This window comes from Symsagittifera roscoffensis, chromosome 5, assembly GCF_963678635.1.
Source record: "Symsagittifera roscoffensis chromosome 5, txSymRosc1.1, whole genome shotgun sequence".
Taxonomy (NCBI): Eukaryota; Metazoa; Xenacoelomorpha; order Acoela; family Convolutidae; genus Symsagittifera; species Symsagittifera roscoffensis.
This window is the reverse complement of record NC_087066.1, coordinates 59125099-59197187: the sequence shown is the minus strand read 5'-3', so window position 1 is coordinate 59197187 and position 72089 is coordinate 59125099. Positions and strand designations below refer to the sequence as shown.

Sequence of the window (72089 nt, the reverse complement as noted above, 5' to 3'; positions counted from 1 at the left end):
GTGTCGAATTGGTTGATTCCAATTGTATAAATGTACTGGTTTGTGTTTATACTGCTTTTTTATTCTTCTTTTTCCTCTTTTTGATGAATTTGAAGTTGTTTCTGAGTCAGAAAAATATAATTGATCGTGAAGTGGGCAATTTTTATCTATTGATTCTTTTAGTTTGTAAAGTTCGTCTAAACTGTTGGTTTCTGATTCTGAAAATGCGTTTCGATTTTTTGAAAATCTTTTTCGTGTTATTTGTCTTTGTTTCGTTATTATTTTTCTTTTTAGTGTTTGTCGTTTTGTTCGAATGTATCCAACTGTTTGTGTATGAGGTGTGATTACAAGGTCGTATTTTTTGTTATCTATTTCACAATTGTGTAAAACGATTGTTTGTTTATTTCCTAGGTTTTTAAATGACATAAGGTTTAGGATGACGGATGCAAAAGGTTGTTAAATGGTTTCTATTTTCCTAAACTGTTAGTTCTTACAATTTTTTGGTTAGCTTAACCTGGGTCTATTTGTTCAGGGTTGGAGAGAAAAGTATATCGATTCCGAAGAATGATTTTTTACTTTCTCGTGGCTAGTATAAGTTAAGGTGTTAACTTACTTAATCTTACTTAGGGGTAGTGATTGTGTTCAAGGGTTGGAGAATAGTAAATCGATCCACAAGGTTCAGGTATAATTAGAACGCGAGTAGTTCGTTAGATACTATTTTAAACTTACTAAGTCTAAGATTTATCCTGGGTCTGTTAAGAGGGGGGGGTCAAGTGAAGGATGAATAACCGAAGTTCTTCACTGTTTATCCTAATTTGAATGATTAGTTTTGTTTAAAAATTTCTATTAGTCTTAGGTCTTTAGAAAGGGTTGGGTAGTGAATCGACGTTTGAGGTCGTTAGACACTAATTAAGTGGGTGGGGGAGAACAAAGTTGTTCTGTTTGATCCAAGGATAAGCCTTGATGATCAAATTTGAAATTTAATTAAGTAGAAAATGATTTAAGATCCAAGGATAAGCCTTGATGATCTGGTTTTAAAATTAAGTGAATTTAAGTTTTAATAAAATTTTAAATGTGTGTAAAGGAAAGATTTAGTGTTTTGATGATATTAGTGGGTTTATGATTGCTGTTATGTTTTAGGTGATGGAGCTGGAACAACAGGATGATTTATGATTACTAACCATTTATTGTCATGCTACTAATTTTTATTTTTTATTTTTCAATAATTATTTTTCAAACATGTTTTGTATATTACTGCAGAGTTTTAGGAAAACGATCTTAGATCTTTTTATCAATCGTTATTGTATATTAATAATTTTGTTTAGCGCCTGAAATGATTTTGAAGATTAACTTCAAGGTTTTATGTTTGCAAATGAAAATCTAAATTCATTGCCAGTAGTATTCTAAATATAAAAGTTTGTTCTGGTTTTTGCCTAACTATCATATAGCTATATGGCAAGTTTCTACTTTGTCGTATGTCGTCTCTGGTTCGAGGTCTTCTTCCAATTCCGGGTAGTTCTGTTATGGTTCGGAATATTGGCTCTGATCTATTGAGTCGTAGAGACATTTCGATTAAATTATTGTCGTATAACATTTTGTAAATGTTTTTGTCTAATTTCTAATCTATTTTGGTTAATTCTAAGCTATTAAGGTCTTGTTCGAGACTTATGGTCGCACCAGATGAGTTAGGACTGGAGTGTATAACTCATAGAGTAATTTCGGATAGGGTACACCGTCTGCTCGTCACGCTATCTTATTTTCGGCCGGATAGATTCGTGCAACTTCTTAGTCTAATACCGATCCTAATCTTACTCTTATACTATCTAGTCTCAGGTTGTTTAACTAGTCTCTGCTAGGCTCAATAGATCTAGGGTATACTGGTTTATTGCGGCTGCTGAAGTGCTCGGGAGAGTCCAACTAATTTCTAAGTTAAATTCAAATCTCTCTGGTGCTGAAATTACAAGTAACTTCAGCACTTACAAATAAGTGGGTTGTTAGTTAGATGGATCATGATTGGTTAATATTAAATACTTTACATTGGTAAAATATCTAATTTATCCAATCATAAAATGTAGTTTAGATCAGGTTCCACTTGTTGCTTCCGGTTAAGTATGCTGAATATGTTGCCGAGCGCAGTTAAAGAGCCTTTTTCAGGCTGCCGGCTCAAAAAAAACCATTTATGATATTAGTTGAATATATTGGCAGGCTCAGCGAAAAAAAAGTTCTTACTAGGCTGTCGGCCAAATAAGTCGGCACGTAATTTGCGAGGCTTGGCAAAAATTTCATTTGAGTTTGCGAACCACATTGCCACATATATTGGATATGTTGCCACGCTCAGCAAAATGCTCAATTCAGGTGGCCACTTAATTCGGCCATGTATCTTGGGTAGTGCTAGGTTTAGCAAAAAAAAACATTTCAACCACCCAACGTCTCCGGTATAAGTTGGATATTGCCAGGCCCAGCAAAAGTGTTATTTTCAGAACTACCGGCCATTTTTCGAACATTTTGTCGGCCTTTCTTTTGGGTCGACCGAATTCATTTTTCGAGCTCTCCCTAAGCACCGCTAAGTCCCTGTATTGGCCAAATTTTCAAAATTTTGAAAAAAGTCGAAAAAAGGCGTTTTTAGGCACTTTTTAGAAAATTTTGACCAAAAAATTGCGTTTTTTCAGCGCCCCCCTCAAAGTTAGAATATATTGGCGCCGAAAGCGCCTTTTGAAAAATTTAAAGGTCGGTCGGCAAAAAATGGGTTTCTTAAAAGGTACCAAAGGGGGGACCCTTTGTGTCGGCAGGGGGTCGAATCCCAGAAGAAGGGGAGAGCGTCCGCAGCCCCCCCCCTGTCCCCCCCCTAAGTCCGCCCTTGACTGTCAGCATATTTTCAACCGATTGTTTTTCCGGCCAAATGCTGGATAGATGGTAAGGCTCAGGAAAAATGCTCAAAAATGGTCAGGCTGTAAGCCAGATAAGTTGGAAAGGTTGACCAGCTATAAAAAAAACGCTCAATCAAAGCGGCCAAGTATGTTGGATATAATGCCAGACTTATAAATCAACCTATTTCAGGGTGCCGGCTACACATGTTGCATAAGTTGCCAGACTGAGTTATGACCGATGTGGTTAACTCATAGAGTAATTTCGGATAGGGTACACCGTCTGCTCGTCACTCTATCTTATTTTCGGCCGGATAGATTCGTGCAACTTCTTAGTCTAATACCGATCCTAATCTTACTCTTATACTTTCTAGTCTCAGGGTGTTTAACTAGTCTCTGCTAGGCTCAATAGATCTAGGGTATACTGGTTTGGTGCGGCTGCTGAAGTTCTCTTGGAGAGACAACTAATTGCTAAGTTAAATTCAAATCTCTCCTTTGCTGAAATTACAAGTAATTTCAGCACTTACAAATAAGTGGGTTGTTAGTTAGATGGATTATGATTGGTTAATATTAAATACTTTACAGTGGTAAAATATCCAGTTTATCCAATCATAAAATATAGTTTAGATCCGGGTTTTACAGAGTTTTTAGAATTATCTTTCTGCAATTCAAAGGATGGATGATGAACGTTGGTATTTGGCGAACATCATATTCTTGTCCGGTTCCTCTTGTCAAAGGAGTTCCAGGACGCTGGAGTTAGGGACATCAATCGTTGTGTCGTCTTGTGACAACGACTGTGTTCCCCAATGAAATCAATCTGATTTCAAAATGGTTTGCTATAACGGGTTTTTCTGTATTATGCAGAGAACTTGTTTTGTGTTCAACCTCGTCTGGGAATGGCATGGAGAACGTGTGTGGAAGGGATGCCTCGTAACTCGGATCTGTACGTATACTTGAATATCGAGGTGGTCATTGGTCTAGTTCAATGAAGTCCTTTTCTGCGAAGTCAAGTCGTACTCTAAATCCCTTGAGTTGTGATTGTGGACGGCATATCGGTTGTGGTTAGCCATTCTTGTTCGAGTGTGATGGGATCATTTTGTCTTTGGATGTTCGTCTTTGTTGTTGTGTATTGATCTATATACTGCAAGGTATGATTTACATTTTATAAAATTTTATTAGTTCGGTTTTTTAATCATGAATTTACTTAGTTGTTTTCACAAAAGCATTTTGTTTTAGTTCGGTTATTTTGAAGAGTTACTACTCACCCTTGAGTACCTCTTATTAAAAATAGAAGTGTGGTCACAAAGCGTGGATGTAGCGCGGTGGGTTAGGCCGGCTATAGAGCATGCTCAGGACGTCCTCTCTGGTGGTTTAGGCCAGGAGTGGGAGTATGATTTCATGCGGTTTCTTTGAGAGGTCCTGTTATGTGATAACGTTTTATGTTGGGTTTATGTTGGTCTTTCTTATGTTTCTTTGGTGGTGTCCTTTTTTTCAAAAAGCAAATTGTTTTTGTTATGGGTTTGTCTTGCGACTTTTTTGTGTTTTTTTTTTCTTTTTTAGACTTTATAATAGTCTTCAAAAGAATCAATTATCCAGTTTTAAACTGGGTAAATCCGGTTTGGGTACCGTTGATTTTCTTTTCTTAGTCATGCTGTTATTTTATGATTTGTGGTGTTTAGTAAGCTGCGTTGGTTAGTTTGGTTTAGTATATAATTCCTTTCCAACCGGGTTAAAGGAATGTTTGAAAATTGTAATCGTGTGTTACAGTTGTTGAGTGTGAAAACTTGAAACTTAAAATCCTTATTTAAACAATTCTTCGTGGGCGAGCTCTGCGAGTTTGGATAGAATTCTTGTGCGAGTGAATGAAAATATCAAAAGGTTAGTACTGCATTTTCATTTAATCAATTTATTACTTAGAATTTCAATTTTACAGCTTTTTTTTGTTTGGGGGAAATTTAAAGTTATAGATTTTCATCGTAATTAAATTTACTGCTTTATGGGAAACAAATTATAAATTATTTTCTACATTTGGTATGAATTTTATTATATTATTTTTTGCAAGATACTAATGAGTTTTAAAAGAATTTAACAAGTTTATTTTTTATTTTTCTTTTCTGTTTTTTGCGGATGATTGTGGTATGAAGACTAGAAATGTGAATAAAGAATGGTTAGTACTAATTTCAATTTAATAGTTAAGAATATTTTTTTAAATTATACTTACCTGTTAATCGTCTGGGAAAAAGCCGTGGGGAAAGATGTCGTGTATCATGTCCGATGTTGTTAGTAATTTTGCTAGTATGCGAATGATGTTTTTAGTTTGAAGCAGTGGCCAAAGCAATTGAAGTGCTTTAATGGTTTTTAGTTCTTCGGTGCCTACTGCAAACTCATAAGGTGTGTTTTGAATGAGGTTATATATTTTGTGATTATATTTAGTACTGTCAATAAATTCTAATATTGGGGTTTCTATAGGCTGGATAAATTCATGTGGGATAAGGAAGGGTCTGGATTCTTCGGCGTTAAAGGTCTTCGTGATGGGACAAAATATATACATTTGTGTTACTGGGTCATAATTGCGGAGGATGCCGTGGAGGTTAGTATCCTTGATGCAATAGGTGAAATTAAGAAAAAATGGTGAAGTGTACTTCGAGTTAAGAAACTGAAAACGATGGTGTGGTTGTCTTGATGGAGTATGTAAATCAAAATGATTTTGTATGAAGCGATAGTATGTATATGTATGAGTCTGTTTAGTGCGTAACATAATGTCGTGTGAACAATGCAAATCGCGTTCATGTGGTGCAAGGAAGTGAAAGGTTAGTGAAAATAACTGATATTTGTCTTTAAAATTGTCGTAAGCTTGAATATCATTTAGTGCTTCAGAAATGATGTGATCATATTTTCAATCAAAAATATTAAGTGTGAATACATATGACGTTTTGATGAAAAATTTTTCTGTTAGTTGTGGGTTAGCGAAGCGGTCGTCATCTAGAAATTGGTCTTGATTAGTTCGGATGATATTATGGTCGAAATATTCTATTGCAGATTCGTTAGCACGAGGTGCAGTGAATGTTTTTAGTAATTTTTTATATCCTATATAAGTAAATTGTCTAGGTGTTAGTGTTGCGGTGAGTCTATATAGCATATCTTTATTCTTTTTTATGTTGTTATGAGTACTAGATAGTGGCAGGCAAAGGGGATTAGTAAAATGGTAATATGCTGTCCAGTGAAGTGTGGGCATTAAACATGTTCATCTACAAAACTACGTGTGTCGTTAGTGTCGTTAGGTGTGTTTAATGTATATTGTGGGAATGAGGGTAAGGTGATTGCTAGAAAATCTTTCGGGTTGGTGTGTTGTGGGTGATTAATGTATTCGCAGGCTGTTCCGGGTTTGGTTGGGAATGGGTGATTCGGGAATTTTCGTTTAAAAGTGCGACAAGCTCGGTGAGTGCTATTCGATGTTTCGGTGGATTTGGATGATTGTGCTAATGATGCAGTGTAAGCTGAGGAGGGTGTAGGAGTAGGTGGGTTTGAGGATTCTAATGTGGATGAAATTTGATGTATAGTGAGGGTGTTAGGATGTATTAACTGTTGTTGTAGAGTGATAAAATTATCGAGTTCCTGGGAAATTTGGGGGGTATCTGGAGAATTATTAGATGATCGGTTGGAATGAAAGGGAGAGTAGGTTGGGGTTACTTGCGAAGCATAAGAAGGAGTGGAAACGGATGGTTTGAATTATTTAGTGGGATTGGTTGAAAAGGGGGTTTTGAAAAAACTGAGGAGTTGGTTTGAAAATTATTGGATGGAGATGGTTCGGAGTCTGCAAATTCGTCAGGGGTTTCTATATTAGAGTTATTAAGTTGTGAGATGGAGTATAAAACTGAAATATCTGAGTTAGTATCCGAATTCGTGCTTGATGATATATTAATAGTTGGGAAAGCAAAAAGTGGGATTATTGGGATTGGAGTGTGGAGGTTGGTTGGGTGGGAATTTGAGCGGTGTAGGGATCCAAGTTGTCGGCTCATCGTGGGCTAAAAAAATGATTATTTTGAGACTGAAAAGCGGTGGTATGGGGTTGTTCTATAATTTGTTCATATGTATTATCACTTTGTGAATGATGTGTCATTATATGTTGTATGGGACTTCGCGATATGTTTGGTCTAAAATTTGGGTTATGTGTTATTGCTAGGTTTCGGAAATTACGTGGGACTAAGGATAATGGATGGTTATGTGGTAGGGGTAGCAACTGTGGTGCGGTAGGTGTTACTTCTATGTTATTGTGTTCTTCGTCGTACGTGTTCTGTCTTGTCGCTATTTTTGTATTATATTCTTTTATTTGTGCGTCTAGAAGAATTTTGTTTATTGATGAAGAAAAAATTCCAAAAAATCCTATAAATAGTATGCGTGCTACACTTGCTTGTCTATTTACTTGTGTGTGTATAGCGCATGTGTTATAGATTCCTTTTAAGAGTGAAAAAAGAAATCCTATAAAGGTAAACATTGCGTATAGGATAGTTAATTTTTCTAAGATGTAATAGGGCCATCCTAAAAAATCGGGATTTTCATTTTTTAGGGTGACAAAGCTAAAAATATTTATAGGTGAAATATCTTGTGGTCTGTATTTTTCACCGTTTAGATATTTATAGTCTTTAATTTCTTTAAAATATCCGCTATAATCTTGTGTATAAATATCTGCAAATCCTGCGGTTTCAGCAAGTTTTCGTAAATTTTGATCAATTGATTGTCTTTGTATAGTGTCCATTTGTGTTAATAATTCTTGGAATTGTTATCTTCTAATGTGGTGTTGGATATCTGATTTTGAATATATTCCAATTGATTGTAAATCAATTTTTGGATTACGAGCAATAGCTCTGATGCTTTCGGGTGAAAATTTTTTGAGTGATGGCATTAACGTAGGGTTTGGAGTAAGGAGATAAGATTTATCTTCATCAGGGTTCAATTGTACTACATTGTGGCTATTTTCGGATCCACATGGGACTGCGGTATCCCAAAAATATGTTCGTCTTGAAAGTGTGTCAACAAAATGTACCTTATTTTTATAAAATATAGGGATTCTTTTATAGCAGCGTTTATCTTCAAAAACATATAGTGGTGATACTTTTTTGGTACAAGTATAAAACCATAACATGTTTCCTTCGTAGTCTAGAAAATTTGATCTATTTCCTGACAATAAATATCCTGCGCAGGGTGTTTTTAATACTGCTAGTGCGAGTGATTGTAGGATTTGTGTTCTTTCTAATTCGCATAGTTGGTGAAGTGTTTCTAATTCGGAGAAAGACTTTTCTTGAAAAATTCGACTAATCGTGTAGTCTAACTTCATATCTAAGTGAATATCATAGTGGATAAGTGTTATTCAAAATAAGTGTTATTCATTAGTGATAGTTCTCGTAAACGTGTACTTCTAGTGTCTTGTTGCTTTAGTTTTCCACCAGGTTGACCATGTTAACTGGTATATATGATGTTCCTTCGTTTAGAGGGTGACCTGTGGCATAAGGGTCAAATTTTATTTTTCCAGTGGTCATGTCAAAACCTTTTTCGTATTCAACTAGTACTTCAGAATTCTGTGTTTTGTAAAGTTCCTGTATTTGCATGCGATTTCTGTTTCTTGATATATTTGGAAACGTGTTAATTAATTTTCCATATTATGAATATTTCGGAAATCAGTACTTTGTTTTCGTGATGGATGGACTTGTTCATATGGAATTGATTCTATAAAATATTTTTCGTGAAATTTTATCATTCGAGCGTGTATTTTTGCTACTTGAAATGTTGTGCATGTATCTTCGGGAAACCAAACAATTGTTGCTTGTGTCCGTGTTGTAGGATCACAATAACCTTGATCGTTTTTACAAGGTAATCTAATTCCTTGATAGATCATTGTGTTGTCGGATAAATCTCGTGTGAGTTGTATTTTTTCGAGTTGTATTTTCTAATCGAAAAACATTATTTCTTGATATCCTTTATTTTTTGTGTCTGCTTTGCAGTTTGATGGATTATTTATACCAATGTGTAGTATCCAGTGCTTATCGTGTATGTCATAAGTTAATCTTCCGTGTGCTACGTTGTATGGGTAATTTTCATCTAGTTTTATATGTCCTTGGTATCTTTCAAGTTCTGCTTGATGTACAGAATCGGCAAAGACTTGAAAAATTACTATTTTTCTGTCCGTGTTGTTATTTCTTGTGATGTTTAGTCTGAGTAGATCGTTTTTACAATCATCGGGATTTAGATGTAGAAGTCGTTCTATATTACTTTGATAGAATGATTCATGATCAAGTCGGTTTTTATTTCCGTTTGAAACTTGTGAACAATGTACTTTCTTTTCGGAAAATGTTGCTGTAAATTTATATCCTGCGACTGTTGTTGCTCCTGCTTTTGAATACAGTGTCGCTATTACATTTGTAGTTTCTATAGCTTGTGGTTCTGTTTTGCATTGTGATACTTGATTTATTGCATATTTGTGTAGTGTTTTTTGTTCATTTTCTTCACAATCGTAGTGTGTTACTAATAAGTCCTGGGGTCCTGTACGGGGAGAAGGATTTGTGTTCTGATCGGAAAATATTGGAAAAAAGATTTGTTGAAATATCAATATTTTTAGAATATACATGTGTATGATAATCCTGAGTATGGGTTATAAAATGTGTTGTAACCAATTGTCTTTTTGGTATATCTGTCGTACTTATATATTACTTCAGTAGTTATAAATGGTGGTGGTAGCGATTGAACTGTTATATTGGGTGGGTTTAATGGGTAAGGATGTTGAACAATGTTGTTAAGTTTAACCGTGATTTCGAATTTTAATTGTAGACTATTTTGTTGGAGTATTAGGATGTTATGGTCACGAATGTCTTCGTGGATGTCTTGTCTATATTGTAGTCTATGGAGTGCCCAATTGTGGAGTCGGTTACTTTCTGGATGTTGTCCAAATAATGGTGGGGGTGCTGTGAACAAGTTCCAATCTATTTTAAAAGGGATATTTGTCGATGATTGTTCTCGATATCTAGCGTCGAGGTTATTTGGAAAATTTAGGGGGAAAGGCGTCGGTGAAAACTGGCTTATTGATGGTGTTGATGGTAGTGACAATGTTTCTGGTAGTGATGATGATGTTGTTGTATCCGTAGAAATATCTATTGGGTCATTTATTAAATTTGGTTCACCTTGTGTGAATGAGTGTGTTGTCCAATATGGTAGTTGTGATGTTTGGTTGGGGGGATTAAAAGGATTGTCACGTATTTGTTCAGATGTTGGTGTTGAACCTAAGTAATCTGAGGGTATACTTGAGGTGCTATGTTGTGAAAGAAGTGTAGGGGTTTCTGGTAATACGCTATTTGGGTTTTCTGGAGTACTTGGTGATTTTTATTGGGGTATATCAAAATGAACTCGGGGGGTTTGAAAATTTCTATTTCGTCGTGGATGTATAATTTGTCTATTTATTTCAATTGTATTTTGGTTTTGACTAATGTTTCTTATTCTACTTAATTCTTGTGGTAATGTTGGGTACAAGTTATATGTTGGTTCACTTAGGGGTGCCTGTCGCTGAACTGGTTCTAATGGTTCAGATAAGCGAGCGTGTCGTTCTTCAAAAGTGTATGGGTTATCTTGGAAAAAAATTCGTGTGGATGTTTGGGGGTTTTGGGTATTTGTAGGTATTGTCGGGTTTTTTTTGGGATGATGTCGGTGAAGAATGACTGTGTGATTGTTGGTTAGCAATTTTTGAAGGTATTCTGATTGATTTTTCCTTGTGAAAAAATTTATGTTTATTGTAGTATTCTTCAAGGAAAAGAATTAAAAGGATTGTTGCTAAGGCGAATGTGATTATTGCCTTTTTCATACATTTGCACATTGTCATAATTAGGGATGATAAAAATGTTATAAAAATTACAAATAGTAAAAAAATATCTGTTCTACTAAAAATTGTTCGTATCATTTAAATAAACTTTGGGTTATCGTACCTGTGAATATGGTCAATGATTTGGGAAAGTTGGAGATATATTTCAAATAGGGAGTAGAAAATTTAAAAAAATATTGCAAAAAATGATTAAATTTATTATAAAAGCTTCAAAAGTATCAAAGAGAAATATGAATAAAAGTTTAAGTGTTGTGAAAAAGTTCATGAAAATGTTGAAAATTGTATTTTTAAAGATATTGACTGATCGAGAGAAAAACATTTAAGAAATGATTTCTTGGTCGAGTATTTTTTGTTGTTTGGGGCGGTTTTCAAGTGTGGTCGAATTATTTATTGATTTTTTGACAAGTGGGTTGAGTTTTGTGAAAAGTTGTTGGGGGCTAATTTTATGGTGTTTGGGAGGTCCTCTTTGATTTATTTTTATTTGTCAGGTGATCTGGGGTATTTTTGAGATCTTTGTACTTTAGGCTAAATTAATATGGTCGTATTTTTACTTTAGGCTAATTTGTCTTTTTTGGTTGGGGGGTTTTTGAGGTCTAAGTTGGGAAAATATTGTTGATCTTTGCGTTATTAGATAAGAGAGGGTTATAATATTAAGGTGGTATTTATTTTAGTTGTCAAGTTTGAGTGGTTTGCTTACTTTTGACCTGGAGGTTGTAAAGTTATAGTTATAGATATGCCTGGAGTTTAATATCTTTCGTCTAATTGGTTGATGTTATAGTTATAGAAGATGACGGATTGAATGAATCCTATTGGCTAAATTTGAACTAGAATTGTTGCATGTTTGTCAGCATGTTATTTTGAAAAATGAAAGTTCAAAATGATCCAGAGGTGCAAAGATTATTAATTTTAAAATTAAAGTTGTTTTTGAAATTCGACTTTCTTTAATATTTTAGATAGTGGGATGAATGTTTTGTAGTTTTTACGTGGTTGACTTCTAAGTCGTGATGACTCTCTATGTTCTGATTTCTCGACTTGTTCTTAAGGTAAAATTTTTTCTATCATTTTCCTATTTTTCCTTTCTTTTTGAGGTATTTTTTGATCTAGCTTTTTTGTATTGTTTTGAGTTGTAGTTGGTTTTTTATTTTGTTTTCCATGGTGAATGTCGTTTTGTTCATTTATTTCTTTTTCCGTATGTGGGTGATTTTGAATGACTTTTAAACCTGTGAAAGAATATAGTTCAGTTAATTCGCGTAGTGCGTACTCTTTTGGGTAGTAAGGCAATAGATTGTTCCGATGTTGAACAATTTCTTTTTGGTTTGAATCGGTGATTTTATATCTTACGTCAGTGGGTTTGGCAATTATTTGGTATGGTCCTTTGCGAAGGGGTTGTAATTTTTTAGAAATTCCTTTTTGTAAATTAAAATTAGGTATTAAGACAAATGTTCCAATTTTTAAATCTGAGGCTGGTGTAAAGCGTGAATTAATTTGTTCGTTAATGTTTTGCCTTTGTAACAATTTTTTTGTTACTCTTTGGTAAATTTCATTGTGTTTTTTATCTCTATTTAAAATCCATTCGGTGTGTGTGCCGGAGGCTAATTTAAGGATTTGTGGGTGATGAAACTGATCTTCATCATGCGTGTGTAAAGGTAGGTTATAACAAACTGAGTCTTTATTTGGTTGGCAATAACCTTGTGCATTTTTATGAGAGTTTGCTGTAAACATAATTGGTTTACGTGGCTTTTGATTAAAAACTATTTCGTATGGTGACATTCCTAGAGTTGTCGTAATTTGTGAATTATATGCTAAGGGAAATAATTTTACATCTGCTGACCATTCTGTATATCTTGTATCATTTCCATTTATGATACATCTAAGATATTCTTGTAGTGAACGGTTCATACCTTCGACTAAACCGTTTGTCCAAGGTGCATGAGATGTACGTGGTTTATGTTTGATGTTATATAAGTGACATAGTGTGATGATTTCATTGTTTATGAATTCTGTACCGTTATCTGTAACTAAGATTTCGGGTAATCCGAATTTAGCTATCCAGTGTTCATAAAGTGTTGTGTAAGCATGATAAGCATTACAATGTGTTACTGGATTGAGTGCTACATAATGTGTAAATGCATCAACAATTCCCATAATGTAGGAGTTTCCTTCAGAGGATGGTGAAATTGGTCCTTTTGCATCGAATGAAATACGATGGTTAAAATATAAACTTTGTCCTTTAAAATCTTGTTTTTGTGCTATTTGTTTTTGATTTGGATAAGGTTTATTTAGCTGACATACTATACAGTCATTGCATAGTACTTTTATCCAAATTGGTGCATTTGGGAAATAAACATTTTGTGTAAAGTTTGAATATGTTTTCTCTGATCCAGAGTGTCCTTTAGTATTTTGTGTATGTGAAATGTTAAAAGCTATTAGTATCATACTTAAACGGAGACAGGGAACTGTAGAATCATTTAATTGATTTTCTAGAAGGTCTGTGTTTTCATTAATTGTTGTATTATTAAATTTTCGGAAATATCGGAGGAGTGTTTTATTTCCTAAAATTGTGGTATCTGCTTTTACGGGCTTAGTTTTGTATTTGTGCCTTGATTTTAGTTGTATAATTACTGGGTCAAGATTTTGATATTGTTTCAAGAGTTCAAATGTAATTTTATCTGTTGGAAAGAGAAAAAAATTTCCAATTTCTAATTTTGATAGGGGAATTGTGTCAAGTGGGTCATGAAGGTCAAAAACTTGATTTATTGTGTATTTTGAATCATTTGTTTGTGGTCCTGATAAATTTATTTTATCAGTTAATTTTTCTTTTTCAATTAATGGAAAAAAGTCTCTTTTATGCGAGTGTTGTTTTATTCGTTTTTGTTGGGTGTTATTTTTTATCCATTGTGAGTATGGAATTGGTTTGAAAGTTGATGTTCCTAGTAGATCAACTTCGTAGTGATTATTTTAACAATCTAAGTAAAGTGGGAAATGTTGTAGGTTATTTATTTGTGATTGGTCAATGTCAGTTTTTACTGCATATTTGCATTCTAGTCGGGGTGATGTTTTGTCTTTTGCAAGGTAAAATTTTATAGTTGTCTAATTACTGGGTCAAGATTTTGATATTGTTTCAAGAGTTCAAATGTAATTTTATCTGTTGGAGGGAGAAAAATATTTCCAATTTCTAATTTTGATAGGGGAATTGTGTCAAGTGGGTCATGGAGGTCAAAAACTTGATTGATTGTGTATTTTGAATCATTTGTTTGTGGTCCTGATAAATTTAATTTATCAGTTAAATTTTCTTTTTCAATTAATGGAAAAAAGTCTTTTTTATGCGAGTGTTGTTTTATTCGTTTTTGTTGGGTGTTATTTTTTATCCATTGTGAGTATGGAATTGGTTTGAAAGTTGATGTTCCTAGTAGATCAACTTCGTAGTGATTATTTTGGCAATCTAAGTAAAGTGGGAAATGTTGTAGGTTATTTATTTGTGATTGGTCAATGTCAGTTTTTACTGCATATTTGCATTCTAGTCGGGGTGATGTTTCGTCTTTTGCAAGGTAAAATTTTATATTTTTGGGTATTTCAACTGTAGTTTTTCGTGTATGTAATTCAGGTGGTGTATTTTGACTTAATGTATCTGGTAATGCAAGATTCTTTCCTGCTGTCCAAACTATATGTAAGTTTGGAAATTTCATTAGAATTAATTGAAATCTATAAACTCGGTGATTGGGATTTGACTTTTGTGTAAAGAGAAAAATGATTGGTTTATGATCTGTGAATAGAACTGTTGGATGTTTTGATCCAAATATCAGAAATTCATATTCTGTAAGTGTATAAAATATAGCTGTACATTCTCTCATTAGTGAGTAATCGGGAACTTGCTAATATAAGGTTCATTTTATTTGTACCACTATGTGATTGTAGTAATGCTGCGCCGATGCCAAAATTTAAAGCATCGCACATTGCATAGAATGGTTGATTTGGATCTGGAACTGTATTCGAAATTTGTTCAGTTAAAAGTTTTTTAATTTATTCAAATCGTGTTTGATGTTCAGTGGTCCATTCAAAATTATTTTGTTGTCTGAGGAGATTATAGAACGGTCTTAAATATAATTGCATTTTATAAACGTACTTGCTTAAGAAATTTAACATTCCAAGGAATTCTTGGATTTTCTTTTTGTTTGTTGTTGGTTGAAGTTTTTGAATAGCATCAATGCGTGATTTTAATGGAGTGATTGTATTTCTTTCTATATTATGTCCTAAATATTTAACTCGTGTCAAAAAGAAGTGCGATTTATTGGGGGCGGCCTTCAGATTTTTGTACTGAAGTATTTTATGATAGTGTTCTAAAACTGTAAACATTTCTTCTTTTGTCTGTGATTGCATAAAAACATCATCCAAATAGGTGATTGCGTTTTTCTTGAGTATTCTTGAGTTTCCAATAACAAATTGTGCTAAACGTCGTGATTGTTCATCTAGTGGCATTTGGTTGTATGCACCATTCATATCTGCGGTTGTAAAGTATTTTCCGTTTATTTTTGTTAAGATTACTTGTATTGGTTCAATGGGCCAATTGCATTTCGATTCGTCAATTAATGAATTGAAGTATCTAGCGTCTAAAACTATTTTTAATGATTCTCCTTTGCTAGAATGATAACAGGGTTAATAAATGTGTTACCTTTTGGTTGTTCTTCTTTATTTACTGGTGAAATAATAATTTATTGTTCTAAAATATCAAAAAATCTATTTACTTTGTCGTGTAAATGAATTGGTACTTTACTAGCTCTTTGTTTTTTGAAAACTGCGTCAGGTTTTAATGGGAGATGTAGTGATGAACTGATTTTCCCAACATCAAATTTTGATGTTGCGTAAACTGTTGAATATTTGTTTTGCTAGTTTGTCAAATTCGATGAGTTGTTTTGCTAGTTTGTCAAATTGAGTTGTTTTGCTAGTTTGTCAAATTCGATTTCTGTAATTTGTGAGTGTTCAAAATTAAACATCGTTAAAAATTTTTGTTGTTCTTTTGCGTAATTTGTTATATTGAACTTTGGTTTAAAATATGGTGTTTTTGTGAAATAATCTGTGTTTCTTTTTTCATTGCTTATTATGTTATTTATGGATAATTCTTCGTCAAGAATTGTGGATTGGCAAATATCTAATAATTGGAGTATATTATTTACGCGGTAGGCTACTTCATGTATGGGTGAGATTGTAGCGTTTGTTTCGCAATACCCTAAAAGTCCTTAGGGTAATGTTACTTGATACAGTGTATTGTTATACACGTGTGTCGAAATGATGTCGGAATTCGTGTTTTTCAAATATTTTATAGGTGAGATCGTGATTTTGAAAAACTTGTGAATAGGTTTAAATTCAAAATCTGGCATAAAAAGTTGTTGTTTATTTTGACTTTTATCATACTGGTGAACTTGTTTTATTGAAAAATTATATAAATTTCCTGATAATGGTTTCAGGTGTTTCCGTTGTTGGTTACAAATTGGGTAAAATTTTGAAAAGAATGGTGGTTGTTTATTTAATCTTTGAAAAAATGTTAGAGCTGTATTTTTTGTTTTTGTGTACTTATCTTTGATTAGTATTTTACTATTTAAGATGTTGATTGTTGGTATATATTTTGATATAAATGGTATGCTAATGATATTGTGCTTAATATCAGTAATAAGAAATATTTGTTTAAATGGTTTGCTTAGAATTTTATTTTGCTCCATTGTTCTTGTGGGAAGAAGCAATAATTGGAATTTTCCATAATTTACTAATGTTGATCCTTGTGCTGTTGCTAGCTTTCTAGAGGTTGCAAGATGTGTTAATTTTGGATGTAATGTTTTGATTTCATTCCATGTGGGAATATTAATTATGTTTGATTCTGCTCCTGAATCAATTAAAAAACCAATTTCAAGATCTGGTGGTTGAAATTTTTTGTTTGTTGGACTTTCTAAGAGAAATAGTTTTGTCCAAATTTTTTCTCTGGGTTGTTCTTTTTGTATATTTTGATAAATATGATTTGTGTTTGAACATTTCGTTTTGTCTTTTTCATCGGGTTTAATTACCGTGTTAATTTCGTTTACTTCTTGTGTAGTTTGTGTAGTATCGATGGGTTCAATATAATAATTGTGAAGGGGTTCCAATTGATTTTCATATATATGTGATGTAAAAGGTTGTTCATATATGATAGGTTCATAGTCGTTTTTGACTGTTATCATATTTACGGAGATGGTATTTTCTGTATCACTTTCTGTTTCTGATGATCCACAGTTTATTTGATTTAGTTGTAGTTCGTTACTTCCTGTGTTATCAAAACCTGGGGGGTCTGATGTTGTTTCTTTATTTGACTGTACTTGATTAATATGCCTTTGATGTTTTGGTGTACTACTTCTGTATCGATGTTTAGAATTATTATAATGGTTATTATTCCTATGTGGTGACTGGGAATAATTTCTATATTGATTATTATAACTTGAATTTCGATTTTGTGAATTGTTCCGTGATCTGTTTTGATAATTGTCATTTGATCTGTGATAGTTTGATCTATTATACGAGTTATTTCTTGATCGATTGTTCGGGTAATTCTGATTTCGATTGTTCGAATAACTTCTATTTCGATTATGTGAATAGTTTCTATTTCTGTTGTATGATGAGTTTCGTGATTGATTATTGGAATAGTGTTTATTTCTTGGGTTTGATTAGGAATTGGATCTAGAAACAAATTGTGTTGCATTGGAATTTGATCTCAAATAGTTATTTCGACTATTGGATCGATTATAATTATTTTGTGAAGAATTTTGTGTGTTTCTTCGTTCTGGTGATCTTCCTCTATATTTTGAGTTATATGGTGATTGATTCCTTGTGTAATTGGTGTTGTTCGGAAGTGGTTTTCCTGAACTGTTATTACTATATATATGTTTGTTTGGTAGATTTTGATCTTTTTTCATATATTGATAGAACGATTTATTTGGTTCTTCATGCTTTTGAGGTTTATTCTGATTATCTTGTTGTTTTTGTCTACATTCGGAAATACTGTGTCTGTATCGTCGGCAATAATTACACCATTTTTTGAAAGATGGTTTGCCTTTAAAATATGGTGTTTTTGTGAAATAATCTGTGTTTATTTTTTCATTGCTTTTTATGTTATTTATGGATAAATCTTAGTCAAGAATTGTGGATTGGCAAATATCTAATAATCGGAGTATATTATTTACGCGATAAGCTACTTCATCTATGGGTGAGATTGTAGCGTTTGTTTCGCAATATCCTAAAAGTCCTAAGGGTAATGTTACTTGATACGGTGTATTGTTATACACGTGTAACGAAATGATGTCGGAATTCGTGTTTTTTCAAATATTTTATAGATGAGATCGTGATTTTGAAAAACTTGTGAATAGGTTTAAATTCAAAGTCTGATATAAAAAGTTGTTGTTTATTTTGACTTTTATCATACTGGTGAACTTGTTTTATTGAAAAATTATATATATTTCCTGATAATGGTTTCAGGTGTTTCCGTTGTTGGTTATAAATTGGGTAAAATTTTGAGGAGAATGGTGGTTGTTTATTTAATCTTTGAAAAGATGTTAGAGCTGTATTTTTTGTTTTTGTGTACTTATCTTTGATTAGTATTTTACCATTTAAGATGTTGATTGTTGGTATATATTTTGATATAAATGGTATGCCAATGATATTGTGCTTAATATCAGTAATATGAAATATTTGTTTAAATGGTTTGTTTAGAATTTTATTTTGACATAAATGGTATGCCAATGATATTGTGCTTAATATCAGTAATATGAAATATTTATTTAAATGGTTTGTTTAGAATTTTATTTTGCTCCATTGTTCTTGTGGGAAGAAGAAATAATTGGATTTTTCCATAATTTACTAATGTTGATCCTTGTGCTGTTGCTAGTTTACTAGAGGTTGCAAGAGGTGTTAATTTTGGATGTAATGTTTTGATTTCATTCCATGTGGGAATAGTAATTATGTTTTATTCTGCTCTTGAATCAATTAAAAAATCAATTTCAAGATCTGGTGGTTGAAATTCTTTGTTTCTTGGACTTTCTAAGAGAAATGGTATTGTCCAATTTTTTTCTGGGTTGTTCTTTTCGTATATTTTGATAAATATGATTTGTGTTTGAACATTTTGTTTTGTCTTTTTCATCGGGTTTAATTACCGTGTTAATTTCGTTTACTTCTTGTGTAGTTTGTGTAGTATCGATGGGTTTAATATAATAATTGTGAAGGAGTTCCAACTGATTTTCATATATATGTGATGTAAAAGGTTGTTCATATATAATAGGTTCATAGTCGTTTTCGACTGTTATCATATTTACGGAGATGGTACTTTCTGTATCACTTTCTGTATCTGATGATCCACAGTTTATTTGATTTAGTTGTAGTTCGTTACTTCCTGTGTCATCAATACCTGGGGGGTCTGATGTTGTTTCTTTATATGACTGTACTTGATTAATATGTCTTTGATGTTTTGGTGTACTACTTCTGTATCGATGTTTAGAATTATTATAATGGTTATTATTCCTATGTGGTGACTGGGAAAAAATTCTATATTGATTATTATAACTTGAATTTCGATTATGTGAATTGTTCCGTGATCTGTTTTGATAATTGTCATTTGATCTGTGATATTTTGATCTATTATACGAGTTATTTCTTGATCGATTGTTCGGGTAATTCTGATTTCGATTGTTCGAATAACTTCTATTTCGATTATGTGAATAGTTTCTATTTCTGTTGTATGATGAGTTTCGTGATTGATTATTGGAATAAGGTTTATTTCTTGGGTTTGATTGGGAACTGGATCTAGAAACAAATTGTGTTGCATTGGAATTTGATCTCGAATAGTTATTTCGTCTATTGGATCGATTATGATTATTTTGTGAAGAATTTTGTGTGTTTCTTCGTTCTGGTGATCTTCCTCTATAACTTGAGTTATATGGTGATTGATTCCTTGTGTAATTGTGTTTTTCGGAAGTGGTTTTCCTGAACTGTTTTTACTATTTAAATGTTTGTTTGGTAGATTTTGATCTTTTTTCATAAATTGATAGAACAATTTATTTGGTTCTTAATGCTTTTGAGGTTTATTCTGATTATCTTGTTGTTTTTGTCTACATTCGGAAATACTGTGTCCGTATCGTCGGCAATAATTACACCATTTTTTGAAGGATGGTTTGCCTTTAAAATTTGGATGTTTTTTATAGACATTTAGTATTTCAGTGATTTTTTCAATTAGGTCTGTATCTGATTCCTGTATGTTATTTATATGTGTAGTGTTTGTTTCAATTCGATTAACATTGTGTAGTTTTAGATTTTCTGTTTCTTTAAGTTTCATTGTGATTTCCACTTGCTCTAGTTTATCTACTAGTTTTCGAAAATCTAAATCTGGCTCTCGAATTGAGGAAGGATGAGATGCTCTCTTTTTTATTGCTATTTTCCTTAATTGAGGTGTTAAGGTCATCATTAAACTTTCTGTCATTTTTGTGTTTTTATAGTCATGTGTATTAAGTGAATAGGCTTTTCGAACTAGTGTTTTGATGCTTACTGCTAATTGTTTGATTGTTTCATTTGGTAATCTGCGAATTTCATTACATAAGACTCTTTGGTGTTGTTTATTTCTTTCGGAGTAAAACATTTTTGAAAATTCTTGTGTAAATCTTTTCCAGTCTGATTTTATTTCTATAGGTAATACTGAAAACCATTTTTGGGCTGCGCCATCTAAGGTTGTTTGTATCAATGCTGTGCGTCTATGTATCCAATTTTGATGTAGTGGCGTATTAATTGGTTCAGGTCCTATATTTAAAATTAAATTGGCTGTCACTGCATTTAAATAATCTTCTACAGAATATTCAGGATCTGTTCCTGTAAATACCATCAGTGGTTTATTGGATGTTATAGTTGTCTAATCTTTTTCGTGTGATAGTTGTCTAATTACTGGGTCAAGATTTTGATATTGTTTCAAGAGTTCAAATGTAATTTTATCTGTTGGAGGGAGAAAAATATTTCCAATTTCTAATTTTGATAGGGGAATTGTGTCAAGTGGGTCATGGAGGTCAAAAACTTGATTGATTGTGTATTTTGAATCATTTGTTTGTGGTCCTGATAAATTTAATTTATCAGTTAAATTTTCTTTTTCAATTAATGGAAAAAAGTCTTTTTTATGCGAGTGTTGTTTTATTCGTTTTTGTTGGGTGTTATTTTTTATCCATTGTGAGTATGGAATTGGTTTGAAAGTTGATGTTCCTAGTAGATCAACTTCGTAGTGATTATTTTGGCAATCTAAGTAAAGTGGGAAATGTTGTAGGTTATTTATTTGTGATTGGTCAATGTCAGTTTTTACTGCATATTTGCATTCTAGTCGGGGTGATGTTTCGTCTTTTGCAAGGTAAAATTTTATATTTTTGGGTATTTCAACTGTAGTTTTTCGTGTATGTAATTCAGGTGGTGTATTTTGACTTAATGTATCTGGTAATGCAAGATTCTTTCCTGCTGTCCAAACTATATGTAAGTTTGGAAATTTCATTAGAATTAATTGAAATCTATAAACTCGGTGATTGGGATTTGACTTTTGTGTAAAGAGAAAAATGATTGGTTTATGATCTGTGAATAGAACTGTTGGATGTTTTGATCCAAATATCAGAAATTCATATTCTGTAAGTGTATAAAATATAGCTGTACATTCTCTCATTAGTGAGTAATCGGGAACTTGCTAATATAAGGTTCATTTTATTTGTACCACTATGTGATTGTAGTAATGCTGCGCCGATGCCAAAATTTAAAGCATCGCACATTGCATAGAATGGTTGATTTGGATCTGGAACTGTATTCGAAATTTGTTCAGTTAAAAGTTTTTTAATTTATTCAAATCGTGTTTGATGTTCAGTGGTCCATTCAAAATTATTTTGTTGTCTGAGGAGATTATAGAACGGTCTTAAATATAATTGCATTTTATAAACGTACTTGCTTAAGAAATTTAACATTCCAAGGAATTCTTGGATTTTCTTTTTGTTTGTTGTTGGTTGAAGTTTTTGAATAGCATCAATGCGTGATTTTAATGGAGTGATTGTATTTCTTTCTATATTATGTCCTAAATATTTAACTCGTGTCAAAAAGAAGTGCGATTTATTGGGGGCGGCCTTCAGATTTTTGTACTGAAGTATTTTATGATAGTGTTCTAAAACTGTAAACATTTCTTCTTTTGTCTGTGATTGCATAAAAACATCATCCAAATAGGTGATTGCGTTTTTCTTGAGTATTCTTGAGTTTCCAATAACAAATTGTGCTAAACGTCGTGATTGTTCATCTAGTGGCATTTGGTTGTATGCACTATTCATATCTGCGGTTGTAAAGTATTTTCCGTTTATTTTTGTTAAGATTACTTGTATTGGTTCAATGGGCCAATTGCATTTCGATTCGTCAATTAATGAATTGAAGTATCTAGCGTCTAAAACTATTTTTAATGATTCTCCTTTGCTAGAATGATAACAGGGTTAATAAATGTGTTACCTTTTGGTTGTTCTTCTTTATTTACTGGTGAAATAATAATTTATTGTTCTAAAATATCAAAAAATCTATTTACTTTGTCGTGTAAATGAATTGGTACTTTACTAGCTCTTTGTTTTTTGAAAACTGCGTCAGGTTTTAATGGGAGATGTAGTGATGAACTGATTTTCCCAACATCAAATTTTGATGTTGCGTAAACTGTTGAATATTTGTTTTGCTAGTTTGTCAAATTCGATGAGTTGTTTTGCTAGTTTGTCAAATTGAGTTGTTTTGCTAGTTTGTCAAATTCGATTTCTGTAATTTGTGAGTGTTCAAAATTAAACATCGTTAAAAATTTTTGTTGTTCTTTTGCGTAATTTGTTATATTGAACTTTGGTTTAAAATATGGTGTTTTTGTGAAATAATCTGTGTTTCTTTTTTCATTGCTTATTATGTTATTTATGGATAATTCTTCGTCAAGAATTGTGGATTGGCAAATATCTAATAATTGGAGTATATTATTTACGCGGTAGGCTACTTCATGTATGGGTGAGATTTTAGCGTTTGTTTCGCAATACCCTAAAAGTCCTTAGGGTAATGTTACTTGATACAGTGTATTGTTATACACGTGTGTCGAAATGATGTCGGAATTCGTGTTTTTCAAATATTTTATAGGTGAGATCGTGATTTTGAAAAACTTGTGAATAGGTTTAAATTCAAAATCTGGCATAAAAAGTTGTTGTTTATTTTGACTTTTATCATACTGGTGAACTTGTTTTATTGAAAAATTATATATATTTCCTGATAATGGTTTCAGGTGTTTCCGTTGTTGGTTACAAATTGGGTAAAATTTTGAAAAGAATGGTGGTTGTTTATTTAATCTTTGAAAAAATGTTAGAGCTGTATTTTTTGTTTTTGTGTACTTATCTTTGATTAGTATTTTACTATTTAAGATGTTGATTGTTGGTATATATTTTGATATAAATGGTATGCTAATGATATTGTGCTTAATATCAGTAATAAGAAATATTTGTTTAAATGGTTTGCTTAGAATTTTATTTTGCTCCATTGTTCTTGTGGGAAGAAGCAATAATTGGAATTTTCCATAATTTACTAATGTTGATCCTTGTGCTGTTGCTAGCTTTCTAGAGGTTGCAAGATGTGTTAATTTTGGATGTAATGTTTTGATTTCATTCCATGTGGGAATATTAATTATGTTTGATTCTGCTCCTGAATCAATTAAAAAACCAATTTCAAGATCTGGTGGTTGAAATTTTTTGTTTGTTGGACTTTCTAAGAGAAATAGTTTTGTCCAAATTTTTTCTCTGGGTTGTTCTTTTTGTATATTTTGATAAATATGATTTGTGTTTGAACATTTCGTTTTGTCTTTTTCATCGGGTTTAATTACCGTGTTAATTTCGTTTACTTCTTGTGTAGTTTGTGTAGTATCGATGGGTTCAATATAATAATTGTGAAGGGGTTCCAATTGATTTTCATATATATGTGATGTAAAAGGTTGTTCATATATGATAGGTTCATAGTCGTTTTTGACTGTTATCATATTTACGGAGATGGTATTTTCTGTATCACTTTCTGTTTCTGATGATCCACAGTTTATTTGATTTAGTTGTAGTTCGTTACTTCCTGTGTTATCAAAACCTGGGGGGTCTGATGTTGTTTCTTTATTTGACTGTACTTGATTAATATGCCTTTGATGTTTTGGTGTACTACTTCTGTATCGATGTTTAGAATTATTATAATGGTTATTATTCCTATGTGGTGACTGGGAATAATTTCTATATTGATTATTATAACTTGAATTTCGATTTTGTGAATTGTTCCGTGATCTGTTTTGATAATTGTCATTTGATCTGTGATAGTTTGATCTATTATACGAGTTATTTCTTGATCGATTGTTCGGGTAATTCTGATTTCGATTGTTCGAATAACTTCTATTTCGATTATGTGAATAGTTTCTATTTCTGTTGTATGATGAGTTTCGTGATTGATTATTGGAATAGTGTTTATTTCTTGGGTTTGATTAGGAATTGGATCTAGAAACAAATTGTGTTGCATTGGAATTTGATCTCAAATAGTTATTTCGACTATTGGATCGATTATAATTATTTTGTGAAGAATTTTGTGTGTTTCTTCGTTCTGGTGATCTTCCTCTATATTTTGAGTTATATGGTGATTGATTCCTTGTGTAATTGGTGTTGTTCGGAAGTGGTTTTCCTGAACTGTTATTACTATATATATGTTTGTTTGGTAGATTTTGATCTTTTTTCATATATTGATAGAACGATTTATTTGGTTCTTCATGCTTTTGAGGTTTATTCTGATTATCTTGTTGTTTTTGTCTACATTCGGAAATACTGTGTCTGTATCGTCGGCAATAATTACACCATTTTTTGAAAGATGGTTTGCCTTTAAAAAATGGTGTTTTTGTGAAATAATCTGTGTTTCTTTTTTCATTGCTTTTTATGTTATTTATGGATAAATCTTAGTCAAGAATTGTGGATTGGCAAATATCTAATAATCGGAGTATATTATTTACGCGATAAGCTACTTCATCTATGGGTGAGATTGTAGCGTTTGTTTCGCAATATCCTAAAAGTCCTAAGGGTAATGTTACTTGATACGGTGTATTGTTATACACGTGTAACGAAATGATGTCGGAATTCGTGTTTTTTCAGTTTTTTCAAATATTTTATAGATGAGATCGTGATTTTGAAAAACTTGTGAATAGGTTTAAATTCAAAGTCTGATATAAAAAGTTGTTGTTTATTTTGACTTTTATCATACTGGTGAACTTGTTTTATTGAAAAATTATATATATTTCCTGATAATGGTTTCAGGTGTTTCCGTTGTTGGTTATAAATTGGGTAAAATTTTGAGGAGAATGGTGGTTGTTTATTTAATCTTTGAAAAGATGTTAGAGCTGTATTTTTTGTTTTTGTGTACTTATCTTTGATTAGTATTTTACCATTTAAGATGTTGATTGTTGGTATATATTTTGATATAAATGGTATGCCAATGATATTGTGCTTAATATCAGTAATATGAAATATTTGTTTAAATGGTTTGTTTAGAATTTTATTTTGACATAAATGGTATGCCAATGATATTGTGCTTAATATCAGTAATATGAAATATTTATTTAAATGGTTTGTTTAGAATTTTATTTTGCTCCATTGTTCTTGTGGGAAGAAGAAATAATTGGATTTTTCCATAATTTACTAATGTTGATCCTTGTGCTGTTGCTAGTTTACTAGAGGTTGCAAGAGGTGTTAATTTTGGATGTATTGTTTTGATTTCATTCCATGTGGGAATAGTAATTATGTTTTATTCTGCTCTTGAATCAATTAAAAAATCAATTTCAAGATCTGGTGGTTGAAATTCTTTGTTTCTTGGACTTTCTAAGAGAAATGGTATTGTCCAATTTTTTTCTGGGTTGTTCTTTTCGTATATTTTGATAAATATGATTTGTGTTTGAACATTTTGTTTTGTCTTTTTCATCGGGTTTAATTACCGTGTTAATTTCGTTTACTTCTTGTGTAGTTTGTGTAGTATCGATGGGTTTAATATAATAATTGTGAAGGAGTTCCAACTGATTTTCATATATATGTGATGTAAAAGGTTGTTCATATATAATAGGTTCATAGTCGTTTTCGACTGTTATCATATTTACGGAGATGGTACTTTCTGTATCACTTTCTGTATCTGATGATCCACAGTTTATTTGATTTAGTTGTAGTTCGTTACTTCCGGTGTCATCAATACCTGGGGGGTCTGATGTTGTTTCTTTATATGACTGTACTTGATTAATATGTCTTTGATGTTTTGGTGTACTACTTCTGTATCGATGTTTAGAATTATTATAATGGTTATTATTCCTATGTGGTGACTGGGAAAAAATTCTATATTGATTATTATAACTTGAATTTCGATTATGTGAATTGTTCCGTGATCTGTTTTGATAATTGTCATTTGATCTGTGATATTTTGATCTATTATACGAGTTATTTCTTGATCGATTGTTCGGGTAATTCTGATTTCGATTGTTCGAATAACTTCTATTTCGATTATGTGAATAGTTTCTATTTCTGTTGTATGATGAGTTTCGTGATTGATTATTGGAATAAGGTTTATTTCTTGGGTTTGATTGGGAACTGGATCTAGAAACAAATTGTGTTGCATTGGAATTTGATCTCGAATAGTTATTTCGTCTATTGGATCGATTATGATTATTTTGTGAAGAATTTTGTGTGTTTCTTCGTTCTGGTGATCTTCCTCTATAACTTGAGTTATATGGTGATTGATTCCTTGTGTAATTGTGTTTTTCGGAAGTGGTTTTCCTGAACTGTTTTTACTATTTAAATGTTTGTTTGGTAGATTTTGATCTTTTTTCATAAATTGATAGAACAATTTATTTGGTTCTTAATGCTTTTGAGGTTTATTCTGATTATCTTGTTGTTTTTGTCTACATTCGGAAATACTGTGTCCGTATCGTCGGCAATAATTACACCATTTTTTGAAGGATGGTTTGCCTTTAAAATTTGGATGTTTTTTATAGACATTTAGTATTTCAGTGATTTTTTCAATTAGGTCTGTATCTGATTCCTGTATGTTATTTATATGTGTAGTGTTTGTTTCAATTCGATTAACATTGTGTAGTTTTAGATTTTCTGTTTCTTTAAGTTTCATTGTGATTTCCACTTGCTCTAGTTTATCTACTAGTTTTCGAAAATCTAAATCTGGCTCTCGAATTGAGGAAGGATGAGATGCTCTCTTTTTTATTGCTATTTTCCTTAATTGAGGTGTTAAGGTCATCATTAAACTTTCTGTCATTTTTGTGTTTTTATAGTCATGTGTATTAAGTGAATAGGCTTTTCGAACTAGTGTTTTGATGCTTACTGCTAATTGTTTGATTGTTTCATTTGGTAATCTGCGAATTTCATTACATAAGACTCTTTGGTGTTGTTTATTTCTTTCGGAGTAAAACATTTTTGAAAATTCTTGTGTAAATCTTTTCCAGTCTGATTTTATTTCTATAGGTAATACTGAAAACCATTTTTGGGCTGCGCCATCTAAGGTTGTTTGTATCAATGCTGTGCGTCTATGTATCCAATTTTGATGTAGTGGCGTATTAATTGGTTCAGGTCCTATATTTAAAATTAAATTGGCTGTCACTGCATTTAAATAATCTTCTACAGAATATTCAGGATCTGTTCCTGTAAATACCATCAGTGGTTTATTGGATGTTATTGATAATCCACCCATGAGGTATGGGTTCATTGTCATCTGTAGTGATTCTGCGGCGTTTGGCATTTGCGAAAAATTTGAAAGTTGATTTTTTGTTATTTCAAGTTGCTGAAGGTAATATGGGAGTGGTATTTCATTTTGCATTTGAGTTGGTTGATAAGAATGCATTGACATTGGATTTTGTGGTTGTATTGGTTGAAAAGATTGTGTGTTAAATGGATTTTGTATATGCATTTGTTGTGGATGTTGTTCATCTGTTGGGTTTTGTGGGTAAATTTTCATATTTCGAGATGGTTGAGGTTGTCGTGGTCTTTGTGTGCGATATTCTTTAGTATATGGTGCAAAAATATCTGGTTGGTGATAATCATCTTCATCGGATGATAAATAGTTTGTATTAAATGGTGTATGTTGGTTATTTTTATTTTGTTGGAAGAAAGGGTAATTTTCAGTATAATCCTGTGTAGGTCGTGGATTATCTGGAAAATTTACTGAATTTGTCGATGTTTTCGGGAGATTCCAATAATGAGAACATACGTGATTTAAATTTTGTGTATTTTTTCGGGGAGGTTGATTTGTTCTTTGTTTGTGAGCATAATCATAGTTATGTTCTGCAAAGGTGTTTCTTGTGAATGATTTTCGTGTTTTTGACGGTACTGTCATTGGTCTATATGTTTGATAATCCATTTGTGAATATTTTGGAGCAACCGAAGGTTTAACGGTTGATTGTAAGGTTACTTGTGCCAGTGAAGTATTTGTATTACTTGGTGTTGTTAAATTTGGGTGTATTGGTGAAACACTTTGTTGTGTAGTTGTTGTTGTTTGGACAGTTTCTTCATTTATGAAGTGTGATGGTGTTTGAATATCTTGTTGGGTAAGATTTCTAGTTCCATTAAGGTTTTCATTGTGTATGACGGTCGAATTTAAATTGTTACTTGGTGTATCAGGTAAAAATGTATTGTAGTTTAATGGTGTTGCATCAATGGTTAGTGGTATTACTTTTACATAATCTCTGTGGTAAGATATTGTACTTATTTCTTGACTGGAGATTGATTGTGGGATATTTATAAATGTAGGATGAGACCATTCAGGGTCCCAAACGTAGTCTGATTGTTCTGTAATGGCAGTGTCATCATTTGAATTTTGAGGTCTGAAATTTTTTCTTGCTTGTGAAATTAAGTCTCAATTATGTGTGAAATAACCTATTATAAACCATGCCAAAATTTTTTGTAAGTCATGTTTAGTGCGTTGTGAAACATCGTCTTTAGTAAATTTTTCTTTGATTATATGTAGAAAAGTTGAAAATAATGTGATTTCATTTCCTACTTTTGTATGTTTGGATGTTTCGGTTGGTGAGATACTTTAAAATTCTGTTTTTTCTAATATAGAGATATAGGTATATATTATTGCAAAAACTTCATTAGTGAATATAGAGTTTGCTCTTTGTGACTTATGATATTGTATGCTTTTGATATATTCTAGGAATACTTTTGAAAATTCTAATTCAAGATCATCTGTTTGAATTACATATTTATGATGATTCGTATTTGGTGTGCTGAATTCTATGGCGTAGATTCCATATTGTTGTGTTAAGTTACATATGTCTTTCGAATAATGTTCAATAATTTGTCTTTTGATTTTTATATCTGGGAATTCTGCTTTGCATGGACTGATTCCGGGTTCAAACAAATTTACGAGTAAGTTCTTGCAAAAATCATGTTGCCCTCTATTATCGGGTGCATCTATGAGGAAGGGGTAAACCTCTTCGTCATCTGGACTATCGTCACTTTGAGTGTGGCTCATTTTTTCGTTTGATGACTGTTAATATATGGCTATCAATGTGTCTAATTGGTTGATTCCAGTTATACAGGTGTATTGGTTTGTGTTTGTATTGCTTTTTTATTCTTCTTTTTCCTCTTTTTGATGAATTTGAAGTTGTTTCTGAATCGGAAAAATATAATTGATCGTGAATGGGACTATTTTTATCAATCGATTCTTTTAATTTGTAGAGTTCATCTAAATTGCTGGCTTCTGATTAAGAAAATCCGTTTCTATTTTTGAAAATCTTTTTCGTGTGATTTGTCTTTGTTTGTTTATAATTTTTCTTTTTATTGTTTGTCGTTTTGTTCTAATGTATCCAACTGTTTGTGTATGAGGTGTGACTACAAGATCGTATTTTTTGTTATCTATCTCACAGTTGTGTAAAACGATTGTTTGCTTATTTCCTAGATTTTTGAATGACATAAGGTTTAGGATGAGGTATGCAAAATTTGTTAGGTATTTCTATTTTCTTAGACTGTTAGTCCTTTACGATTTTTTGGTTAGCTTAACCTGGGTCTTTTTTATTTAGGGTTGGAGAGAAAAGTATATCGATTCCGAAGAATGATTTTTTACTTTCTCGTGGCTAGTCTAAGCTAAGGTGTTAACTTACTTGATCTTACTTAGGGGTAGTGATAGAAAATGAATTAAGATCCAAGGATAAGCCTTGATGATCTGATTTTAAAATTAAGTGAATTTAAGTTTAAAATGGTTTAAATTTATTTAAGAAAAAGATTTAGTATTTTAATGATATTAGTGAGCTTATGAGTGCTGTTATGTTTAGGTGATGAAGCTGGGACAACAGATAATTTATGATTACTAACAATTTATTGTCATGCTACTAATTTTTATTTTCATTTTCAATAAATATTTTTCAAATATGTTTTATATAAGACTGCAGAAATTAAGAAAACGATCTGAGATCTTTTTATCAATCGTTATTGTACATTAATGTTTTTGCTTAGCGCCTGAAATGATCATAAAGATGTACTTCAAAATTTTATGTTTGCAGATGAAAATCTAAATTCATTGCTAATAAGATTCTAAATATAAAAGTTTGTGTTGGTTTTTGCCGTACAATCATAAAACTAAATGGTAAGTTTCTACTTTGTCGTATGTCGTCTCTTGTTCGAGGTCTTCTTCCAATTCCGGGTAGTTCTATTATTGTTCGGAATATCGGCTCTGATCTATTGAGTCGTAGAGACATTTCGATTAAATTATTATCGTATAACATTTTGAAAATGTTTTGTCTAAATTCTAATCTATTTTTGGTTAGTTCTAAGCTATTGAGGTCTTATTCGAGACTTATGGTCGCACCAGATGCGTTATGACCGATGTGGTTAACTCATACAGTAATTTCGGATAGGGTACACCGTCTGCTCGTCACGCTATCTTATTTTCGGCCGGATATATTCGTGCAACTTCTTAGTCTAATACCGATCCTAATCTTACTCTTATACTTTCTAGTCTCAGGGTGTTTAACTAGTCTCTGCTAGGCTCAATAGATCTAGGGTATACTGGTTTGTTGCGGCTGCTGAAGTTCTCTTGGAGAGACAACTAATTTCTAAGTTAAATTCAAATCTCTCTGGTGCTGAAATTACAAGTAATTTCAGCACTTACAAATAAGTAGGTTGTTAGTTAGATGGATTATGATTGGTTAATATTAAATACTTTACAGTGGTAAAATATCCAATTTATCCAATCATAAAATATAGTTTAGATCAGGTTCCAAGACTCGACAAAAAGACTCATTTAGGCTGGCAGCCACCTTAACCGGCCACATTTAGTGAAGTATACTGCCAAACGAGTATACAGCAAAAACAATAGTTTTAGTGTTTCGGCAAATTATGTTGGTCATTAAGACCATTTATCCACGAGGGTACATACGGCAAACCGCTGTTGTGCCCCTGAAAAACAACATGCAATTTTATTTTGGTTAATTTTCTGGGCTGGGTAATGTTGCCACATCCTGAAGCAACGAGCACGGATGTTTGTGGTCCTCGAACATCCGAACTTACGATTGACAGTCTGACACGTTCTCACTTCGCCACCGCTCACCAACATATGTTGATTAGGTTGCCAGTTTGATCAAAAATGATTGTTTTGGTATTTCGGCCATTTTTGTTGGCGATATATGTTGATTATGTTGTCAGACTCAGCAAAGCTGATCGTTTCAGTTTTTCGGCCATTATGTTGGCCTTATTTGTAGGATATGTTGCCAGGCTCAGCAAAAAGCTCATTATTGTTACCATGTTTCTTCTAGCTGTTGAAAGATTTATTTGTCAGAACGTTGTAAGTGTTACACAAATTTAGTTTACTTTAAGAGGAAATTAATGATGTCAAAGTTCACACTCCGATCATTAAGCAAACTGTGTATTTACCTTTCACTGTCAACTCAACTTTCGTTATGATCAATTCACTCGATTTTCATGTGACATAACTTACTCGGACTGCTCTAAATGGAAATTCTAGCTAATGGGTATGTATTGCGGTATGCAGGGGCGGATCCAGGATTTTTTCGTGGGGGGGGGGGCGGGTTTTCAAAAAATTTTTGAAATATTGTTCGACATTTTTTTTAGATCGACCAGTGATTTCCTGAGCTTTCCCAAATGACTATGAAGACCCCATTTTGACAAAATTTTCTGCGCCGCAGGCAATTTTTTGAAAAAGCCCAGAAAAAAAAGCCAAAAAAAAGTGTTTTTAGGCAAAATTTTGGAAAATGTTGACCAAAAAATCGCGTTTTTTCAGCGCGCGCTCCCCCCTCAAAATTAGTATATTTTGGCGCCAAAGTCGCCTTTAGAAAAATGTTAGGGCCAGTCAACCAAAAAGGGAAATCTCAAAATAGTACAAAAGCCCTTCATCCCAGTATTTTTCATTATCGTATTTTGGGTGGTTACTAGAGTCTTACCTTTTTCCCTAGTTATCCCGTTTCCGTTTTTTGTTTAAAAAAATGATAAAATCACCAATTGAAAATAAGTCAGCAGCAGAGTAGCATAGTAAAAATATTCCTCTTCTGGATATTTGAGGCCATTCTTCTCGCAGTTTGAAATTTTTCGAAAATGTAGGACTTTCTATTTTTATATGAAAACCATAAAATAGTTATTTCAATTGGTAATTCTAGCTTGAAAAAAGCTTAAAAAACAAATGGTGAAAATTGAAAACGTTTCTGGTTTCAAAGTTTTTGAGCTTTTTTTGTTAACAGTTTCCATAAATAGCCGTCAAGTTTCGCAAAACAAGTAAAAGAAATTGTTTCTCCTTCAACATCATAGAGATTGGTTTGAATTGTGAATTGTATGACAATGCAAATCTTCTTGCGAACGAGATAATAAAGGGTTGATTTTTTTTCTACGGCAAAACTTGAATTTTTTAACGGGATTATTTATACCATTGACAATTATTGTTGACTTGAGTCAAACTTGAAAAGATTTTTTACCTCTGATTTTTTTTGTAAAATTATGGGGGTTTAAAAATTGGCAATTTGGCCAACTTGGGACAACTAACACGCAATATGTTTTGTGCTATTAACGCTCAAGCAATATGTTTTGTGCTATAAGAAATGTTTCTAATTGAATTGAGGCATGCCTATTTAATGCTCTGCTATATGCAAAACAAGACTGTTGGTATCAAGGCAAAGCCCTGAATGTTCCAACTTTAAACCCTTGTTCTTGAATAGTTTTCAGACCAATTAGCTTATTGCTTTAATTTAATTTGGAACAATTTTGTACTGCGAGTTAATTCACCACATGTAACATATATAAAAAGCAGTTTGGACAGAATCGTGACAGGATACTATATTGGTGCGCACACACGTCGGGGACTATGCATATCATGTGATCTATCCCCTGAGAGAGCAAAGAGCAAAAAACCACTCCGAACATATATATTCCTCTCTTTCTTCGAAAGTTGAAAGTATGAATCACTGTGTATTTCACAAAGTGTGTGGTGGGATGATTTACAAAAAAATCAATTGCATCATTTTTTAAAACCAACACTATTCCATATACTTAAAAAATAAGTCGGAACATTCAGGGCTTTGCCTTGATACAAACAATTCTGTTTAGATTTTGTAATGAGATAAACTCTTTCATAAAACTAACTTTTTTTTGAATTAAGATAGAATAAAACAAAGTATAAAATTTTTTAATAAAAAAATTTGTAGATTGATATGATAGATTTTACAAATTGTTTTTAAGTGTAAGAATATAGTCAAAAGCAAATTAGACTATCCGAAAAAAAAACCGGAAACTGTTTCAAATCAGGTTAATAATTGCCACAGTTGTATAATTTATACAATTGAAAAATGATTATGATTTTACTGTAAATTTTTGGGATAAAATTACACATCGGCTCTGTGATAAAAAGCTCTTTGTGTTTTTGTAACTCAATCGAAACAAGAAATTTAAATGGGCCGGTTCCTTTTCACCAAAATGTCAGTCGATTATATGCATTTATGATTAACAAAGTCTTAAAAATTTCCAATAATGGAAGTCGATTTTGATATAAAATTTCTTTTTTGCTGTTCTATTTCTCAATCGTTAAGAATCTTGTACATTAAAAAGCATTAAGGCTATTCGCTTCTTTTCTCACTCAAGATCAGTTTTTTAAAAGGTGAATTGTTTTTTTATATACTTGACTAATTTAATGTTACTCCATTTTTTACCAAGTCCAATTAAAATATTTGAAGATGAAAAATGTTTTCTGTTTCAATAGCAGAAAACAACGCGTCCTTATAGAAAAGTGAAGCGGAGATGCCTAAACTTCATGAGGCTAGAAGTTTCTTTTCGAAATCAAAAAAATATATTTTTTTCAAATTTGCAAAACAAAAAACAATTAGCAAATAAAAGGTTTTGTGAAAATAATCGATTTTCATGCTTTTGAGAACAAAAAAAATCGATCATTTGTTAAAAAATTGAATTATAATAGATTATACTGGGTTTATAATTTTTTTTGCAAAAACACCTGCTTGCATTGAAAAATACAATCCGTTACACTGCCTACCTTTCACAAAGTTCAATTATCTAGACAATATATTTGTCTAGGAAAGTCCAGTATAATCTATGTTTTTCCAACCCCCCTTCAGTGACTTGACCCGCTGTCTACTCAAAGGGTCCTCCCTTTGGTATCATTTCAAGACCTCAATTTTTGGCTGACTGATCATAGAACCTTTCTAAAGGCGCCTTTGGCGCCAATATACGCAACTTATAAGGGAAATGGCGCACAGAAAAAACGCAATTTTGGTTCAAAATTGTCGAAAAAAGCCTGAAATCGCCCTTTTGGCCTGTTTTTGCACAAAATCACTTGCAGCGCGAAAAGATTTGACCAACACAGGCTTCTTTTTGTGCTTTGGGAGTGCTCAGAAAATCAATTTGGTTGATAAAAAGTTCCATCCTGGTTGACCTGCTGTATGGCAACTGTGTTTATTGCAACCTGCTGTCAACCAGTAGACCGATTTTTTTGTCAACAGTATTGATTTTCTGAGCTCTCCCAGAGTACTAAGTTTGGGGTTTTTAAGCAGAGTTACAAAACAGCAGGTTGCAATACAGCAGTTTGCAATGCTTAAATATGGGCTTTTAAGTGTAGGAACGTTCCCGCACCGAGCTCCCATGGATCATAATCGATTATTCTGTCATAATATCGTTAGAATCTATAAAATGACAAAATAATCGATTATAATCCATTAAAATTTGATTACAATCCTTTTATTTCTTTTGCCAATATAATCCATTATAATCGATTATAATCCATTAAAAATGGATTATAATCCTAACAATTTTTATGCCAATAAAATCCAATATTATTGATTTTAATCGATTATGATGGATGTTTTTCGAGGGGTCATTCGTATAATTTACAATTCTGTTAAAAGTTATCTCATTTTCTGTTTAGTGCAGCTGCTACGTATTACGTGTCATAAAATTTTACATTTCAGAATAAAATATATATTTTTTGTCTCTATTTTTTTTTTCAATTCATCGCAGTTTAACACTTAATTTTACTGTTGTTTTACCACAGCCCCCCCCCCCTCCCCAGTTTACTCCCCTCTTTAGTTTATCCCCCCCCCCCCTCCACCAGTTTTCCCTCCCCCAGTCCCCCCCCCCCCAACCGGTTTAACTCCTCCCCCAGTTTTTACCCCCCCCCCCCCCCAGTTTACATCCCCCAGCTGCGAGGGGATGACGTTGAGACATGGCATTTAGTAAAAGACATGGCATACATTCTGCAAATTTCTCGCAAAGTTTGCAAAGTTTTGCAAAAAAAAACAATCTAATTTAGTTCTGAAAAAGAAATGGGTTATGATCGATTATAATGGATTATAATGGATTTTTATTTCAAAAATAATCGATTTTAATGAAGTATCTTGGCAAAAATAATCGATTTCAGTGACAAAAATAATGGATTATAATCGATTTTAATGAATTATAATGGATTATTTTTTCAAAAATAATCGATTATAATGGCGATATAATCGTTTTCGTGATCTGAATTTATATCTGTTATGGATTATAATAGATAATTTTTGTCTCGGAAATCCATTGTAATCGATTAAAATCCATGGGCGCTCAGTGCGGGTTCGATTTCTTAACTGTAATGAGTTCGAAAAATTCAAGGTAACTCCTAAAAAGATTAAATTCCAATATTAATTTAAGTATATTTTCATTTCCTTTAATTAATTATTAGCAACATAATTTTAGAATAAACGATTAAAATCTAGTGTAATTGACTTAAGCTGATTGGAACCGAGTTGAAAGGAACGGAATTGGAACCGAGTTTTGTTGAAAACAATCAATTTTATTCGATTTAAGTCAATTATTTACAGGCGTTATAATACATTTCTAAATATATATGATATTTTTTTCATTGATATCATAAAGTCTGATAGAAACACTTTACTATAATTAATTACTTACGTCTACAGATACCTACTTGCGGGTACAGGTATATATTTTTTGTTTATATCAGAGGGACAGCGCAGTCGGTGCTGTTTTGTTTGATGGGCGTGTTGTCGATTGTGGGATGTCTGCTCTATCTCTACTGCTACTTCGTACTCCACCCAACCCCCAACAGAAGTCTCGCCCGCAACATGATTGCTCTCATCGCCGCCACCGAAGCCATCTCCATATTCGGTACACTCTCTTCATAACATAAAACCTATTGTTCACATGGTACAAGATCCGATTGGCAGAAACTTTCCGTCCAGTTACGGCTTTATTTCCAAAACTTAGACTGAAACTCTTTCGGTCCTTTTGCAATGACTGTTTTTTCAATGTTGAAGTCACGCTTACTCAAACACTTTTAAATGATTATACAGATTGTCGAAATCGTTTAGAAAAATAAGGTCTTCAGCAAAAAATAATAATGCAGGAGCATTTCAACTTCAAAAAAGCAAACCAAAATTTTGGAGCGCCAACTAAATCATGCTTAAATTACTAGATCTATTTATCACAAAATTCCGTTGTTGGTTTGCGGTCAAATTGTATTGTGTTTTATAGGAAACGTAGTGGGTATAATCTACATGAATGTGGGTTCTCCCTATAAGTATTCGGATTACGCCTTTCCAGAAGAGTACCCCGAGACATGCAGAGCGAATGAGACACCGCCACCTAGCGACCAGTTCTGCCAAATTCAGGCATTCGTCACCAACTTCTTCTCAATCTCCAGTTTCATTTACAACTCTGGCCTGGCCATTATGATGTTGCACATAACAGTCACGAACAAGGCCGACCGCAGAGTGTTCTGGGCTGTCAACACGGCCGCTTGGCTCATTCCAGCAGTTGTCAGTTAGTTTTCAAAACCCCTTTTCTTTTTAATTGGAACAATACTTTAATCAGAAACCATTCAAAAATAGTATGCGTTTTATATATATATACTTTAAAATATATTTTATAAATCTTTTGCGAAACTCAGAAAACAACGTTCTAAATTATTTAATTATCTTCTATTAGTGGTCTTACTGCAATTAACTTGTTGGTCTAATTACAATTTCCAACCAAAAATCAGTTGCAATAAGGAATTCATGTACGGATATACAAGTCAAACCTTCCTCATTACCCCTTCTAAAATTTCCAAACTAGATAGTTATGTATATATTTTAACCAGACTGCTCATATCAGTGCGAAGCCCCGAATGTTCCGACTACCTTTTAAAGTTTATGGAGAAGCAGTAACATAAAAAATTAAATGTAATAAAACAAAATGAAAAAAAGTTTTTCTAAAGATTGAAGTTTTTTTTTCTAAAATCATCCCCCCACACGCTACATAAATTTTAAAACAAAACTGCTCGTATCAGGGCAAAGCCCTGAATGTTCCGCCTGTCTTTTAAAGTCTTTAAATTTGTATGTAATAAAATAAAATTATTATTATTTTTTTTAAATTTGAGATTTATTTGTAAAAACATCCCCCACACGCCATTTTAAGTACAAAGTGATTAACATATCAATTGTGGCATATAACCTTCCTTGAACTAATTTGGAACGATTTCTAGGACGGATTGAATCTCGCTTACGCGTTAATAGAGCGAAATATATCGCGCGTTAATTGTCCCAAATTGGCAAAAATGACAATCTTTAAACCCCCGTAAAACTACGAAAAAAGATCACAGGTAAAATATTTTTTATAATTTGAGCTCAAGACAACAATACCTTTTGAATGATATAAAAATTTCTGTCAAAAAGGGCTAGTTAAAAAGTCGAAAGTTGTCAGAAAAAAAACCCACCCCCGAGCACAAATATTCCGTTATTTTTGTATCTAAAGTCGGAACAACAAGATTGCTCGTATCAGGGCAAAGCCCTGAATGTTTTGACTGCCTTTTAGGGTTTATGGAATAGTAATAACATAAAAAAACTTCAATGTAGAAAAAAAAAGAAAAATTTTTTTTCCAAATTTTTTGATTTTTTTTTGTGAAACTCATCCGCCACACGCCATATAAAGTAAAAAAGAATATATTTCGCTATTTGTAGTAAACTAATTTGGGCAAAAAAGCTTCATTCAACCAACTCGGAACAATTTCTAGGACGGATTAAATCTCCGCTTACGCGTTATTAGCGCGAAATATATCGCGCGTTAATTGTCCCAAATTGGCCTAAATGGCAATCTTTACAGCTTCACGAAAACTTTACAAAAAAAGATCACAGATGAAAACTCTTTTCAAATTTAAGCTCAAAACAACAATACCTTTTGAATGATTTTTTAAAATTCCCTCAAAAATGACTAGTTAAAAAGTCGAAATTTGTCTGAAGAAAAAAACCCACCCCGAGCACAAATATTCCGTTATTTTCATTAGGAAAGTCGAAACAAAAATTTATCAAAGCGATCGGCAGCCGTTGCTCAAAAAAAAACGTTCAAAGAACTAATTCTGTTCTTAAACTACAGGTTGTTAAAAGCAGAACTACGTCGCCAACTAAAAAAAAACATTTCAAAAGGGAATGTTTCTTCCAAATTTTAATCCTATCAAAATTTTGAAAAACAGTAATTTAATCAAAGTTTGTTTTCTGATTGAAAACACACTTGGAGCCTACAACCAAAATAAAATTGCTCAAAAAACCTGGTAACATGCAAAAAATGTAGTAACTTTCCACATCACGAAAGTTGTCAATAGAACAACATGCTAACCATTCCCGATTTTTCTTGCAGTACAAATCAGTATAGCTTCAGAAAGTTTCCGTAAAGTTCCAGTACTGCAAAAGAAGATGTAGAGTGCCACTTTGCATATGCTATGAAATGAAATTAGCGACAAACTACGCAGCATTATGACAGGGGAAAAAATCGAATTGTGCTATTTTTACAAAATATCAGAAGTAAATTTTACTTAACAAATTGAAAAAAAAACAGACCTACCCAATTTTCAATTTGCCCCCTGACGTTCCAACCCACTCTGTCCATTAGTTTTTTTTTCTAGCTACAACCATTTAAAACCCAGCTTGATGTGTAGAATATGCTTTTATCAAGAATCTCAGAAAAATGTATGATCACTTCACAGGGTAAACTTGAAAGTTAATGGCAAAATCTAGATTTTTACAAAAAAAAATTCTAGCAGTTTAATCCGATGCTGCCAGATTTTTTTCTGCACACGTGTTTATTTCGGCCTTGAGTAGTCAACAATTCTGAAAATGTTTTCAAACTACAACTTCCATAAATGTGTAGGATTTTTCTTTCGGAAGACGTGTTTGAAATTTGAGTGGAGTTTTTTAAATTGATAGATGCCATGCGTTTGTTAATTCGCTAGTGAATTTGCTTAAATAAGTTTTGAAAGATTTTTTTTCATTAGCGACGGTTAAATCGCCAACGAAATCGAAAGTGCCTTTCTTAGATCAATGCTATGAATATTCAAGAAAAACTTCTTTTCTCCGACTTTTGTAGAAAGTGAGGAATATATATGCCCAGGGGTAATTTTTGTTCTTCAGACCAAATTTGTAAAATTTGACTGCGTATGGGAATTGATTCGGATATCTTGGAACTGCCAAGCGAGATGCTTTCACTAGACTAAAGTGAGGCTCGAAATAATACTTTTATACGCAAATTATCCGCACTCATAATATTGTTCATAGTTGACTTTAGGCTTGCTAATTGGTCTCATTAATTCCATAAACAACTCAAATTTTAACCTTTGATCACCCGAAATTTTGCAGTTTGTCATTATTTCAGATATCAAAAACTATTCGACGCCAAATAAAGGCAGTCGGAATATTCAGGGCTTTGCCTTGATACCAGCAGTCTCATTCTGATTTTATTCTGCAAAAAGTAATTGGCCGTCAATTTCTATGTTTTTGATAAGAAATTATTTTTCTCAAAAAATTAAGAAAAAAATGGGCCCAAGTGAATGACTAAAAAGTTTAATAAAAACGCAACATGAGTAAGTTTTTGTTCATACTTATTTCTAAGTTGACAAAGACGGAATCACTTGCCTAACCGTATAAACTCATAAATATCAAATTGAAATAACGAAAAGTTCAGTTGCTGTTGAAAATAAAGAGGTAAGAGCTTTTAAAGACTTATATAGCAAACTCTTGATGCTATCCTCCATTAATCCTCCACACAAATAATCAACGGAATGGAGGTAATGGTATATCATATTAAAACCCTTTCAATCTTAATTCGAACGAAATTTTAAAAATGTCAGAAAAATTTCCCAGTGGCGACTCGGGATTTAAAAAGCGACTCTTCACACCACGCGACGACTCGTAGCAGGCAACAATTAGTAGTGGTAGAGGTTTTGATCAGATCAAAATAAATTAGATGAAAAAGCTAAACCAAAGAACAAACAAACTCAAAATCGAAATTAAATGAGATGGCCTCAAGTTGGTTGAGTAAACTATTGTTACTATAAGGTTTTGGGAGTTCAATTACTCTGGCTAGATTTTTTTAGTTTTTGCCACCTTGGCGGTACTTACTCCGGCAATTATTCTTGCCAATTTGTTCACCGTCAGACTTTGTTATTTTTTCAGGAATTTGTGAATGGTGGGGTGAGCATATCCTATCCCCATCTGGTAGGCCCTATGCCATCAGTCGACCAAATTGTTGGTTTTCTGTCTTCCATTTTTGCATTTTCGGTCTGGTTCCAGAGTTATAACAGGCCAAGAAAAATTACTCCCAGTCTTCAAAAAAAGCCTGTTTAAAAGGTTTTATTTTTTCCACTAGGTGTGGTCAGTTCCCCCTCCCCCACAGAAACTCACACCTTGCAGTTATGCTAATTTAACGTTTTAAAAAAATCAAAAATAGAAAGTTTTCACTTTTGTAAGTTGAAGTTCGTGCACGTTCCTGCATGTTCGTGCACGTCTCTTTATACATCGGCAGCTGGACTTATCATTTATTTTGTTGTTTTGTTGTGGCGGTTTAGATTGAAAGTTTCATCGCGGATAATTTGCTATTTTTTTCACTCGATCATGACAAAATTCAAGGGGAGGGCATATTGATATCAGTATGTGTAATGATTTGCAAGAAGAGAACGAAACGAATGAACTAAAACAAAGGTGTTTTAGTTGCTTTTAACGTTTAATTACGCTTGTATTTGTTGTTAATTCATTTCATTTTGGTATTCAATTCAAAACTGGTGCTAAATTGAAAATTTTGATCGCTCCTTGGATTTTAATCTCTCTGCAACCACCGCAAAATGGTTTCTTCAATTCGCATCGTTATTTAATCCCCAATTAGCACTTAATCGTGCTGCTAATTGCCGCTCGCTATGAATTGGCGCTTGGTGCGAATTTTCACTTTTTAAGAATGCTGCGAAGAAAGTTTTTTTAAGAATATGGTCAGAACTTTTTGTGATACTTACACAGTAACCCGCTATCCTTGTGGATCCGACTGTCGAAAACTGGGAGGAACTTTGTATTCCGTGTGTTTTGGTTTCTTTTGTTTTTTTTTCAATTTTTTGTTTTTCACGCAAAATTAGCTGCCAACAATCGGACAGAGTTGAGCGATATCTCATTTTAAAAACGTTTCTGCCGAGATTCCAACAATCTTTAAAAAATCTGAAAATGTTTTTACCGTGTCGAGAAAAATCGGTTTGAATGTTTTGATTTTTGGTCTAATTACCCTCTAATTAGTAAGGTAGTTAGTAATTGCAATAGCTTATTTAAGCTTAATTTAGGTCGTGAAAACTCAGTTTTACTCAATTAATGATAGTTTTTTAGCGTAATTTTGGGAATCAAAATTTTGAAAATTCAATACATAGCCAAAACAAATTGAAAATTTTTTTGAATTTTTTTTTTCGTTTTTCTTGTCATTATTTTTCCAAAACCGTTTTCCAATCGACCTATTTTACTATGAATCTCAAACATGCCTAAGTTCTTATTCAGGTTTTCTTATCACAACATGCAGAAAAAAAACGACACCAATTTGAGAAAATATTTCTGATTTTTTTAAGAGTGTGGTCGGAACATTCTGTGCTACATGCAAAGTAACCGGCTATCCGGCTATCTTTATTATTAACTGTAATTGTTCGTTGGAATGTTAAAATATTTAGTATGATCTGTCTTTTGCAGCAGTGAGTGTGGCCTGCAAGGGTTTGTATGGCTTCTCCATCTGCACTACAGGGGGCTGGTGTTGGCTCAAACAGATAGACGACTTTAATCACACCAAGAGGGCAGAGGAGGCAATCTGGCAGTCATTTGCAGGTCCTTGATCACTTCACACCCACAATCTGCAACTATTTATCTATACTACTGCAACTATTTATCTATATTAATAATTTATACTTTTTTTGCAATACAAAATGCTGCGCACCTAATATAATAACTTGCAAGATTCCTATGCAAGAAGAATTAAAGTCTTGCATCAATCTTGTGACTGTAATGCAAAATATTACAAACTCTTGCAAGATAAAAACGAAAATATTGTATTCTAATCAAGATTTCTGGTAGAATCTTGAAAGGTTTTTGTTCCATGATTTTTGCTCTAATAATTGATGCACCCATATTGCATCGGTTGTCGCAATTCAGAGAAAGTCAATTGCCCCATTCTGCGGAGCTCAGCGATTGCCTCGTGTTTTTGATCGTGATATACTTCGCAAAGAAGATAAGCAAACAATTTTTAAGGCAGCAAAATGCATCAAACTTTATACATAGTTCTTGAAAATCTTCTTATTTCATAATTATTTCATCCGTGGAGTTCAGGTAATTTTGATAACTTCGTAGGAAAATTCTGGGAAATTTCCACTGAAATCATTCTGATTGCGTCATACATTGGCGTGAAGTTGGCGCTGATGTACAAGCAGAGACAGTTGCGTAGGCGTGGCTTCAGCCAGGAAGTCGTTCACACTCTTCAAGCGGTGGAGTCTCTCTACCTCAGACTGCTCCTGATCCCTGTCTCATTCTTCTTCTGCTACATATTTGGAACCATCCGAAGTTATGTGCTACTATACAATCCCAACAGTAAGTGTATAAAATGATTCAGAAACAAAAACTAAACTATAACAGAACCCTACATCCTTAAACAATCGCTACCCCCCTCCCTCCCTCTCCACCTCTTGTTTGACCTCACCCCACCTGCATAAAATAAGTCTTTTCTTGACACCACCCTCGAAGAGCAGTGAAGACGTATTGAAAAAATTAAGGACTCCTCTCAGTCGAAAGGGGCATATTAATTGCCACTGTGATCAGAGCTCATTCTTGAATGTGAACTAACCAACACTGCTTAGCCCAGAGAGCAGCCATTGCGGTCACCAGAGAAAATATTCCAAAAGAAAGTATCCTACATTCCAAAAATTCCACACCGATATGTTTCAATAAATACAAAAGCCCTTGCATTTAGTTCTTTATCAATGGCCCTCTTTACATCTAAAAAGCTAAAAAGTAGCTAAAAAGTACTAGAACTAAAAAACTCGAAAGTCGATCTTATTTGGTGAATATAAATGGTCTTAGTAAGCAAATAGATATCCGTTTTTTTATTATTATTTTAGTTGACTGGCCTACAACAGTCCTCAACTGTCTTGCTTTCCTTCATGTAAGTGAAATATTTCTCTGTTTGCCCAAATTTCGTTTCAAAATGAATTTTCAACAAAAAAAACATTTCTTCTCGCGTTTGCTAAAGTTTCCTTTGAGCTAAAACTGTCTTTCGCATTGTCTTACTGTCGGCAGCAGCAAATCTGGGATAATTGAGCTTCTGGAAAAGATTTAATGATAGGTAAACTTTGTTATAGGGACATTAAAACAGTTATTTCTAAAATTTGGAAGTTATCTGCCAAAGGTCATAATTATAAGTATAGGTCGGTAACCTTTAAAATCAGGTGTTAGAAAAATTATTGCACCACTGCTTCCTTCACTGCTTCCTGCCCAAGTAGTGCATGAGCTGTGCTAATCAGTCTAAGCCAAAGAGCTCGGTCTAAGCCAGAGACCTTTTAAGTTATCCCTGTGGGTTATCTAGGATGACCATGGGCCAATGAGTGGGATTGAATAGGAGTGGTGCCCCTAGAGGATCCAAGCTGGTCACGTAAGGTGGGATGTCGTATGCACTAAACGCTCCCTTTAAGTGACCAGGTAGCAAGAATGTCCAGCTCAATCTCGGCATGGCTAGGATAGCTACGGTACGCGCACGGTGTGCGCACGGTACGCGCACGGGTCCACTGAGATAAATACTGCACCACTAATTTATCATAGCAATTAGTCTGAAGAATTGAAAAACTTGAAAAACGAAAACTACTGCCGTAATTTAGGGGCAGATCTAGGTGCGGATTTACGGGGCTGCTGGATGCTTTTTTTCAGGGGTTCGAGCCCCTCTCCAACCAAAATGCGGCTTTTTCAACCTGTTTTTTTACTCGAAAGTTTGCCTTGGGCGCATTTTTGTCTTAAATAGGATCTTTATAGTGTTCTGATAAAATCAATTTGGTCAATCTCAGATCCGCCCCTGGTTAGATCCAACTTTTTCATGAACAAATGAGCTGATGGCGCATACTTTGACAAATAAAAATATCGAAACATAGTCGTCTTTTTACAGTTCGAACAATTGGTGTATTGGTGTACAGTTGTCATATAGGTAGGCTCGATGTTATTATTGAGTCCGAACGATTTGGTAAACAATACTAACATGTCATTGGCTTCACACTGCCACCGTCATCAAGGCCAATTGACCAATCTTAATACAGTAAGCGTCTCAATGCAGTGAGCTTACTGTTAACAATTATATGTATATATGTATATAATACTTTGGCAAACCGGCCGGATGACATTCCCCCTTTTTCAAAATACTAAGTAATAAACGTAAACAAATGGAATTTTAGGTCCCTTTATGACCGGAGTGTGTTTGTACGTCCCCTAAGTTTTCGAGTTTTCGAGTTGTTTTTTAACTTCCTTCTACTCTTTGTGTACTGGCACCGATTCTTGTTCGTCTTTACTTTTCTCTTGAATTTCTTCTAAGTTGTCTTTTCTTTCTTTCTCCATATTCTAAACATTTGCAACTGATAGGACCTCAATGTCCTTGGATTTTGTGGGGTTTTTGGCCGGGAATACCAGATCAACGACTTCTGTTGTGTCCTGCTTCTCTTTTGGGCGTATTGCGTCTAGAAATTTCACGCATGCTTGGTATTCGGGTGACTTCTCGTGGAAGCCCATTTCCGAAATCAAAATGTTCAAACTTGACTTTACTGGCGTAGAGATTTTTTGGTTATGGCAGCCTACTGTTCTGTCCGTTGGTGATTCAAATGAGAATTTTTTGTATGGTGATTGCACCGTTTTTTTTACTAGTGTTGATGCGATTGGATTCGCCAGAGCGTTTGCTAAAGTTGCTTGTCTTGTCCGGCCTGATTTTCTAGTTGGTTGCTTTGCCTTTCTTCTCTCTGGTGTTCATTTTTTATTGACTCGTTTCGGCAATGGCACTATGTTTTCCGAGGTGGATGATCCGTAATCGTTAGAAGATATTGACGTATTACTTTCTTACGTTTTTTATCCATTTGGAACTCCATTCCTCTCGGTGTTATTGGTGCCGTTCTTCCCCCAGTTCGTTTCCTCGTCGCTTTTCGTTTCGTCGGCTCGCTTGTTGCTCCTTGCGGGTTAGTTTTACTGGTAGTCCTGACGCATCCTCCTTGAACATAGGATGTGGTGGTGCACTCGGGTTAGGTCTAAGAAACGCAAATAAGGTCCAACTCTCCGAGCGGATTTATATGCCACATAATCACTGAGTGTCGATGGACGAGATGGACCATTTATCTGAGGGTGTGGTACGACTGCAAAATCACTATTTCTTAGTATCGCGGTTGTTTTCCTTTCGTTTGAACCCACGCGTTGTATGGTATGCAAGTAAGTATTCTGCCGTCTATTGCTTTGTACTTTTGCTTTTGTTCAAATATTTTTGGGTCTTTGACTTCGGTAGCTATTTCAATTGTTTTCCGTGCTACTTGTTCGATTTTCTTTTTTATGTTAGTGTCAGTTTGTTGGTGTACCCCTTCATATCTTAGATTTAAATTTTCTTTTTCTGAAGCTAAAGTTTTTCTAGCTTTCACACCTGAGCTGGTTTGTGGACAATTGCCCGCTGCCTCTGAACCCTTATTGTTGATTGGTTCTGGTATCCTGTGTTTTATACTGACTTCGTCCTCGGACCACTTCTGCAAGTCGTGCATGATCTCCGCCGGGATTGGCGGATGGATTAGGTTTTTCCAGTCTAAACAAGCGTGTTTGGCGTTTTCCCAATTTAAATTGTTAGGAGAGCTAATTGTTGCTATATTTGTTAAAGTTGTGTTTGCTTTTTGGCCCAAATGCGCTTCGAACGGTGTAATTTTTAATACTCCGTGTAGAGTAGTTCGTAATTTTTTTAATGATTTCTGCAAAGCACGATGCAATTTTGAACGGGGAATTGTTTGGATCAATTTTCATTACCCCGAATCGTTTTTTGAGTGTTTGTATTAGTCGTTCCACAACGCCTATTGATCTATGATCATCCACCGGAGCGAACAAGAGTTTTATGTTGTTGGATTTGCGAAATATTTGAAATTTTCTAGCACGAAACGTTTGTGCCTGATCACATCTTACTCTGCGCGGAACCCCATTATTTGAAATGTACCGTTGCATACATTATAGTGTATCTGCCATTGTGTTAGATACTACCTTAGCTGTTGGGTTGTTTCACCACATATCCACCGCGACTATTATATATGCATCTTGGCTTAGTTAGTCTGGAATTGGTCCCGCGAAATCTAGTAGGACCTCTTCTTTAGGTTCAACTACCGGTTCCATTTGGAATGTATGTTGTTTCCCAACTATTGATTTTAAGTTTTTACCTTGTTGGGTACATTGTCGACATCCTTGGGCCATCTGCACTATAGATCTATGTATATGCGGGAACCAGATGTTTTGACAACGTTCCAGCATGGCCGCCGACCCAGGATGAGTGAGGTGCAAACTGTCCAGTACTGTTTGTCTTAGCTGTGTGGGTAGGACTATTCTTTCATCGATGAGGAGACAGTCGTCCTTTACATGCAATTGGTTCCTGATGTTGTACCAATACTGGCCAAACGACATCTTCAGCGCTTCCCAGTCCCGTTTTGTTACAAAGTTGACTAAAGAGCTCAGGTTTTTGCCTTTCCGGGTTGCCGCGGCAATGAAGCTGACTCTTAGCACTTTTTGCAGATTTTTCCTCTATAAGGGCGTGTTCTCCTCCGCCTCAGTATTTATTTGTTTGTCGATCGTTGCTACGATTTCTTCAACTATGATTTCATGGCTGGCCTCCAGTTGTAACCCTGTCATGGTAGATGGTTCTATGTTGGGATGCATTTCTTCCTGTCTTATTATGTCAGGATTCACGCGGCTGACAGAGTATTCATAGGTCTCGCCAGTTTCTATGGAGATATCTGTCTGCGTGGTGGCACTTTTTCCTCGTGGATCCGTTTGGGTTGATGTTGTCGATGTTACTTTCATTTTTGGTTCTGTTTTCTCACTAGAATTTTCTGTTGGTTCCGAAAAAATGATTTTCGGGAAGACTGATGTTTTTCGCTTTATTTTGTCTCTTGCGTCCTTGACGGTGGTTGGTTTTTGTTTCGTGTACACTGTTTTCTTGTTTGGTGGTCTTTTGTGCCAGCTGGGGTCAGACAGACTTTCCTCTCGATCTGATTCTCCCTGCCATTTCTCTGCGTTTGTTGATTCTCCTGTTTGCTCTTTTGGAATGAAACTTCTCTTGAAATCAATCATGCTTTGTCTTCAAATTTCTCTTTGCACTGGTTTTTTGGAGCTGTGTGTGTATCGTGACGAATTTGAGTTGTTTGTTTTTATTTTAAACTGATTTGCAGATTGAGATATGAGCGAATGATTAGAATCGGAGTTTGGATCAGGTTTGAGTGTTTGACTGCTTATGAAATGAATGAAATCTTTGGAATGCAATTGGCTTTTAGATTGCCCTTTTGTTTTTCTTTCAATTTTTGCGCGTTTTTTGATCAGCCGATAGGGCGCTAGTTTCCTATTGGCTAACTCGTCTAGAATTAAGTTGTCAATCATTTCACGATTGTTAACAAATGAGTTGATTGACGCCACGATAAATTCCTCATCGTACTCACTAGAGGTATTGCTCTTCCAACCGGATTTCTAGCTATATAGTCAATTAATCCTATTTTATTCCCTGCTAAGTGTTTGATGTCAAAGTTATAGGGGATTAACCGGTCTACCCATCTTGTGAGTCTACTTTGACTTGTCTTGGGTCGTTCGCTAGCGTTTAATGCATTGATCAAAGCTTGGTGATGGGTAATGACCGGGAAATTTTTCCCGTATAAGTAGTATTTAAAGTGTTCTATAGCCCAAACGATCCCGAAGAGCTCCAACTCATTTACTGAGTATTTTCTTCTAACGAATTTAGGAACCTTGACGCGTATGCTTTAGCTCCCTATAGAACACTTCAAATACTACCCTTCTTTTGTGTTTTGTTCTAGTGCTGCACCTAAGCCGTTTGTAGAGGCATCACATACTACACGTGTTTCAAAGTTTTGGCCAAAATGTTTATTGTAAGTAATTTCTGCGATTAATTGTTTGATTTACTGGAAGGCGGATTCATGATCAGCAGACCAGTATAGTGATTTGTGTTTTTCTGTATTTCTAAGTAGTGGTCGTAATGCCGCTGCAGCTTTTGCTAGATGTGGGATAAATTTTGTAAGATGATGTAATGAACCCATGAATTTTTTCAGCTGTTTGTATGTTTTAGGTGGAGAGAGCTTTTCGATGGCGTTTGTTTTCCTTGTTAGTGGTGTAGTGCCCTCGCTGTCGATATGGAACCCATGCTATTCAATTTTTTTTTGTATTCGAACTTGCATTTATCCAATGATATCGCAAGATTTTCCTCGTCTAATCTTCGTAGCACTATTTCTAGCGTAATTTTATGTGCCTCTATTGGACCTTCTGTAATGATCAATATATCATCTAGAATTGCGTATGTATTTTTGCAATTTGTTAACGTCAGATCGTCGCTTTTTGAAATTCGGCCGGTGTATCTGTAAGGCCGTAGAATCCTGTTTGAAATTGATATGTCCCCGTGGCGCTGCCTCCGATGAGGCTAAAGTTGCATTGTCCTCTCGTCTTTTTATCCAGTGGGATTTGTCAATACGCATAGCGTAGATCAAGTGATGTGAAGAAAATTTGTTCGTTTTTGTTGGAGTTTATCGTTTGTGCGATGTTGTCTAATAAAAAGTCGATATTTGGCATCTGGTATTTGTTTGTGTGAAAAAACCTAATAATTTGCTTTCAGTCTAGCGCCAGTTTTACTGTTTGGTTTTTTTTCACTATTATTACAATCGGGCTGATGAATTGTTTGTCTGATAATTTTTCTAGCTTCATAATTTGTTTCTGATCAATTTTTGACGTCGTTTTCGACCTTTTCTTGCAGGTGAATCGGGACGCGTCGACCATTCTGCTGGATCGGAGTGACGTCCGGGATTAATTGTGTCTCTAAAAGGTGGTTTTTTGTTTTTAATAATGTACTCTTAATTGGGCGAAATTGTCTTTGACCCATTGTTTTATCTCTGGATTTGATTTATTCTCTTCTTTAGTGTTCAAAATTTGATGGTATTGTGGTTTTTCTTGAACTAGTTTCCGTCCGATTTTTGGTAGTAAGTTTTGGCCAAGAATAATCGTTTTTTGGTCGTCCACCACAATAAATGGGGCTGATTGGATTGCTCACCCCGCTGGATTCTTTTGCCAAAATCAACCGTCCTTGAGTAACGATTACTTTTACGTTATAACAAGCTAGATGCCGCGCCGTATCTTTTGGCGGAATATCTTTAAAAACAATTGACAATTGATTTGTCGTTTTATTGTAGTCGCCGCGCTGTTGCTTTATTTACAAATGACATTGAAATGCCAGAGTCCGCAATGGCAAGTATATTGGTTGTTTTTGTTTTTAGTTTTACAATACGACCATTTATACATTCGTCACTGATTATCACGGTTTGCTTGATTTCGAATGTATCTTCAATTGCCAACATGGAGAAATTATCTTTTTGTAGTTCTTTACACCCGTTTTGTCTTGAGAATTCGTCGAATGCGACTGGGTCGTTGTCGTCTGTTTCGTGAGTATGGTTCTCATTATCGTTTCTTGATTCTTCCTCGTTATTATTTTGGAGAAAATTTACATTATCTGACCGACAGATTTTCGCAAAGTGACCTCGTTTTGCGTATTTTGTGCAAATCATGTCCCGGGCTGGGCATGATTGTTGATGATTAGGTCCGAATTGTTTGCCACACTTGTATCACTGTCTTTGGGTAGTGTTGTTTTGTGGGTTTCGATTTTGGTTTCCTCTTGTGTTTTGCCTTCCACGTGGATATTTTCCTCTGTTGTTATTTGAGAAATTGGCTGAATATCCCCCCGACTGCCACTAGGTTGTGTGATGTATCCCATTGGTTTTTTTGTTGTAGACAAATTGAATCTGAATAGATTTGATTTCATAGTTTTACTGTGTTCAATGCCCTTCTCGCGTCTAATTGCGTATTTGTATTCGTAGGCCTCTTGGGGTGTCCTTTTTTCGGCTAAAAGTAACGATTTTTTCGCTGTTCATGTGCGCGGTGAACACATCAGAAACCCATTCGTCTTCTCTATCTCCACAATCTGCGCGAGATGCTAATTCTACCAGATCCGCGTGGAATTGCTCAAGTGTCTCGTTTTTTCTTTGCTTGCGACGAACAAAAAATTTTAATCTCTCGAACGCTATGACCCGTTGTGTAATAAATATGTCATCCAAGAAATATTTCAAATCTCTTGTTGTTGTGGCTTGGATGTTTAGCCCAGGTCTTTTCTGTTGAAGTTGTCGTTGTCTCCTAAGCAGAGGAATAGATAACTTCTTGCTCTAGCGTCCGCTTTGAACCAGACTACTGAATTACACATTACACCCTTTTCTCTTGCTCTTTGACATCTATTTTCCCAATCTACGTTCTTTTCTTGATTTCTGATTTCTCTGTTTTTTCGTTTTGCTTCTGTTTCTCCTTGTATTTTTACTTCTAAAACTGGTTATGGTGGTAAAGTGACTCCCAGTTTTTCACTTAACAATTTTTGGATCTCTATTCCGTCCACGATTGCAGACCATTTGTTCCATTCCAGAGGAGGCTCCGCTGATGCTTTTTTCCCAAAACGGGTTGATGCTGAGTGGTTTACCTGTGAATTCTGCTGGCTGCGCCATGTCATACCCGTAGGTATGCTCGATGTTATTATTGAGTCCGAACGGATCGGTAAACAATACTAATATTGTCTGAGCTCATGAATAAAGACTATTGAGTAGTAAAACGCTTTATTCAGGTTCTAAAATCTGTATGTCATTGGCTTCACGCTGCCACCGTTATCAATGTCAATTGACCAGTTTTAATACAGTAAGCGTATCTCAACGCAGTGAGCTTACTGTTAACAATATTATGTATATATGTATATAATACTTTGCCAATCCGGCCGGATGAGAACAGTCTTGCAAAAACTTATCAAAATTGACAAAAAATGTTGTTTGAACACCTGAAAATAATTGTTCATCGGCGCCAGAGGATCAACCGGCCAGTCGAAAACAGAAGTTGTAAATTATTATCAAAGGAGGGATCCTTGAGATAACAGGCGGTTGCCCCTGTCGACAATAAAAGCGGCAATCCTGTTTAACTGAAATTTGACCGACCAGAATATTTGTGCCAACTCTTCGTTTTGGATTTGAATAAAACACAGTAATGTGATTTGTTTTAGGGAATAGGGAACAATGCTCCTGGATTTTGCAACTTTGTGATTTTCGTGCTGCTTCAAAAAAGGGTGCGAGATGAACTCATGCGTGACCTGGCTATGAAACTGAGGTCATTTTTTCGTTTCTGTTCTTTCGCAGTAACCTACAAGGTCAATGACCCCCCGGGGGAGAATCTGATGCCAAAAGTGGCGCGTGATATGAAGTCAAGCAACAGACATGACTTGCAGCCATCTTCCTCCAGCGCCGTTAGTAAACATAACTTGTTTCGACTTCAGAACACCATGACCACCTCCTTAATCGTTCTTTTGTGGTTGACTAGATTTTTGACAGGGTTTTATACGTGCTCAAATGTTTTAAATTGATCTCCGATGTCAAAATGAGCAGTTTTAGGGTAGTTAACTTCGTTCAGTTTCGGTTGGTCGACCACGCGATCCCACCTCGAATTCAATTATATCGGCACCGACGGCTCCTTTAGAAAACTTTTGATGTTGATCAAAATTAGATATCGTAAAATTATACCAAAGACGAGACACTTTGGAAAAATTTGGCTACCAGATTTGAGAAAGAGGGTTTTCTGTGCTACTTGCAAATTAAGGAGCATATTATTGTTCGGGAATAGGCCACAAGATCCTTAACTTTCAGTACGATTATTGATGAATCCGTCAAAACAAGTAAGCCTCTATATGATGGTTTGCTGGTGAAAAAATCGGTGATGGTAATACATGTTCAGAAATTGTTGGACAGTCGACACACACGAGAAGTCGAGTTTTTCGACTCTGATGAAGATGACAATCACTATCATCACCGACTGCAACACGACAATTACGCCACAGAGGACCAATCCGAGCCGAGCGTGTACGAGTCCATTAATATACACTTAAGACGACCTTAGCCAATTGAACAGAATATTTGCCAGATCAAAAAAAAATTAGTTGCTCATTTATGATTAATATCTTATCCAATTAAATTTTCTCAAAAAGAGAGCTGTGATTTTTAAGCTAATAAGCGAAGTAAAGTTGTAATTGAAATATGTCCTGCTAAGAGCGATCGAATATTTGTTTTAATTTGTTTTAACATAATTTTAATTTCTGGTAAGTACTATCATAGCGACGCTTCGAGTGGTCACCATTAGGCAACATGGCCTGTTTTTGAGTGCGTTGGCCTAATAAAGATCGAATTATAGTTATGGATTGGAAACAAGACTGATCGTATCAGGGCGAAGCGCTGAATGTTCTGACTGATTTTTAAGGTCTATGGAGCAGTAATAACATGAAATAACTAAATATAATAATATAAAATGAACAAAACTTAAAAATTGAGATTTTTTTGTAAAAATCATCCCTCACACGCCATATAAAAAAAACTGATAGATTTCGCTCTCAGTAACCATTCAACTATGGCAAATAAACTTACTTCAGCCCATTTGGAACACTTCTCAGAACGGATTAAATATCCGCTTAAGCGTTAATAGCGCGAAATATATATTTAAAACCCCATAACTTAACGAAAAATGATCACTGGTGTGAAATATAAACTTTTTTAAATTTCAGCTCAGGAACAACAAAATCTTTCAAAATAAAACGCTATGACTTTTAAAAACTTTTCACAGGTGAAATATTTTTCCAAATTTAAGCCCAAGACAACACTACTTTCTAAATGATACTAAAAAATAAATCCGTCAAAAATGGCAAGTTAAAAAGTCTAAATTTGTCTGAAGAAAAAAAACACCCCGAGCACAAATATTCTGTTTCTTTCCTTACAGAGTTAGCAGCAATTACTTTCGTTACGATTGTTTTTCTTATCGATCGTAAGTCATGAAAATTTTGATTAATGAATGACGTGATTTTCTCGTGTCTGCATATTTTTTTATCTCAGTTAGTTTTCTTTGTTCTAACCATTTGAAAATGGGGAAAAACTTTGTATTTTGGTACTCAACCGTTTTTTTTTTTCATTTTCGGTTTTCTCTTTTTTTTCCACACAAAATCAGGTATCACATGTAGTTATCGAAAACGGTCAAGTGATAGGTTGTATGAAAGCCATTTCAGTTGTGATTAAAATGAAATTAAAATATTTTGAAACAATTTAAGCCCTAAAAACTTTAGATTGACTTGAGTAAAACTTATCTCTCAAAATTTTAGCGCAGTTTTGGGAATGAAAAAATTCAAAAATTTTTGCAAAAGTTTGGAAATAAAGGAAGTTTTTTGAAATTGTTCTTGCCACAAAAAAAAATTTTCCATTTGGCAAATTTGAGCATGATTGTCGCAATTGCCTAAATTTATTTATTTTGAGTAGATTTTTTTTCTGTCACACCACACACAAAAAATGAGACTATTTTGAAAAAAAATATATTTTTTTACACTATCGTCGGAGCATTCTGTGCTACTCGCAAAATCACCGACTGTCTCGTTTATAAAGGCATCCGTATGAGAAAACTTCTTGTCAATTAACAAGCTAAAACTATTTTTGTTAATGGGTTTTTAGAGTTTGATGCGAATGCATTGATTGATATGAAAAGATATTAGTTCTGAACTATGAACAAAATGAGTAGTTTATGTTGGAGCTGAAGGGGGGTTTGGTTTGCAGATCTTCATGATTTAAGATTTAAAAAAATTCGGTCTGAAAGCTATGTATTAAGATAGGGAAGAGATTTCCCAATGTAAAAAGAGAGGTTATAGGTTTTAGATGTTAAAATCGTTAGTTTCAGATGAAAAATTTTCAGAAAAAAAAATATAAGAAAAAAATTGTTTATGTATGAAGGTTAGCAATAAAATTTACAAGTATTAAGACATGATACAGATTTTGCATTATTTTAAAATACAATTTTTTAGTATAATAGTAAGAAAACTAAGTTTTTGGCAGATATCTTAGGTTTTTGAAAAAAAAAGTTTGAAAATCTTAAGTTTTGGCAAATTTTTTGATTGCTTCTGTCACATTTTTGAAAAATCAAGGCAAACTGAATGCTGAGTATAAGATGACACCCGAATTGTGTATTATATGGTATCTTGTTACGACAATTACCTAAACATTTTCATTAAAAAAAAAGGTTTTCCCCGTTTTTTCCTTAAAATTTGGAAACACGACATGATTTGGTCTAATTTGAGCGAGGTCGTGAAAAATAAAAGATGCTGACTGTCTAAATCAAAGCTCATACTGGCTGAAACTTTGCTGAAATACAGCCGAAACGTATCTGAAACCTTCGATTTCTTGAGAAAGTCTTAAAGTCTTAACCATAATTTTTGCAATAAAATAAGACTTTATTCAATTAATACTTGGCATTTGTTCAAACTTCTATAATTTCCACGCTTTTTTGTATGTTCAACAGGTATTTTTGTCGAACTATAATTGAATTTAGTTAACAAAATATTTTTAATTGATAAATTTTAGCAATATGTATTGAAATTTGCTGAAAGAAAAATCCTGATTCGAATCTTTCTCGGTTTTTTGTTATTGACATAAATCCATAAAATTTCTAAGAAATATCAAACTTCTTGCTAAAATGACATAAACCCTTTTTTTAAACAAGTTTTCATCATATTTATCAATCTGGCGTATGGAAAAAAAGTTTGAGGAAAATTCAGAAACAATTTTCAAAAACTACAACTAATATTTGACAAATCGATTCACTTTTGGTGGAAGAACACATTTTTCTCAAAATCTACAGGTTTTCTGCATTTTCATCTGAACCAGTTTTCAATCGATCTTGGTAATTTTTAAAAAAACGTATTAGAACGTAAATATATTTCAACTAAATCTTCTTTCATAACTGTTCATATTCTCTCTGTTATAAATCATAACTGTTCTTGATCCTAACTGTTCATATTCTCTCTTTTGTTTCTACAACACAAATTATCTTGATTTTTTCAAAGGAGTAGTAAGTTTTGAGTTAATTTCTGCTTTCTGTTTTATATAGTTTTTTGTTATTAAACTCACATGAAAGTTTAGGCAAAACTGGGGGATTTAGTATCAATTGAACGAACAGTTTGCTGATAGAGGTAATATTAGTGGCAAACCTTAAATATCTGAATCTTACTATGATATTTATGAAAGTTCAATTTTAGCAGATAAAGTTCTCCAAGTGTGTAGCTATTTTTACCGTTGTCAGTAAAAAAAAAACTTTGGCAACCAATAACTATCAATTCTATCGCAAATTATTGGTAGTCTTTTTTAATTTTGATTTAATCTGAAGTTCTCAAAATTGGAAAACTGAGAGTGAACTGGAGCCATTTACAGAATAAAATACTTTCAAAATAAAATACATCTGAACACAATATACATGTATAGGTGATTTTACGATATCTTTGGTGATTGAATTAAGAGCGAATGTAATGTTTGTTACTCAAAAATTATCTAATACGGGCCTTTCTCGGGAATTTCTTAAGAGAAATACAAGAAGAAATGCGAATAAAACCCAGTTCTGACTTTCTGATTTTTCTCTTAACTACCAAAAGAACGCTTTCTGAAATTTGATTAAAAAAAAACAATGGACAAAAAATTGCATCGCACACAAAAAGTTTTTCCCTTGGTTTTATTTATTCTAAATTTTCGAGCTTTTAAAAAAACATTTTTTTTGTAACATAACAGTCTTCTGAAAGTGCATGCAACCACCTTGTATTCTGTGACAATATTTTTGACACCTAAAGTAATTTTTTTGTATGAACATTCATTTTCTTGCTGCTATATGTACAAAAACTCCATTTCCATTACTTTAAAACGCCACAGTGCTCACGATGTCTTGATGCTTTTCAGCGAGTATAATCTCTGCCAGATTCAAGACACGCAATTGATTCAATTCTAATCAGTGAGGGCTTCCCAATAAACGAAACATATGAAAAATTGAAAGAAACCAAATAACTGTTATGTCTTGCCAGAGCAATTTTGGTGTTAAAAAAGTCAAAATGAAAAAAATCCCATTCTGTGTAGCTAAAAAAAGTGACTCATTCGAATTCGAGTTTTCACATTTTGTAGAGTTTCCAACAATTCTGATATCAACCAATCAGAATGGAGCTTTTTCAAAAAAAAAAAACTTTTTTTTAGAAACGTTCCTCTTTTTATATGGAAAATGACTATTAAAAACTCTTAACCTTCTTCGAGTTACTGTTCAAAAAAACATCCAATAGATTGGACACGACTACAAACCAAATAAGGAAAACGAATTCTGATTGTTTAAACCCACACATTTGACTTGAATGTACCACTCAATCTTAACTAAAAATCATTTTTTCTCAACTTAAATACCGAAAACTACCTCCTGTCTCAGCTCCAATTTATAATTCTTATTTTTACTCAGTCTTTTTCATCTTTCAATTTATTGCTCGAAAATAGTTTCTCAGTGGAAGACAGCAACGTTATATACTCGTTAGAAATTTTGCATAATCTAGTACGAATCCAAGTGCGAGAAACAGTCTCTGAACTTTGTTTAGCACGAATGAACATCCTAATCTAAATCTGGCAGATGATGGAAGTGGTGCAAAGGGGTTTTAACGAGCATCATATGATGCAAGTACCCATTATATAGAACCAACTTGGATCAATGCAAACAGGTGAAGCTGTGGGCTTCTCAGAAGAAATGACGCCTCAAAACACCCTACCACAACAACTCCCAGTGATGGAACCTAGGCCGCTCTGCGTTTTACATAAAGCCTCCAAAACTCAATGAAAAGTGCAGACTAAAACATACCAACTCATTGAAAAATAAATAAGATTAGAAGCTTTATCAGCAATACAATTTTTGCGGACATACAAGAAACTTGATGGTTTTTTGCTCAAATATTAGGGGAAACACTAAAAATTAGCACAAAACGAAATATACTTAGCAATTGTTTGCATTTTGTCAAAAAGTGGAAAGACTTTATGCATCTGTAGAAAAAAAATGAGAAACGTTTAGAAATTTGTATAACAAAAAAAACAATTTTCGCATCCTGTCGAAAAAACTGAAACCTTTTTCGCCTTTTTAGAACAATTTGTAATTTTTTTGCAACTGTAGACAAATTTGAATTATTTTATTTTTTGCAATTTATAGAAAGAAATGAATCACATCAAGCATCTTTTTATGCAAATGGATTTTTTTCCGCAATTTTCAAAAAAATTTTGAAACACATTTTGCATATATTAGAAAAAAAACATCCGGTCTGCAAACTGTGTACTAAGACAAGGAATAGATACCCCAAAATAACAAAAAGCGTTTTTCGCATTTTCAGAAGAAGGAAAAAATTGGGTTTTTGCAGATTTTTTCTGTGAAAAACCACTTAAAAACTTGCAGCTTACAAGAAAAATTTTACCAGTTTTTGCAATTTAAAACAATTTTTACGCTTTTTTTTTGTTTTGGAGACCCTTTCAAAAAATTTTTGCACCTTTTTTAAAGAAAAAGCTTTCGCGCCTTGCAAAAAAGTTTTTTTTGCATTTTTTAAAGAAAAAATTATTGTAAATTTTGCGTCTTGAAAAAAATTTTGAGAAGATTTTTACACACGTCTTGAAAATTATTTAAATTGACACGCTTTTTTTTTCTGACCTATAGCCATCAATGAAACAGCCGACAAATTTTTCAAGAAATCATAAAAATGTTTGGATTTAAATTCTTCAAATCTTTTTCAAAAATGCTGATCTGAGAGTCTGGGCAAATGCAAGCTTCTGAAAAGAGCTATGAAGTTTGAAATTAAAATTTTTCGGCAAAAAAACTCCACCAGAGATAATGACATCAATAATCAAAACAAAATTCATAAAACAGTGAAATTATATGTAATTTCTGAGAAAAATCCACCAGAAAAAATGACGTCATTAAAAATTAAATTCTAGACTCTTCTAAAAGTTTAATTTACCCATTACTCCTAGAATTGTATTAGAAATCAATGCACGTTAACTTCTAGAATGTTCTGAATCTTCTGAAGTCTAGAAATGTCCATTAGAATTTCAGTCAATCAGACTTCCAGAACAAAATGTATTTTCCCAATCAAGCGGATGAGACTGATATAAAAGTGAGTCGGTTTTTTATATTTTGCAATTTTTTTTTCTCTTTCGAATCTAAATCAAAATATTCATTCAAGATTGTGAAAAAAAGAAGTAGAAGTTATCATGAGAATTCTTCATTTTTTGGATTTTTTTAAAAACTTTGCTTCAGTTGAACAAAACACCATATTGCACAAAACTTCTTACAAAAAACAGTCAACCAAATTGATGAGACAGTATGTTCTCTTTTTCAGTCAAAATGACTAAACTGTTGAATAGTTTTTGAATCATTTCAAACATTTTGTACGTTTTCAGAACTACGTATTTTAGCTGGTAAAAAGACACAGCTGAGAAAAAATATATTTCATTTTGTTTGCAAATTATCAACAAATCAGTTCTTTCCAATTCAGCCATCAACATGATCAAAATTATTAGAAGAATTGGAGTTCTATCCCAAAAAATGAAGAGGATCATTATACAACGAATGAGTTACTGCATCCAGTCTTAAATAGTACCGAATCTATCAAAACTCTCAAATATAGTAAAATCTCCCAGTCTAGTGAGCAAATAATTATAGAGTTTTCAAAATGGAGTAAAACAATCAGAAAACAGAAAAGAATTAGCTATGTCTCAGGCATCTCCAAGAAAAAATACTGTTTTTCATATGAATCAAATGAAAAAAAAATATTAAAACTGCGGACCTGGGATTAGGAAAAAATTTTCATTCGCTTACAATAATAAATACTACAAATTAATTCTTTGAAAAAATGATTGATTTTGGAATTTCCTACAGAAAAAAAATTTCAATCCCTTTAGAAAAAACCTGCAGTATTGGCAAAAAATTGAAGCAATTCGTTATAGAAGGTACATAAAAGTGAAAGATGACAACGGACTCGAAAAACAACTTGACTGTTTTTTCAAAAAAAAATTATTGTTTTATTTGCTTATACTTCTATTAAGTTTCCTATTCAATTGTAAACGGAATTTTTCTCTCCTTTGAATTAAATGTTCTAATTTAGTTTTTGAAGAATCAATGCAAACTGCTGAAAAAAAAATACGTTTAAAGACAATTAGTTTATTTATCACACAGCTTAGAAAAACACTAATCACAGAGGAGAACCATGACCATCAATAAAACAGTACAAGTGCTGAACGAAGAAACGCTGAACGAAGAGTTTGTATGGAAGCAAGTTTTTGATAAGATTTTAGATAATGTCTCTTACATTTTTTTCGCATGAGGAGCTTTTTTGGAATACTACGCATACTTTCGGCTCTCTTCCAACGCAAATTATTTTGTGCCGCATGACTAAGCTGATTAAACACTCCATCTCATGATGTAACAAAACTTGAACAAAACTGTGTTTGAACAAAGTGTAAAGACAGTCAGTTTTTTAATATGTGTAAAGATTTTTTTCTAACCTCTGCAGAACTTGGCTAAGAGAAGTTCTTATTTAAACCCATTAGAACTTACAATTCTAAAAAGAACATAATGAGTTATGAGTTGTGAGTAGACACACAATTATCTTGTGTTACTTTGCATTTTTAGTAAAACTTGTTAGAAACGGAAATAAACTGGTTTCTCAGTATAATCTGAACAGTAGCTGGCGAGAGCTTGACACATAGCAGCAGTTCCTTGTCTTTTGTACCAAGGAGTCTATTCTGTTATTAGAGAAAACAGACTGCTTGGTACAAGACATGACCATCTAATGAGTGAAAAATGACGACAACTGAATAAACATGAAAGAGAGATTACGTCACTTCAATTGTGCAATACGAGAGATTGAGTAGTAAATGTTGGAGCAGATCATCCGGGGGGGGGGGGATGACCCCCATGTATTAACATAGGCTATAGAATATCCGGTCATCATCCTATGTATTAACATAGGGAATAGATTTCCCAAGGTATTAAGATAGGGAAAACCAATGGTAAGGTCTCATAGTTTGAGTGATATTAAGGGAGTGGTAAGAAAAACGGTATTTTGTGTGGAAATGTCTAGTTTTCTTCGCAAAAACTTCAGCGCGCTTTTCCTATTGGGTAAATAATATTAGTGTGTTACGTGGGAGAAGATTTTCAATTGCTACAAATTTGTATAACAAAAAAAAACAATTTTCGCATCCTGTCGAAAAAACTGAAACTTTTTCGCCTTTTTAGAACAATTTGTAATTTTTTTGCATTTGTAGACAAATTTGAATTATTTTATTTTTGCAATTTATAGAAAGAAATGAATCACATCAAGCATCTTTTTATGCAAATGGATTTTTTTCCGCAATTTTCAAAAAAATTTTGAAACACATTTTGCATATATTAGAAAAAAAACATCCGGTCTGCAAACTGTGTACTAAGACAAGGAATAGATACCCCAAATTAACAAAAAGCGTTTTTCGCATTTTCAGAAGAAGGAAAAAATTGGGTTTTTGCAGATTTTTTCTGTGAAAAACCACTTAAAAACTTGCAGCTTACAAGAAACATTTTACCAGTTTTTGCAATTTAAAACAATTTTTACGCTTTTTTTTTGTCTTGGAGACGCTTTCAAAAAATTTTTGCACCTTTTTTAAAGAAAAAGCTTTCGCGCCTTGCAAAAAAGTTTTTTTTTGCATTTTTTAAAGAAAAAATTATTGTAAATTTTGCGTCTTGAAAAAAATTGTGAGAAGATTTTTACACACGTCTTGAAAATTATTTAAATTGACACGCTTTTTTTTTCTGACCTATAGCCATCAATGAAACAGCCGACAAATTTTTCAAGAAATCATAAAAATGTTTGGATTTAAATTCTTCAAATCTTTTTCAAAAAAGCTGATCTGAGAGTCTGGGCAAATGCAAGCTTCTGAAAAGAGCTATGAAGTTTGAAATTAAAACTTTTCGGCAAAAAAACTCCACCAGAGATAATGACATCAATAATCAAAACAAAATTCATAAAACAGTGAAATTATATGTAATTTCTGAGAAAAATCCACCAGAAAAAATGACGTCATTAAATATTAACTTCTAGACTCTTCTAAAAGTTTAATTTACCCATTACTCCTAGAATTGTATTAGAAATCAATGCAGGTTAACTTCTACAATGTTCTGAATCTTCTGAAGTCTAGAAATGTCCATTAGAATTTCAGTCAATCAGACTTCCAGAACAAAATGTATTTTCCCAATCAAGCGGATGAGACTGATATAAAAGTGAGTCGATTTTTACATTTCGCAATTTTTTTTTCTCTTTCGAATCTAAATCAAAATATTCATTCAAGATTGTGAAAAAAAGAAGTAGAAGTTATCATGAGAATTCTTCATTTTTTGGATTTTTTTAAAAACTTTGCTTCAGTTGAACAAAACACCATATTGCACAAAACTTCTTATAAAAAACAGTCAACCAAATTGATGAGACAGTATGTTCTCTTTTTCAGTCAAAATGACTAAACTGTTGAATAGTTTTTGAATCATTTCAAACATTTTGTACGTTTTCAGAACTACGTATTTTAGCTGGTAAAAAGACACAGCTGAGAAAAAATATATTTCATTTTGTTTGCAAATTATCAACAAATCAGTTCTTTCCAATTCAGCCATCAACATGATCAAAATTATTAGAAGAATTAGAGTTCTATCCCAAAAAATGAAGAGGATCATTATACAACGAATGAGTTACTGCATCCAGTCTTAAATAGTACCGAATCTATCAAAACTCTCAAATATAGTAAAATCTCCCAGTCTAGTGAGCAAATAATTATAGAGTTTTCAAAATGGAGTAAAACAATCAGAAAACAGAAAAGAATTAGCTATGTCTCAGGCATCTCCAAGAAAAAATACTGTTTTTCATATGAATCAAATGAAAAAAAAATATTAAAACTGCGGACCTGGGATTAGGAAAAAATTTTCATTCGCTTACAATAATAAATACTACAAATTAATTCTTTGAAAAAATGATTGAATTTGGAATTTCCTACAGAAAAAAATTTCAATCCCTTTAGAAAAAACCTGCAGTATTGGCAAAAAATTGAAGCAATTCGTTATAGAAGGTACATAAAAGTGAAAGATGACAACGGACTCGAAAAAAAACTTGACTGTTTTTTCAAAAAAAAACTTTTGTTTCAGTTGCTTATACTTCTATTAAGTTTCCTATTCAATTGTAAACGGAATTTTTCTCTCCTTTGAATTAAATGTTCTAATTTAGTTTTTGAAGAATCAATGCAAACTGCTGAAAAAAAAATACGTTTAAAGACAATTAGTTTATTTATCACACAGCTTAGAAAAACACTAATCACAGAGGAGAACCATGACCATCAATAAAACAGTACAAGAACGAAGAAACGCTGAACGAAGAGTTTGTATGGAAGCAAGTTTTTGATAAGATTTTAGATAATGTCTCTTACATTTTTTTCGCTTGAGGAGCTTTTTTGGAATACTACGCATACTTTCGGCTCTCTTCCAACGCAAGTTATTTTGTGCCGCATGACTAAGCTGATTAAACACTCCATCTCATGATGTAACAAAACTTGAACAAAACTGTGTTTGAACGAAGTGTAAAGACAGTCAGTTTTTTAATATGTGTAAAGATTTTTTTCTAACCTCTGCAGAACTTGGCTAAGAGAAGTTCTTATTTAAACCCATTAGAACTTACAATTCTAAAAAGAACATAATGAGTTATGAGTTGTGAGTAGACACACAATTATCTTGTGTTACTTTGCATTTTTAGTAAAACTTGTTAGAAACGGAAATAAACTGGTTTCTCAGTATAATCTGAACAGTAGCTGGCGAGAGCTTGACACATAGCAGCAGTTCCTTGTCTTTTGTACCAAGGAGTCTATTCTGTTATTAGAGAAAACAGACTGCTTGGTACAAGACATGACCATCTAATGAGTGAAAAATGACGACAACTGAATAAACATGAAAGAGAGATTACGTCACTTCAATTGTGCAATACGAGAGATTGAGTAGTAAATGTTGGAGCAGATCATCCGGGGGGGGGGGGGGGATGACCCCCATGTGTTAACATAGGCTATAGAATATCCGGTCATCATCCTATGTATTAACATAGGGAATAGATTTCCCAAGGTATTAAGATAGGGAAAACCAATGGTAAGGTCTCATAGTTTGAGTGATATTAAGGGAGTGGTAAGAAAAACGGTATTTTGTGTGGAAATGTCTAGTTTTCTTCGCAAAAACTTCAGCGCGCTTTTCCTATTGGGTAAATATTATTAGTGTGTTACGTGGGAGTAGATTTTCAATTGCTACAAGAATGCATATAGGTTTCATAGTTCAGATAGTAAGTTTCAAAAACATTTTGGAGTCCGATTTTTTTGGAGCTCGAGTTTGCCAATTTTTGCGTTTCTTAGCTAAATTCTACAATTTGTGATGTGTAAGGGCTATCTTGTCTCACAATATTCGATTGGTAAATTAAGATGATAATTTTCGAGAAAAATATTAAGGCGCTCGATTGTGCCAATGTTCCAGATTCTAAATGTTTTCTTAAGCGAAAAACAATATACTGTTAACCTAAACGTAGCATTTAAAAAGAATCTTTCGAAAAAAAGGTTAATTTCAGAGAAAAGAAATTAACTCACAGCATTGTATACAATTTTACTATATAATCTCGAGGTATACAAATTTAGAGGTTTAGTATGTATTCCATCACATTCAACTTACCGTTCTGGGTAAAAATAGCTCAGTCCTTGTTAGTTTGTTCATAAGTTGCGACTGCATGGTTAATCGTTTTAAATCCTCTATTCGTTGACCTCAAATTTACTGCTTTATCCAGTACTTGTCGATACTTTGCCATCGGGCCATCTCGAGAGTCTTCTAATGCGCGTTCATTCAGAACTTTACTGCTGAACTTATACTTTTGACTTTTACCATCATAACAGCAATAGGTTTTACTAAACAGGCATAACATTTCGGTGCATCTGAACTCCTCCTTCAACAATCCTGGTTCTCTTTTGTTTTGTTTCTTTTGTTTAAAACAGCAAAAACGGGGAAAAATTTAATTTTCGCATCTGCTCTAAAATTGTCTTGACAGCCCTGGCTTCGCCTTTCAATCCATTCTCCTCGGTTGCTGGATAGGATACAATCATCTAAGTCTTCTTCTGCCAAAGCTGAATAGAGGGAATATGTATCCATTTCGAGTTCTTCGAATTTGTTGACATCGCAAAATTTATCGAAAAATATATAATACAGCTCCAACATTCTCAACTTGGCATACTGTAGTATAAATAATCCTACTATAATTGGTTCACGATTCTCTCTATTACAAATCTTTAGCTACGATATTGAGTCTCTTGAAGAATTGCTTATTGATAGCTTTGTAGGTTTTTTTCGTCTCCAAGATATTTTGTCATTGTATGTTTTGAGCTGTCCAGTACTTGATAGCCATAGGAACTATTTCCTAGAAGTTTCCTTGTTTCGGCTACTACGCCAGATAATGGATTTTCATTGCCGGCTCGCCTAGCAACAACAACAGAATGAACAAAACTGTTGCATACTTTACGCGGTGTGTATTGTACAAACCGATTAATTTTTGTACACAGTAGTCCAAGATGCAAGAAAAAGTTGAAAAGTGGTGTGTTAAGTGTTCCGTTGGTTAACTTGAAGCTCGATAGCAACATTCGTTGCGGTTTTTTTTATCAAATCGTTTTCTTCCGCATATGTCTTCATATATTCCCCAATATAATTTCTGGTAACATCCAAATTTTTGAAAATAGGTGGAAAATTGGAAAATTTCGCTTTTCGCTCATCTGGAACACCCAGATCACTATGCACGTGGCCAAACATTGTTTCATTTCTAAAGTTTTGCACTAGTGAACTGGCAGAAAGAGGTTTTTTGAAGGGAAAGTGAGTTCTAACGTAATTTTTCACGTCTACATTGTTTTTAAATTGATCCCACTAATTACACTCTCACATTTCTTCTATAGAGCATCCTTTTTCTAGAATGTAATCTTTTCGAAACTCATCCATTTCTCTTTTTTTGATTCCTCGTTTGATGTCATCATCAATTAGGCTTGGTCTAGCTTCTTGACAAGGGTAAAAATGGAAATAACAACCCATTGCTTCCAAGACAGTCTTACAATGGTTGCAAAAACCATCAACACTAAAGCAAACGAATTTTTCTGGTTTTTTGTAGTGTAGTAACTCTCAATTTTGCATTCACGGCTGGTTGCTTGAAAGTATGACATGACCATATTTTCAAACGTTCGAACTCGATTCTGCCTTGCCCTGAATTTTTGTATTTCATCATCGTAGTCCCATCTCGTATACAAGCCTGTGGCCCATCCTGACACATAGAATAAGGATAGAGTTGACTAGCATCAATACCAACGACTGATTTCACAAATTGTTTGATTTTCGAATAAAAGTTTCGTTTGCTACAGCTTTCATTGTGAAACCAATTGAGAGACCACCGGTCATATCTTCCCGTATTTTTTCAAGCAAGTCACTATCACTCGAAAAGAATGGATAAAACTTATAGTCGATTGACTTGTGTAGACAGATATTCGCTGAATTTGGTAAAGTGCAGCCGATCTTTAACATGTCCATCCCTTTTTCATTATTAAATTCAATCAATTTCTGCATAGATTTAAGGGTAGGAACAACAACCTTGTTGTTATACCACTGTAGAAAATCTCGGAGTGTTGACATCTGATCCTGTTCCCAGATGCAATTCAAGTAGTTATAGTTTTTCAATCCAGTAAGTGGTTTGGTTTTGAGACCAAGTTTTTTCAAGGCTCGCTCCTCAGCTACTCCAGTATTGAGAAGCTTTTAAAAATCGTCATACTCTTTATCGAGAGGGTTGCTATCTTTCAGTTTGCTGTAAATTCATCATACAAGGGTAGTTGTTGTTCATCAAGATTGGTGGGAGTATCAAACCACTCGTATGGAAAGTATCATTTCATCTCACTGGAGTCTAAAGTAGTAGCTCCACTTGAAAACTTCATAATGTCCAGAAGCTGAACATCTCCAAATTTGAAGGAAACAAAATAGTTTGCTTTCTTGATAACTGAAGGTTCAATTTCTTTTGCATTGATAAGCTAAAGAATGAGGTGTGATTTAATGAGGTTTATTTCATACCGACCAATGTTGAATCCAAATACTGGCAGAGTATTGGTGTATCTCTTTAGATGTTGCATCAAATCAATCAAGTGATTTTTTTGAATCCTGAGAAAAAGAGTGGATGCTTCTGTTTCTTCCTCTTCCTCGACACATTCGTCTTCGTACTCTCTTGCTTCACTCTTATTGAAACTGCCTCGTTCATTAAAGATGCTGAAAATTGAACTACGTCTCTCAAACAACGTCTCTCGTAGAGTATAAACATTATTGGGGTAAAAATTTTTGATTTGATTTTTGCATCGTAGAAGATGCTTGTTGAAATTGTCTGCCTTGTGGAAAAATATATCGCATGTTGGGCATCGGAAGCATTTGAAGAATTTGTCGATGTTGTTGAAGTGAAAATGTTGTTGTTGTTTTGTAGAAATTTTACTGTTATCTCATATTTACCAATACTTCTCCGAGCTAATTCTCCTACGAAGTCTCCGTCTTCAATGTCGATAACGTAGATAAAATAGTTTTTTCTCTACTACTTTTTCAACTATTGGTAGATTATCCATCGAAAATCCACGAAACTGTTTCGGATCACAACCCGATTTTTCAAGAAAATCGTTAAAGATCTTGGAGGTGGATGTTTCGAGACTTTTTGTTACATGCAAATGAACCGCAAGCGCTCGAAACAAACACAAATTGTCATTGTATGGTTGTTTTGTGTTTTGATCCAAAATCAAACAATTAACAAGGTTATTCCTCAGAATTGGTTAGGGAACCACTGAATCTGGACAAATCATGGGCACGTTTTCCCGTAAGGCGGCAAAAATGGTTACATTAGTGATCAGCTTGAATCGCCATTTCGTCTTTTGTCTCTCTTGTGTAGAAACTTCAAGGATATCTTGCTTATTGACCTTGTTCTGTATAGTCGTCTACTCTGCTTTAGTAAAAAGCAGTATAGATTTATCAAAGGGTGTGTTACTTTCATGAGCGTAGAAATAACAATATTCGCCCGTTTCTATATAACGTAACACAAATCCCAAGGCAATGTTGATTTTTGCTGCACAACCAAGTTTTTCAAAGACTTGATCCAGTTTTTCATTAACTAGATTAGGATCTAGTTTTGAGAGTTGATAATTGAACACCTTGTGGCGTCCATTTTCCATCTCAGTATCTGTCAAGAAGTGTTGACAGGCTTCCAACTCATCTCGTAGCTGACCACTTTCCTCCTCGTTTTCCAAGATTTTATTCAAATCCGCAACAGAATCACTCCTTTTCCTCGCCCTCAACCCGTGATCTTTCTTGCGATGTTGTTGAAGTGAAAAATAGCTTGGAAATTCTTTCTCACTAGATACACTTTGTTGACTTTGAGGTTGACTTTACGTGCTTTTTGCTCGTATGGAAATTCCTTTTTTTTCTGGTTGTATGTACAATAACTACATTCCGGTTAAGAAATAATTCCTCGCACGCAACTCCTGTGATGTCGAGCCGCATTGGCTCTTCTGTACTCTTTACCACAGTCCTCGCATTTTACTTTCTCATTCCTGTTGAGTGCTGGCATCTGCAAAAAGGTCGGATATTTAGCTTGCAGCAAATTTAAATAAAAGTACATGGCACTTACAAAATTGGAAGATTCAAAAAGTCCCAAAAAATTAGATTATTTACACTTGCTTTGAATGGTTCGAATTTATTGAAATTTTTTTCAAGTAGTAATACAAAGTATAGATCGAATGCTTTTAACGTAAAAGAAAATCAGAATGAAAAATTTTTTGTCTAATAATGCTTAGAGAAAACTCAAGAAAAAATTGAGTACTCTTTTAGTAACACTTTTTGTTGGAAATCAACCAATCATAATCCAGCATTTTCTAAAGAAGGAATTGTTTGTCATTTTTAGGAAATTTTAATCATTATTTGAAAAATGTGTATCAAAAAACTTTTGAATTTCCTCGAGTAATTTTACAAGAAAAAAATTCCAACTGAATTTTTTATTGATAAAATAGATGTTGATTCTTACTTTTTCATAATTTTTTGGACGTTTTTATTGTACAAAATAGAGTTCTCCGAACAAAGTAAAGATCTCTTTGGAGAAACTTGGGCATTCAAAGAGTTCAACTTTGACCAAGTTTTGAGTACCAAAGCTTTAACCTTACCGCTGATTTACACCTCACAAGGAAATAAAGTTTGTTTATTCTGGAGAATTTGAAGTTTAAAAAAAATTGTACGATAATACATCAAAAACTCTTTTTAACCTTTATTCCTTCATTTCTTTGAAGATTTTCAAAGTTCAAAATCCTGCTTGATCAGGTTTGGAATCGGATTTCCAGATATTTGCTGTGAAAAATTCATCAACTTTGAGCTATCCTCTCAAATCTACATCAAAATCAAAGAATGGATAAAGTAGTAGATACACTGAAAGAAGGTTCCTTCACCAAGATAAAACCGAGAGCCGTGTTCGCGCTGTCTCCGGTGTATGCACATCTCCCGGTTGGACTAAAGTTCGTGTATGCGATTGTGGCTTTACTCTCGGAAGGGAAATATGATGTGATCATATCGGCCCAAAATCGCGAGATAGAAATGGAGAATCTGAGACCACTCAGGGCTGAACTACCTGCGGTGTGGTCGGATATCTCGAATGCGATGAGAGGATTCAAGGACCACTCATTACACATGCTAGTGCTAGACGAAGTGCTGGGGTTGGAGTTTGTAAACAGAGTGTGCCACGTTACCCTGGAAATTTTCTGGACTCAGAAGGCGAAAGGGGAAGAAGGCTTTGAACGGACTGATAGCATGCTGGAAGGGCTGGGAGCCGGATGGACCATGTCCTTCTTGGTGAAAGTCTACCCAAAACTCTCTCGATATTTGATTTAAAAAAAACTCTCTCGATATTTGATAAAAGAATTCCTCCAAGCAGTAGTGGAAGTATCAATCGTCAAAATACTAGCCTTGTTCGTGATGTTTGGAGCAGAAATCTTCGTAAAAGGACCGGTTGTGCTGCTCACCGAAGTAACTCAGAACTTGCGGTTAGATTGACTTCTAACATTGATTGCAATAACACAAAGAAAATTGGGATGACTAATGAAATTGACACGCTACCCGGAGCAAATGAGAGAGAATGTGAGGAAGTTTGACGTGCAGAAAGCCACGGATTCTTGGAATAAGATAAGAGATTTGAGACATACTCTTATCCAGTACCTCCTGCAACAGAATCGCTTTGGAACAGGAGAGGATAAGACGATTGAGAGGAAGGAAGACGTGAGACGACATGTCGGGGACATGCCCCTGCTAACGGATCTAAGCTTGGCTATGAGGACCGATCCTTTAGCATTGATCAGAGGAACCACGGAGTTTGTGACGGTAATCTATGGACCAGCAGTCACGTTTGCGTTCCCTGATGTTAAGGTGGAAGCATACAGGAGGTCGGTGCTGCACCTGAACCTCATATCAGCAGTGGACGGGAGTGTGTTGAACTGGTGTGAGCAGCATGTATTGCGATAACTCAAGAGCGAAGATCTGTTGTTTGGAAAAGTAGCAGAGCTAGAAATGACAATCGTCAACTTCGGCGATCATTTTCGTGATCGTATGGGAGAAGTGGAAAGAGGGCACATTGAAGTATTTCCGAAGCTCTGGAATCTAAGGCCCTATGACAAGACAAATGGCGAGATAACAAGATTTCCTCGTCTCACTACAGCATACCATAAAGTGAGAGAAGAGACGAAAAGCTGGGGTGACTACAAAAAGCTGCCGAAGGAAATCCCTGAATTCCCTCTGATAAGAAGGATGTTGCTCGGAGCAGTCTCCGTAGTGCAAAATCCTAGGCTGAGAGTGTTTGAGACCAATGAAAGGAGGGTAGCAAAGTTCTCGGAAACGATGGATCTTTGTTTTGTGGGCAGGAATGCCGCAGTGTTACAGTATACGCAATTTGCTTATACGGATCAAGCGACGAGAACGCGCATAAACAATGCCGCGACTCCGAAGCCTGGAGCGTTTGACGCGGAATGCGCCGAACTGAATTTGGTGCCTATGAGGATGAGAGGCAGAGCTGAATTACCTGAGGCCTCCCTAATTTTGACGAGTGTGAAACCAGAGCTAACGGTGGGAGGAACGCTACTGACGAGAACTTTCCTAGCACCCTTCGGCTATGAGGAGATCAAAGTAGTCTATGGAGAGGAGGAAGATCAATCAGCCGGCAGGCTAATCATACCGAAATTTCCGGAAAGGGTTCAGAACAAAAGAGCAAGGGCCTCAAACTCGAAAGAGATTTCAGAAGGAGATGATGGGCAGGGAGGAAGCCGTCGATCGGAAGAACCTATGCAAGAGAATCCCGATCAAGCAGAGAAGGAGGACGATAAAGCATCGACAGGAGGAATATCCAGACTGGATTTCAATTTCCTCAGTGACTTTGAAAACAGCGCAGACGCGTTGAAAACGAATGAACCAGCAAACGAAGGTACTTTGACCATCGAACCTCCGTCGACTTTTGTGGAAATGAACCGGGATGTGCCGGAGAGCAGCTCTCCGGGCAATTTTAGAGACAGAGAAGAAAGGCTCCTTATGGAATCACCAAGGAGAAGAAGGATAGAAGGCGCTGCCAGAGTACCCTTCTTAAGAAGGTTACCCGAAGAAGAGTGGGAGTTGCATCATCGAGACCATGAAAGCAGGACGGGATGATGTAGATTGGACAGAGCGGCCTTTATGGAAGAAGTCTGGACAGTAATTCAGAGCTACGGAACCCAGTCCTTTTTGAAAGTGGGTCTCAACCGACCACTAACGCGGGAAGTCCTTGACAAACTTGACGAGTGTGAAGGGAGATTGAGTGAGTTGTTGATCGACTCAGCCACTGACGAAAGTGAAGCAAAATCTCCTACCAAGATGACGCCGCAAGAAGATAAAAGAGAAGTGGTATATCTGTCGAGAACTAGGAAAGGAACGATGCGATCAAAATTGGTGATAGATAAGATTAAAGAAATGAAGATGAAACTAGGCAGCAAATTGATACCGAGGAGAGCGGGAAAGACAAAGGTGGATTCTGAATTCTCGATAAAAGCTGTCAACTCAGCGAAAAGAAAACGAGTCGACGAAGCTATGGATTTGGGACAAGGTGATGATCGATTGCCTGGCACAGACAGAATCTGGACTGATGTAGCGATGGTGCCACCCATTCTCATGGCAGGGATAAAATCAACAGTTTATAAATCCAAACGGAGTGACCGCACTCTGACTGGAGCAACATTGGAAATGGAAGTACTCAGCC

At 34.1% G+C, this 72089-nt stretch overlaps 1 protein-coding gene across 1 annotated transcript; it reads left to right on the top strand.

Moving 5' to 3' along the window:
- Positions 1-31616: 31616 nt before the first annotated feature.
- Positions 31617-52970, top strand: LOC134846250 (uncharacterized). The gene is made up of 8 exons (XM_063863522.1): positions 31617-31756; positions 36235-36398; positions 36765-37052; positions 42254-42385; positions 42905-43141; positions 43669-43712; positions 51891-52130; positions 52616-52970. The coding sequence occupies exons 1-8, from the start codon at positions 31737-31739 to the stop codon at positions 52775-52777; spliced, it is 1287 nt and encodes a 428-aa protein (XP_063719592.1). The 5' UTR covers positions 31617-31736; the 3' UTR covers positions 52778-52970.
- The last annotated feature ends 19119 nt before the right edge of the window (positions 52971-72089 follow it).

Excerpts from the sequence above, each read along its gene's own strand:
- LOC134846250 (XM_063863522.1), top strand. The coding sequence starts at position 31,737 with ATGGAAATTCTAGCTAATGG. Across the intron at positions 42,386-42,904 it reads AATCTGGCAGTCATTTGCAG|GAAAATTCTGGGAAATTTCC; the intron begins GTCCTTGATCAC and ends ATAACTTCGTAG. Across the intron at positions 52,131-52,615 it reads AGCCATCTTCCTCCAGCGCC|AAATTGTTGGACAGTCGACA; the intron begins GTTAGTAAACAT and ends ATACATGTTCAG.